This window comes from Dermacentor andersoni, chromosome 5 (genome assembly GCF_023375885.2).
Source record: "Dermacentor andersoni chromosome 5, qqDerAnde1_hic_scaffold, whole genome shotgun sequence".
Lineage (NCBI taxonomy): Eukaryota > Metazoa > Arthropoda > Arachnida > Ixodida > Ixodidae > Dermacentor > Dermacentor andersoni.
This window is the reverse complement of record NC_092818.1, coordinates 134,312,150-134,384,238: the sequence shown is the minus strand read 5'-3', so window position 1 is coordinate 134,384,238 and position 72,089 is coordinate 134,312,150. Positions and strand designations below refer to the sequence as shown.

Here is a 72,089-nt window from a genome sequence, read left to right as displayed (position 1 = left end):
GCAGCACACTAAATGGAGCGATGAAGTTAAGAAATTCGCAGGTGCTAGTTGGAATCGGATGGTGCAGGACAGGGGTAATTGGAGATCGCAGGGAGAGGCCTTCGTCCTGCAGCGGACATAATATAGGCTGGAGATAATGACTGTACTACAACGTGATAATAATGTCTATGTATGATGTAATATGTATATGATAATAATATAGTATGTATTGTAGTCAATATGATGATGATATGTAGTCCAATTAGGAAAGAAACATATCAAATGGCACGTCTTCTTCGTCAGGTGCAATCAAATGTCGAATGGTATGCTGATTCAAAGAAATCCCCCTTGTTAAAAAGCAGCTTCAAAAGCACCATGCTGAACGCTATACAGAGGGGCTCTTATTGTGACGTTTGTGGTGGACGGACGTGTTTTGCCAGGACGACGTGGCGGCGATTTTTTCTGCATGCTTTGAGCTTGCTTCTGTTTTCGTTTTACTATCTTTTTAGCCTTTAAATAGTAAATAGCTAGTTTCCCTTTCTTTTGCTTTTTTCGTGTGCGCGGATACGTTTCGTGTATATTTGGTTTTGCAGGATAGTCAGTGCGTGTTTCGCACCACGTGTTTTAGCACGTGCAACCATGTGGGACGTTAAATTTTTATAGACTTTAAACGGCAGTTTGGAAGTGGCAAGACAATTAGATATAGTTTATATGTTTATGTGTGTATTGGTACAAGGAATATTGCTTAGCTATAGGAAAGGGAAAGCCTGGTTGCGTGTTTGAACACGTGCGAACACATGTCATACCTTAAGTCTGTGCGGCATTTATTGCTTCTAAAGCATCTGTGATAATTACTTCGCGGCATTTTAATTATTTAGATTCTGCGCATATCAGTCTTTGCAAGGAGGCACGTGCTTCTAAAGCTTCGGTGTTCGCTTTAGAGAAAGCTAAGTGCAGCACTTGGCAAGAAAGACGGTAGAGCGTGCAGTTAGTGGGGGTCCCCCAAGGTAGAAGAGGGGACGGATGAGAATGGAAAGGAAATCCAGTCAACCAGCAAACACTGTGGTCTCGATGCTAGGCTAAAGAAAATGAAGTATTTCCAGGATGAGCTTGTGAAGCAAGTCCAAGAGCTCAAAAATCAGCGAAATATGGAGTGTGTTGCACGGAAAGCGGTGGAAAACAGACTTCAAGCAGGCGAGGAAAAGCTGAACGGGGCTGCCGTCGTGAACGAGAATGGTAGTGACAGTGGAACGCAGGCTCCCGACGTGACAGGGCAGGAAGTGTCAGCAAAGTACGTGGAATGCGTGCAACTTGGGGAGGGGGTAGCTGGAAAAAGCTGCACCTACCTTGAGGCGGCCTCAGAGGAAAAGCAGGAACGCAGACAGTGAAAAGGTGGATATCGCCGGCGACTCAAACCTGGCTAGATGCACAGAAGCAATTGTGGAGAAGGCGAAAGGCGATGAAAGAGTGGCAGTAGGGACATTTTCAGGGCAGGCATTGGGCGCTGTCATGGAGCTAGCAAAAGTAAAGTTGCGGAAAATGTCCAGGGACGCAACCTTGTCGTAGTAGCAGGTGCGCTAAATGATGTCCTAAGCAGAAAAGAGGCAGGACTAGCGTAGCGCTTGGCGAAGGGGGTAGACGACTTGCACGAGCTGCTTCCCCAGGTGCAGACTGTGGTGCGCACGGCGCCGGAGGTGCCTGTACGTGACAGTAACGTACAAAGAGCTATAGTGGCTGCTTATCAGGCTATATGGACAACTAGCTGGAGAGAAAAGTTTCGAAGTTGTAAAAGTAAGCAGGGAAGTGAGAAAGTGTGGTCACTTTCAATGAGACAGGATCCACTTCAATCACAGGCTTGGACGAGAAGTGGGCTGGGGACTTGCTGGCCGCGCGCCTGATTTTTGGGGGGCCCACGGCTGCTCGGGAGACAGCGTAGGTAGTAAGGAAAGAGGTCCGCTAAGGTAACCTCAGAATAGCATCGCCGTCAATAGCCGAAAAAGGAGGAAAACAAGAAAGAGAACTTGCCATGAAGTAGGCTACATAAACATGCAGGGCGGCAGAAGAAAGGGAAATTGGGCAGAGATAGAAGAGCAGTTCAATAAAGAACAAATAGGGGTATACGCGATTACAGAAACGCACCTTAGAGACACGGTAGAGCCGCAGTTATCGAGAATTATGTTTGGAAAGTGTGCAAAGACCTAAATCGGAAAGGAAGGGAGGGGGAGTCAGAATGCTCATTCATGAGGGAGCCAAATGAAAAAGAATACATTCAAAAGGTCAAGAGCACCTTTCGTTATCCTGTACAATGGCGCAAAGAAAACTTGGCTGAGCGTAACGTATTTGTGGACTGGAAATAATTGCCGACAGAAGAACCAAAAGTTAGTGAAATGCCTAGGACCAAAAAATACGGAAGCTTTGTTGAGAAATGTAGAAAAAATTTTAATGTTCGGCGAATACCAGGCAGTTGGCGACAAAGTAGAATAACTTCAATTTATAAAGGTAAGGGGAGAAAGATCGAATTCACTCATGTAGGCCGCTGACCATTAGATCGGTAATATACAAGTTAGCAATGCAGGCAATTAAATTAAAGCTGCAAGCCTGGGCAGAGAATTATGGAATTATAGGAGGGAGAGGGAGAGAGAGAGAAAAAACATTTATTTGTAATGAGATGGGGTGACTTCCTTGTAGGGTGCAGCCCTTAGCTCAGGGCCCCATTGTCTCGCGCCACTCCGCGTCCCCGCCGGATCAGGTGTCGCTGCCCTTGCGGGTCTAAGCTGGTTAGCGCAGTCTTCTAGGAGGAAGATGAAGGTGAAGGAATAAGGGAGTAACCCGGAGGGTGTGAGCACTCCTAGGTGCAATGGCATACTGTGGGCTTTACTCAACAGTAGGGATAGTATGAGGGATATTGTGTGGGATGGAAGAGGTGAAGATAAAAGAGGCAGGGAAATGAATTGGTTTGAAGCTGTCGCCACGCGACGGCATCTTCTCGATTACGGGAATTATGTGTTGGGGGAAGTGTCTCCTGCTATCTCTGTAATGTTGTAGTGTTTCAGTGAAGTTCAGTGGTTCTGTCGGTGCGTCGTCTGGGCTGGACCCCTTTCCCTATGGCGTCCGGTTGGCGAGCTCTCGGGCTACCGCATTAGCACGTTCATTACCATGGAGAGATGTGTGTCCAGGTGTCCAGACGATACGCACCCTGTGTAACTCTGTGGGGTGTAATGATGTAAGGATGCGGTGTGTGTAGGGTGTCACCCTGCCTTGTGCTAAAATCCTGCAGGCGGTCTGTGAATCAGTGACTACTGTGATGGGTCCATCCGGTGCCGGTATGGTTGAAGTGTGTACGATGGCTAGGGCGATAGCAGCCTCCTCCCGTGCCACTGTCCACAGTGTTGAGCGTGGCCGAAGTCCTCAGTATGTCTGTACGACTAGACATAGGGCACGTCTCTGTGGATAGCGGGCCACGTATGGGTGAACTTCAGAATGGCTTCAGAATAGGTAGGCGTTTAGATGATAACTTATTTGTTCTTACTGAATGTATTGAAATATCAAAAGTAGAAAGCAGACCATTATATGTGGCCTTTTTATGCATTACAGGAGCGTATGACAACACAAACCGCAACATTTTGTGGTATATTCTGGAAGGGGAAGTCTTAGGCGGTGGTCGTTCACAGCTTTTGAGAGAGATTTACCTAGAAAATAGCGTTTGCATTGAAAGGGAAAAGATGAGCGAGGAGAAAGTTGATATCAACAAAGGACCGAGGTAGGGGTGCCCTTTATCCCCACTGCTGTGTATGGTGTACATGGTGAGGATCGAAAGGACGCTAGAAGGAAGTAATATCGGGTTTAATCTCTCATACAAACAGGCGGGTACAGTAATAGAGCAGCAGCCTCCAGGTTTATTTTATGCGGACGACATTGTGTTGCTGGCTAACAAGCAAAGTTATATGCAACGTCTCGCTGATATCTGTGCACAGGAAGGCGACAAGTTACGTCTGAAATTTAATGTTAAGAGATCAGGTGTTATGGTATTCAACGAAAACAGCGAAGAGACAGTGACAATACACGGCCAGGAAGTACCTCGTACTTCCTGGCGAACCAAGAACATGTACCGTCAGTCCAACGCCATGCGGATACACTTACTCCCCACTACTTTATACGTTAGGGCGGGGGCTTGTAATTTATTCCTAGCTGCAAAAATATTTTATGTACTGCAGATTCTTCATTGTGCCAGGACTTACATTCACGGTTTTCCCAGAATATTTGCTACTTTTGTGTTGTCTTCTACGTACGAGCCTATGAGGCGAGATAATACCTTTAGCTCCGTATGTTCTGGCGGACTTGGTCTGTTGCATCTATTTTAGCGAAAGGTTGTTTGTCGTTTATTCCTTTTTCGAGATATTTCAACCCAATACTACGATCATTCTTAGAGTTTAATTTAGTCAATGCTTTACCCAACCCCGTAGTTTGCTCCCAATATTCTGAGTGACCTTCTTTGTGGGCATTTATGTGTATGTAGTAAATTTGTGTGCAATTCCTCTTGGTATGGTTTCCTGCTGAACATCTCTACACAATATCGAGAAAAGAGCTTTATAAAGATTTAACATCAACTATTTTCCCCCTCCCCTTTACCGTTATACATTCTCTAGTTTGCCAAGGCATGACGTACTTCAGCGAGTCCACAATGCCTCTTGATCCCCATGTACAAAAACATTTTTAAACGGCTACTTGTCAAAACTTGGTTGCACAAAAAAGCCACTTTTCTATCTCATCTGAATTTTCGCCTTTGCGATGTTTCCGAAACTACAGATCATTGCTTCATGAGTTAGAGAAGCAATATTGTGTTGAGAGGAGGAGGGAAAGAGAAAAGCAGAAGGCAGGGAGGTTAACCAGAATAACGTTGTGTTGAGATGTGCTTCAAAGGATTCTTAAGAAAGACATCATTCTGGGCTACAGCTGTGTTTGCATTTCTCTTTGGATTTCAGCTATTTGCAAAGCTCAGTCGAAAACTAGAAAGGGTAGCGTGAAGGGCGCAGTCGTTATAGGAGAACGCAGATGCGCATTCCGTCCTGCAGAATGCCAGTGAAGTGTTGAGCTTCGTAATAATAATAATAATAATAATAATAATAATAATAATAATAATAATAATAATATTAGGCTCCCGAGCGCATAAATTAAAACCAAGAAAGACATTACGGAAATACATGAAAATATAAATAAAAAACACAATGGCTAATAAGAATAATTATGATAAGAAGAGTGTGTGTGCAGCATTACGTAAGATATATAGCAAAGTAAAAGGAGGGGAAGAGCAGTTGAACAAGGTGTGAAAAGTTGAAACAACAACGCGAACCTCGGAAAACAACACTGGCAGTGAGATAAAAATCCAGCAGCAGCACGTTACGCTTATGTAAGTTATACGATCCGAGGGGCCAGACTTCTTGCAAGACATAACGTGCCGCAGTGTGAAGTAAACGTATGGCCTTGTAGTTTGACCTCCTCAATGACACACGTGAGCACCTAATGCACCACCTAAAGGTTCTTTCTTTCTTCCTTTCATTCTTTCTTTCATTCTTTATTTTTTTTTTCGCTATTTCCTTCTTTTTTCGTTGTTTCTGTTCTGTCGTTTCTTTCCTTGTTTCCTTCGTTCATTCTTTCATTTCTTAATTCATATTCAGCCATTGCATCTTTGCTTGTTTACTGGTACCATTCCTGATTATATATTTTGCATCACTGGATAGGAGCTGCTTTATTCAGGTATGGGCTATTGAAACAAGCCAGTTAAGGCTCTCGCCTTAAAATATTGACGTTATGAAATACGCATTGTAAAAGCTCGGTATTTTGTTGGCGGCTGAGCGTTGATGATGACAGGCAGGAACATGAAAATGTACAAGTTCTCTGGTGATCTAGGGCAGAATACGAAACATGATACAACTGAGAAGTTCGTGGCGGGTGAGCATACCTTGAAGGGGTTCAAAAAGAAACAAGAGAAAGCAAAAACAAAAAGATAAAGTACTTAGATCGGCATCTAAGTAAGGACAATAACAATGCAAGAGTGCAATAAAAGTAATCAATCAATCAAATCAATCAATCCCTTGTGTATTGTAGTGTCCAGGAACAACTACGGAGGCTTCGTACTGATGCGCGTAAAAAGTACTACGCGAGGAAGAATGTACAAAGACGACATATGTTCTAGACAAAACAATGCGAGATGGAAAAACAAACGGGGAGACATAAAACGAGGAGGCGGGCGTGAAGGGCAGTTTATGATACAGCATGATTATCTACATTTATGCAAAACATAGTAAAGGAACTGTGGAATATGTAATAAAGACGGAATACCTATTATGTGTTTTTTGTAGTCGAACCAAAGGACAGCCTTCAGTACAACATGGCCAAGCAGAAAATGTGGAATGTTGCCTGGTACACCATTGTGGCACGGAAAATTATGCATGATTAAGAAGCTTTGGGCAATGTATAATTACATGGATCACCTTATAGAGGAACAAAAGGTCTGATTTGATACGTCTTGATTTTAAAAGTTTGAGTTGAAGTATATTTGAGAGGCCTGTGCTACGATCCCCAGAAAGGCAAAAACGGTGCTTGAAAATAGATTTCAATTTATTTTGGTTGCGTTCACTGAGGACAGAATTATATTTGCAGGTTCCACCCCAAACTACAGAGGCATATAATAGTAGTGGAAGGCACACAGTAGAACACATTTTCAGAAAGGCAACAAGGGAGTGGGAGAAATGCGATTTACGAAAAACAATACTAAGAGTGCGAAGCGCACGTTCTTTCGCATATTTAGCGTGTGAAGAGAAGGGGAAGCTTACGGTTTTGTCCAAGTACGCACCAAAATTATTCGTTTCATCGATGATGGTCAGTAGAGCAGCCCGAAGGGCGTCTAGGCATTGTACATGGTGTGCTTCCAGGTTATAACTTAATATCATAATTTTGAACTATTTCAGTGTAGCTTATTGTTTCTGCATCGCTTTGAGAGTGAAAAAAAAGGTATTTTTGAAGGTCAATGCAATCGTGAACATGGTTGAGAGTTTTAAATAGCTATAAGTCATCAGCATATATAAGGAAGTAAGTGTGTCGAATTGCTGACGAAATGTCATCTATGAACCGTAGAAAGAGAAGAAGGCGAAAAACAGATCCCTGAGGAACTCCGCCAGTGACCTCATAACTAATAGAACTCTGGCCATTAATCCCAACGAAGCACGATCTATTGTTTATGTAATTTGATACCAGGGTGGTAATGGAAGAAGGTATGTGCATTTGCGTAAGCTTTGTAATAAGAAGCTCATGGCAAAATGCATCAAATGCTTTAACTAGGTCAAAGTATAGTGCGTCTAATTGGGCCCTACCATGTACCACACTGGAAGCATGGGTCATATATGAGTCCAATTTCGTGTTGTGGAGCGCACTGATCCATGCTGTTCATCTATTAAAATCTTCTTAGCCCTAACAGAAAGCGAGGAATTCAGTGCAGATTCAAGCACTTTTGACGGAGCGCAGAGGATAGATATAGGCCAGTAGTTAGTAACTGCACACATTGCACACAATTATGTACGAGCACTACTCGTGCTGTCTTCCAACTGCTAGGAAATGTATTAGACTTAGAGAACTGCTGAAGATGCTTGTGAGAAAAGGGACAAGTATGCTTCCGCACGTTTTAAGCAGTACGGGAGGTAGACCGTCAGCGCCACAAGAAAGGGAAGGTTTGAGGCGCTTCATGCAGCTGAAAACAAGGTCTTCATTGAGTGATAGCATATAAAGCGTACCAGACTAAGAATGAAGGGTACCTGAGGTAGAAGAATCTTTTACATCAAATACAGAACAGAAATGTGCTGCAAAAGGCATCAGCAGCGTTCGAGACAAAATCGCCATTTTTATCAACAAGACATACATCATCGGCGCTCTTTAAAAAACGAGAGCGCACGTAGCTCCAGAAATATTTTGAATTGTGCGTCATGCTAGCTTCAACACGTTCAATGTGGCTGTGATCGCTGTTATAATAAAATTTCCAAAGTCAAAGATAGAAGAGAAATTCAAGTTTCCAGTTGTCCAGGCCTGTTTGCCCCCTTTTCTGTGTGCACGATTTTCAGCTTTATTGAGGCTTTTAGTTCTTTATAAAACCTATGAGGATATATTTAATTTTTTAGGGGTCTTGTAGCTATGAATGAGCGTGTTTCATCATAAAATAATAATAATAATAATAATAATAATAATAATAATAATAATCTTTGTGGCCGTCGTCTATCGACAGTGTTCAGCATCGAGCTTCTTTATTGTTTTCTGGCCTGCGCATGTTCACCTCTCAGCCAGACGCTACGGAACGACGTGCGGACAATAGTTCGCGCTATCACTGAGTGCTTGGCCAAAAATGCACACCGCTGGTTTCCATCTGCTGCCTCAATGAAAGGTGACAATGTAGTCATCGGCTTTCCGCCAGAGGAGGACACCTTGGAGAAGCTGAACGTCCGATACGCACCTTATCTAGGTAAGGAAACAGAAATCCACGAATTGGGTCTCACCTAAGAGAAAGAAATCGTCACTGTACGGTCATAAAGCTTTTGTGATCACCTGCCCATGGCCATGCACGCCGAACTGCTCTAAGCGCTCTTGCACATGTATGCCACCGTCACGTTCCAGTTTTTCTGGAGCTTTACTATGCAAGTTAACAGACAGCCATTTCTGCAGAGCCCCAGGTTTCCAATTTTCTGTAACACACACACGCACGCACACACACAGTCCGCGAAATACACAACATCCCACAGTCACGTCGCTGGTTAGAAAGCAAGAAGGAAACGACATGGAACAGCCTTAAAATTTCTTTTATTGTATCAGTTAAATCTAGATTGCCAGTTTCGGAAGCATGCCTTTTATGTCTGTCCTCAATGCGCACTAATTATGCGAATCACTTCTTTCACGTTGCACCTGCAGATGAAGCGCGCGGTGAATTCCTACCAGAGTGGCTTCAAGTGATGAAGATCAGGAGGCAGCGACTCAACATCTCTCACGTGCACTTCGACCCAACCGATCTTGACATAGTAGTATCCAGAGACGGGCTGGTGGTAGTGCCAGCTGGAGCTGTTTTCGCGTTCTACCGAGATGGCGACCTTCCAGCAATCAACATGGGCAGCCTTGGTCAATGGATCGGCAGAAGCTTTCTCCAGAGGTACTTTCCCATTTTTCTTACTTCTCATCGTAGTCGGGGTTCTGTGTCCCATTGACTTGAGAACAGTCGTGTCCGGAGATACTACGGGTTCAGTTCGAAAGGGGAACCTATGTGGCTAGCAGGAACTTACAACTCGTGGGTCATTACGCAAGAGAGTGAATAGCCAGGATTACTGACAGCGAAGACGGGTTGTTGAATCTAACGCCGTTACAGACTATCGCACGTGTGTTCCACAGGTTCCAGCAGCCCAGTGTGAAGCCCAAGCCCCAGTGTCTTGCGCCAGCCGATTCAAAGGCAGAAAACGTGTTCGAGTCTCTACTCGCTTTCCAGTGCACCCGAAAAATATTCAGCGGCAGCGTGGATTCGAATACAAGGACAGCCTTACCCATGCATCAAAACCTGACTCCGGCCAGACAGTTGTTTGTCGCTGCCTGCTTTAAGGTAAAGACTGATTGCATTTGTGGCGAAGCTAAAAAGAAAGCGTTATATACTGTCGGTTTCCTTTTTTATTATGCATTGCGATAGCGATTATATGGACACTCCAGGTCAAATTCCGCCGTCGCCATGATGTTCCGTATAAAGTTCAAGCGGCAGAATATCCTATCGTGCCCCGCTGCTGTTGTGCGCGTAAGGGGTAGTTTGTGTGTGGGGGGGGGGGAGGGGGGGTCGCTTGAGCATGCATTATGGGGACGAAGGGAGGCAGGTGAGCGGCTTGCCCCGCCGCTGCTGCGCGTTGGCGCGGTAAGCTCGGCCGCGCGCTCCCTACATTCGAACAGATCTGCGGCTTACAAAAGCCGAGAGGGCGTGGGGCTTCGTGTAGCGCTCTGCGCTGCGTTCTCGCGCGCCTTGTGTTGGAGGGTGCGTAATGTCACGTTTCGAAGGTGCGTTGGAGCTAAAGACAGCGCGAAGCTCTCGTTCACCACCGATGTCTCTATTCATGACGCCAGCTTTCTGAGAATTACATCTGTTCATGTTTGCCTCTCTACGCGTGACGCCACGCTAGCTCATTTATTTAGTAAGCGAATGTTTCTTTCACTTCATACAGGCAATAAGGCTACCACCCTTACCACTCACCACTAACACTAGTTTTCAAATAATTTGCTATCGCAATCAATGCGTCGCTTTTGGCGACTTATTAGTTCGAACAAGTTACTGCCTCGAATAATAGCGCAGTCGTGTGCCTGTATTGATGCCTAACCAAGAAGGCCAAGATTATTTGCGAGGCAGATTGCAATGCCGAGGTGCCCACTGGCAGATTAAAAATACTCGGCAATTATCTGTTACATATGATTGGATATTGCCGCATGATATAATTTTGATATTGGAGCTGACGAGTCTAGCCTGCTTATAATCAACCATGAAGGGGCCCTGGATGACTTTTGAATGTAATAACAGAATGGCCTCAGTATTAAAGGGCGTCGCCTCACGAATCTCCTCCCGCAAAAAAATTTCGTATCCTTAGAGTATAAGCGGAGTAAGCAGTAGATATCGCACCGATGCGCGGCTTTCTCTCTCATTGCGTCTTCACTAGCGCGTTGAATGCTACACAGGGGGGGGGGGGGGGGGGGCGAAAGGCACACCCTTGTCCAAATTTTTTTTTCTCTGTATGACGGGGCCCCATGGTCGCTCTGCGGAAGAAATCTTCTTCGCGTCGAGCTATGAAAAACTTTCCAACGCCGACAGTATTCGACCGCCTACGCTGTCGACGATTGCAGAATGGGTGCATTCCGCCACCTGGCGTGCAACCCAACCACTTGCCAACTCCTCCGAGGTGATTACCTTGGAGGAACCATGCCTACATGCTTTGAAAATTATGGCAGGCTGGGGTGGGCTGAAAGCCCCAACGGCCTCGACGAGGGAATCGGAGCACCTCCTCACACCATGCCGGAAGCTACCAAGCACTCACGAACTTGCTTGTCATGGCACCAACTCCCAAGAGACCTTCGTTGACTAAGGACCGTGCGCAATGCACGGATGTTAACAAAGATTCAGCCCTCTCGACAAATAGGCCCATGGCGCCTCGAAAATCCGGCGCCACAACTATTGGTAAACTTCAGCCCCCTCGACAACTGGGTCCTTGGCGCCTCGAGAATCTGACGCCACAACAATTATAGGTAAACTCACGGATGGGTTCGGCGTGTCAACAATCACCCTTGCTGAGTTCATTCTCCAGCTCCGACAAATAGCACTACTGACAAGGCTTGAGAAGCAGGATACACACATTAGCGTTCAGGCCTCTCAGAACATCGTCGGGGCGGACACATACCTGGACTCCGTTATGAGGAAGCTTGGTGTCGACATCATGCCCCTCCAAGACAACTATCATCCCATGCAGTCTACGAAGCTAACGATTCCGGGAACACCCTGGTTGCGCTCTGCATGGCGTCCCACTTTCACTCCCAGAGAACTCTAGCCGCGGGGAACTCATGATTTTAGGACGCCACATTCTTTCGTTTCGCTGGCTTGTCTAGACGCATACCATCCTGATTCACTGTCGATAAACCGCAGATTCCGCGACACACCATCCTCATCTTCTACCATTTCCCGACTATACGCGCAAAACAGACAGAACCAGCAGTGCACACAATGCTAAAGCCTGAAGCATCGGACTTACGTGTCTCCTAATGCCACTGTGTACTCTTGTCGCGCTTCTTGCAGCCAACGCTTTCCGCCAGGAACGAACCCATCTAGCATGCCCCATGAGTGTGATGTACCGTGCAGAAACTGCAATGGAGCACAATTTGTAATTGATCCAAAGTGCCCAGAACGACAGGCGGTGAACAAAGCTGCCTGCCGCCGCAATTAGCCTAAATCACAATCGCGACCATAAAAAAAGCCTGGTAAACATTTTCCCCGGAGAGATCCGACGGTTTTTCCGACACACAGTTGGTTTACAGCACTCGCTTTATTGCACGCAAGTCGCAGTAGCAGTCGTAGTCGCGACCGTATTCGCAGCAGGACAGTCAAGTGTACTCGACAGCCGAAACAAAAAAAAAAGCACAACATGAACCGAAGGGGACATTTTCTGCCCACAATTATAACATAAAGCAGAAGAGCTAACAGAAGTACTGACAGCTTTCGGGAACATCGTCTGGCACCAACCCCTCCAACCTTCCTTTGGGCGGATTGCGGAAACACCGTCACGATCCCAAGAGACACTACCGCTGCCCAGTAGGGATCAGAGTGCCGTGACAGTCGCTTCAGCCGAAACAGCCAGTGAGCCAGTAGCTGTGCCCACTTCTGTCGTGCACAGTGTCATCAAGTCAGTGGAATTTCAAAGCCGAATCCCGTCCATAGTCCAACAAACAGGGGAGCAAGTCCTAGCCCGCACCACAAGCCAGCAAATTCATCACGTAATTACTAGGCCCTTTCCTTTCTCACTGCACACGTCAACCAACTCTCATTACGTTTACAATCTATCGAGAAGATCCCAAGTAACGGCCCACTGCCCCCCCCCCCCCCCCGCCCCCAGACCATCATTATTGTAACTAAAATCGACAACCGTCGTACGCAAGCCCTCTATCTCCTCCTCGTTATGTGGCAGTGGAACTGCCGTGGTTTGCACCCCAAGAAACAACATTTTGCAGCACATGAACTTCACCAACAGGACGCCGGAAATAATAGCTCAGCAAGAAACCCATGCTGTTTTCGCCTTGCATGCTTACGGACATTTCGGCACAACCAGCGTAACGCAAAAACAAAGTGGTACCCTATAGATTGGCTCACGCCTACCATGGCAGTCACCTACGTCAAGCATACACCGCCTAACATCCAAGTCGATACATACCTCATAAGTACACCGACTGCTGAGCACGTAGCTATCTTGGAGGTCATATGCTATAACTGCTCAAAAGCCATTCGATTCTAGGTCAGAAAGATTGGACTCTGCGATATTTTTCAGCTTTACGCTAACGTTCAGCACCCGACCATACTCTTATCGTACTGGGCGATTTCAACAGTTCTCATACAGCGTGGGACTATTCCAACACCTCGTCGAATAGTCGCAAGCTAGAAACTTTCATGAGTAATCACCATGTATCTCTGCTCAGTGAGATCATAACCCCAACCAGAACAGGCAGTTCCCATGAACAAGATACCTGTACGTCCCCTGATCTTGCCTGGACACTCACTCAAAAAAAGAATCACATGGGAAAATACCCATGATTCCTTCGTAAGTGATCACTGATTAATGTAAATCAATATTTCGGGGGGCGAAACCTGCAGAACAATATCCCTCGCAACCGGACCAGCTGCATCAGAAATTGGACGAAAGACACGCTTAGAAGCATCACTCAACAACACAGCTGATCTGGAGGATTGGACTAGGGAATTCCTTTTCGCTGTCCGTCAGTACACGCTCTCTGCAGCCAAGACAAGACCAATCCCATGTCGACTTGCACCAGCGCCGTAAGAAAAGCGGCGCAAACTTATAGAAAGATGGAAGCAGCACAAGCACAAGCCTCTTCATAACCATATCTTCCAAGTCAACCAAGAAAGTCAGGATTACAAGGACCAGCCTGTAGTGGAGCATTGGAGTCAGCTTTGAACGTAAATGAGTGGTAAGCTTCATACAGCTCGAGTGCGGTACCTATTTGATCTCTCATGGGTCAACGCAAGTCCCGTCAAGCATTATAAAGATACTAACTCCAACATGGTTGCAGCACTGCTGAGCTTCTAGAACTAAAGGACACTTTCTATCCAGACTTCCACCGGCCCCCGCTTGCTGCACCAGCTGCCCAACAATGTGAAGCCGATGGAATCAGCTCGCTCTTTACTATATCCGAATTCGTTTCGCGCTTCTACAACTTCGCCGCAGCACTTCACCTGACCTCGGCGGCGTTACATGTGCCGTTATTCGGAACCTCACAACAATAAACAGGAGCACCTCCTTTCAAGATGCGCGGACCGCATCTTCAAAGCAATCTGCGATGTCGACAAAGTGTACCGACTGCTGATAGCTTCATGCGCTGTGTTCTAGCCACTTAGCGCTGAAGCGAGACGTGCGGGCCCGTATCTTGAAAGCAATCTACGAAAGTGGCAGAGTGAGGCGTGTTCTGAGAGCTCCGTGAGAGCTGTCTTCACGCCGCTTTGTTGGCGTTGAAACGAGAAGCAGCACGAAGGTGAATTCACTCGCTGCTTTGGGCACTATCTCCGAAATTGGTCGCTTTACCGGAGGGATGGACGGTTTTCTCGTTGGGTAAGCATATAAATGCTTACGCTTTTAGAATGTGAATAACACGTTGCATGATACGACTTTCAGACCTAGGATATTCGCTCATCAGATCTCTGGCGACAGGACATCTTCGGTCTTAGAAGTGTATCTTGCATCGTGTCCTTTTAATCTTTTTCTTTTTTTCCGGCAGCTTGGTTAACCTTAGGTAGGACACACAGTATGACTAAGGCAGCGCCGTGCCTTTCTCTCATCTCAACATTTAGGAGAGAAAATGGCCAGTCCATTCGCAAATGAGAAAAAGGCTCTATTCGAGCAAAATAAAATAAAATTCTCGGATACTAGACACGCCAAAACAACTATGTGTTTAAGAGGCACACCGTAGTGGGGGACTCCAGATTAATTTTGTCCACATGCCACTCTTTAACGCGCACCCAATGTACAGTATACACTTCGTTCGAGTGGAATGTGACTTTGCGTGTGTTGCAGTCTTCACATGACAGGACGCGCAGCCTGCAACAGTGATTCTAGCCTGAAGGTTCAAAGGTGCCGGAAGAAGCTTGCCGCGAAGTGCGGTAAGCTGAAATGCTTTAGGGTTAAATTCACGTGTGCCTACTGCCGCCGCGCTTGGACCGCACTGACTGAGTCGACATCGGACCGTTTTCATAATTGCAAATGTCATTTTCCTGTCAGTTTCTAGAGGCAATGGCGCTGTAGTCCCTTTTTCACTCAGTGCGTGCGAGCACAGTGGGCTTTTCGTATGGCGCGGGAAACGAATATCCGGCTTCCATGATGAAACTATGAGCAACAGAGAAGAAGCCTGCCTTGCATGGTGCAGCTAGTAGCTCGTCTTCATTTGAACTATGACCATGGTGGCGTCATTAGTTGCGCAAATGAGCAACGCAGAGAAGGGCACTTGCAAGCTACGAAAGGATTTATTCGAGTAGAACATAATACTGTGTGTGTGCACTGTTCGTGTAGGACACCAGTGCCAAAAGGCAGGTCATGGACATTACACTGCAGTGAAACCTTTAAGTAAAACTTCATTTGGGCCTAGTTGGTACATAATTATGAACTTCAACTTACAGCGCAAACACCTAAGACGAACCACAAGTGTGTCGTCGTGTCTTCCTTTTGTGGTTCGTCTTAGCTGTTTGCGCTCTAAGTTTAAGTTCAGAAACCTTTAAGAGATAAGGTAACTAGGTCTGCTACGTGTGCTACGCTCAGAATCTATGCGCATTTGATGCAGGTGCGCAAAGAACACACATTTTTTATGCTCGTTGAAAGTTTCATATCCAATTCTTCAATTTGCCTAATTGCCTTAAAGGAAGGAACAAAATGGTCAAAATGGGCTTCGATCCACGCTGGGAAGGTGGTTGAACAGCGAAGCTGTAAATAACCACTAGAACGATTATTCATTGCAGCGTAGCTTGAAATGATTCACATGGTGATGCATTCGCGTGCGCTTTACCTAATTATTAGTCTAAGACGTTTCAACGGCCTGCGACTTCGCTTGTGCCGCCACTTTGTGCACCTACAAAGACTGGACCAGAGAGAAGAGAAATGCACCTAACCACACTTTCCCCGCGCCTCATACGAGGCGCGGGAAATGTGTGGTTAGAATAAGCTACAGTTGCCACTTCTCGGCTAATGCAGCTTATTCAACCGTAATCTTTACCGGGAAACGCTTGCGGCGAGCGCTATGCACTAAGGCGAGCTTTCTGGTTCTTTTTTATTCTTTGCGCCATCTGCTTGTGCTGCAAGGAACCCAGCGGGGCACGCGGCGCTGCTCCCGAGTGTTTGCCTAGCGAAACGGCAGACACACTGAGAGGTAGAGCTACACACCTTCGCTGTAAACCGGCAGTTCGCCCGAACAGTGAAACCACCAACAGTGATAGTAAAGCTTTAGCGTTGCGCTTGACGTTTCCGGATGGTGTTCAAATATACGCAGGAGCGTCATGTTGCATGGTGGGACGTAGCACGCCACACAACTGCTGCTGTAAAAAAGGAACAGTGCCCCGGCAGTTAACAGGCGCATCTCAGAAAATGTACCTGTGTATATGCTATCAAAGGAAGCGGAGTTGCTTCTCCCTGCGGCACTCGGGCCACTTAAAGTCACTGGAACTTGGAAAGGACCGCAAGCTTTTTTCTTTTCACCGCCGATTGTCCAGTCACCGTCACGTGATCAAATCCCGCCATAAATTGTACACGCCACGGCAGCGCGAAAGGTGGTGGTGAAAAACTTTTATTGATGAGAAGGCCAAAAGTAAAAACAAATTAAAAAATTAAAAAGCAGCGTTGTGGGCGGCCTTCAGGCTGCCGGTTGTGGCGTCCAGGCCATGCCTAGTCGCGACGTCCTCCGCCCAGTTCACCAGCCGGAGTTGGATATCCGGCTCGGTGCTGGACAAAGCAGCCTCCCACTGCTGCAGATTGCTTAGGCGCCAAGAGGCAGGGGGCAAGTGTGCCGGACAGGAGAATAGGACGTGAACGTAATCGGCGCGGGAGCCGTCACATAAGCGGCAAGCCGGCGAGTGCGTCCCGGGGTGGAAGAGGGCAAGACGTGCGGGAGTAAGGTAGGTATGGGCCTGAAGGTGGCGCCATAAGTGTTGGTGGGGCTGGGAAAGGGATTGGTGCGGAGGGGGGAAGGTGAGACGAGAGAGGCGATAGTGCTGCGTGATATCGCGGTACGTGAGGAGCGCGTCGCGCGTATCCATTCCCGGCGGGGACGGGCTTGCTCGGTCAGTCGAATCTCGAGCGATGGAATTGGCCGCCTCGTTACCAGGATGGGCCGCGTGAGCGGGCACCCAGATGATTTGGATGGGGCGAGAGGGAACGGTATCAGAACGCAAGATTCCGATGGCCGGGTGTGCCACCCGTCCAACCGCGTAGTTGTGGACCGCAGGTTTGGAGTCGCTGGAGATGTACTTCGCGGAGGTTTGCGTAATGGCAAGGGCAATAGCTGCCTCCTCGGCCTCGACAGAGGTAGAAGTGTAGACTGAGGCAGTAAGAGTGGGTCGGAGAGAATTGTCAGTGACGGCAAGGGCATGTCAATCGGCGCAATTCTAGCGCATTCGAGCGATGGGCGTTATTGTATTTTTTATTTATTACTGCGTTTATTTAAAAAGAAGAATGTGATCGGAGGTAAGCTTTCTTGTACGGTGACCGCCTGAAGTCCAGGAAAGCACTTTTTGAGATTACACCTCGTCCATGTCCTGTTTTGATGAAGTATTTCTTTGCAATACCAAACGTAAAGAACGATAGCAAGTGTCGGGACATATGGTTGCAAAAGATAGAGCTTGAGAAATTCACACACACTAGAGACAACTGACTTAGAGAGACCCACCGCGGTAGATCAGTGGCTACGGCGTTGTGCTGCTGAGCTCGAGGTCACGGGTTCGATCTCGGTCGCGGTGGCGACATTCCGATGGGGGCGGAATGCAAAAATGCTTCTGTACCACGCATTGGGTGCACATCAAAGAATCCCAGCTGGTCAAAATTAATCCAAGAAACCCCACTAGGGCGTACCTAATAACAATATCCTTGTTTCGGTACGTGAAGCCTCAGAATATAGTCTTTTTTTTTTTTTTGGCTCCATCGAGAGGAAAGCGTTTCTACAGGCAAACGTTTGAATGAAGCATCGCATTGTGTCGTGCAACGCTAAAGTGAAATGCTTGCGTGATTCACCGCAAGTCACAGCTATTACGCAATGTTTCTTTTTTAGTTTTTTACAACGCGAGTTGCACGGCAGTGTTTCGTTTTTGCGGTAAGTTAAAGCAAGGGGAACGTTGCCCACGTGGTTATAACCCAATTTTTTACTGCACTACAGCCACACGGATCAGTTCGATCCTCACTGACATCGGTCAGCATGAAGTGTTTTAAGCGCCAGTAAAACATCATCAGCTCTACGGTTTTAAAACATGCGTAGAAGCGCTTGATTGCTAGACAGGTTCGATTTCATGCGGGAATTTTTATAGCGTCAACTGCTACAACTATTATTCATTCTTTACTGCCGCAAACGTTGAAAACGCGAAAAGCTCTCTACGCTTTCCTCAGCGTGTTGAGAAGCTACGAGTAAGCAAGAAGCAACCCGGTCGCTCTTTCTTGACGAACGCGAGATGCACGTCGGCCGGCGACGTATAAGTGCTTTAAACATTCGCAGTGTTTCCTAATTAAGCATAGTGCTGAGCACTTTAGCAAGCACCTGGTGATATTCGCAGCGAACACATCACTTATCGGGCAACTCGGAAAGGATGGCGAGAACGATGGCGCAGTAGGTCAAGTGCCCCTCCCATACGTCCGTCTCGCTTCATGTGATTTGGCTGTCAGTTTGCGATCCCACATACTTGCACAACTTTCTAGCATGTATCATAGATGCAACATCTGATTTTCTCAGGGATGCAGAAATGCGTCGATTTAAGCTAATATAAACCGCGAAAAGCGAAGCTACGCAGTTGAGATGCCGCTGCCAGGCAGATAATCATCATCATCATCATAAGCCTAGTTACGCCCACTGCAGGGCAAAGGCCTCTCCCATACTTCTCCAACTACCCCGGTCATGTACTAATTGTGGCCATGTTGTCCCTGCAAGCGTCTTAATGTCATCCGCCCACCTAACTTTCTGCCGCCCCCTACTACGCTTTCCTTCCTTGGAATCCATTCCGTAACTCTTAATGACCATCGGTTATCTTCCCTCCTCATTACGTGTCCTGCCCATGCCCATTTCTTTTTCTTGATTTCAACTAAGACGTCATTTACCCGCGTTTGTTCCCTCACCCAATCTGCTCTTTTCTTATCCCTTAACGTTACACCTATCATTCTTCTTTCCATAGCTCGTTGCGTCGTCCTCAATTTCAGCAGAACCCTTTTCGTAAGCCTCCAGGTTTCTCCCCCGTAGGTGAGTACTGGTAAGACACATCTGTTATACACTTTCCTCTTGAGGGATAGTGGCAACCTGCTGTTCTTGATTTGAGAATGCCTGCCAAACGCACCCCAGCCCAGATCCGTGGTCACTACCTGCCCTAAGTAGATGTATTCCCTTACCACTTCCAGTGCCTCGCTACCTATCGTAAACTGCTGTTCTCTTCCGAGACTGTTAAACATTACTTTAGTTTTCTGTAGATTAATTTTCAGACCCACCCTTCTGCTTTGCCTCTCCAGGTCAGTGAGCATGCATTGCAATTGGTCTCCTGAGGTACTAAGCAAGGCAATATCATTAGCGAATCGCAAGTTGCTAAGGTATTCTCCATCAACTTTTATCCCCAATTCTTCCCACTCCAGGTCTCTGAATACCTCCTGTAAACATGCTGTGAATAGCATTGGAGATATCGTATCTCCCAGTCTGACGCCTTTCTTTATTGGGATTTGGTTGCTTTCTTTGTGGAGGATTACGGTGGCTGTGGAACCGCTATAGATATCTTCCAGTATCCTTACATATGGCTCATCTACACCCTGATTCCGTAGTGCCTTCATGACTGCTGAGGTTTCGACTGAATCAAATGCTTTTTCGTAATCAATGAAGGCTATATATAAGGGTTGGTTATATTCCGCACATTTCTCTATCACCTGATTGATAGTGTGAATATGGTCTATTCTTGAGCAGCCTTTACGGAATCCTGCCTGGTCCTTTGGTTGACAGAAGTCTAAGGTATTCCTGATTCTATTTGCGATTACCTTAGTGAATACTTTGTAGGCAATGGACAGTAAGCTGATCGGTCTCTAATTTTTCAAGTCTTTGGCGTCCCCTTTCTTATGGATTAGGATTATGTTAGCATTCTTCCAAGATTCCGGTACGTTCGAGGTCCTGAGGCATTGTGTATATAGGGCGGCCAATCTTTCTAGGACAGTGTTCCCACCATCCTTCAACAAATCTGCTGTTACCTGATCCTCCCCAGCTGCCTTCCCCCTTTGCATAGCTCCTAAGGCTTTCTTTACTTCTTCTGGCGTTACCTGTGGGATTTCGAATTCCTCTAGGCTATTCTCTATTCGACTATCGTCGTGGGTGCCACTGGTACTGTATAAATCTCTATAGAACTCCTCAGCCACTTGAACTATCTCATCCATATTAGTAACGATATTGCCGGCTTTGTCTCTTAACGCACACATCTGATTCTTGCCTATTCCTAGTTTCTTCTTCACTGCTTTTAGGCTTCCTCCGTTCCTGAGAGCCTGTTCAATTCTATCCATATTATAGTTCCTTATGTCCGCTGTCTGACGCTTGTTGATTAACTTAGAAAGTTCTGCCAGCTCTATTCTAGCTGTAGGGTTAGAGGCTTTCATACATCGGCGTTTCTTGATCAGATCTTTCGTCTCCTGCAATAGCTTACTGGTTTCCTGTCTAACGGCGTTACCACCGACTTCCATTGCACATTCCTTAATGATGCCCACAATATTGTCGTTCATTGCTTCAACACTATCGTCCTCTTCCTGTGTTAAAACCGAATACCTGTTCTGTAGCTTGATCCGGAATTCCTATAGCTTCCCTCTTACCGCTAACTCATTGATTGGCTTCTTATGTACCAGTTTCTTCCGTTCCCTCCCCAAGTCAAGGCTAATTCGAGTTCTTACCATCCTATGGTCACTGCAGCGCACCTTGCCGATCACGTCTACATCTTGTATGATGCCAGGGTTCGCGCAGAGTATGAAGTCGATTTCATTTCTAGTCTCACCATTCGGGATCCTCCACGTCCCCTTTCGGCTAACCCGCTTGCGGAAAAAGGTATTCATTATCCGCATATTATTCTTTTCTGCAAACTCTACTAATAACTCTCCTCTGCTATTCCTAGAGCCTATGCCATATTCCCCCACTGACTTGTCTCCGGCCTGCTTCTTGCCTACCCTGGCATTGAAATCGCCCATCAGTATACTGTATTTTGTTTTGACTTTACCCATCGCCGATTCCACACCTTCATGGAAGCTTTCGACTTCCTGGTCATCATGACTAGATGTAGGGGCGAAGACCTGTGCAACCTTCATTTTGTACCTCTTATTAAGTTTCACAACAACACATGCCACCCTCTCGTTAATGCTATAGAATTCCTGTATGTTACCAGCTATGTTCTTATTAATCAGGAATCCGACTCCTAGTTCTGGTCTCTCTGCTAAGCCCCGGTAGCACGGGACGTGCCCGCTTTTTAGCACTGTATATGCTTCTTTTGGCCTCCTAACTTCACTGAGCCCTGTTATATCCCATTTACTGCCCTCTAATTGCTCCAATAGCACTGCTAGACTCGCCTCACTAGATAACGTTCTAGCGTTAAACGTTGCCAGGTTCATATTCCAAAGGCGGCCTGTCCGGAGCCAGGGATTCTTAGCACTCTCTGCAGCGTCGCAGGTCTGACCGCCGCCGTGGTCAGTTGCTTCGCAGCTGCTGGGGACTGAGGGTCGGGATTTGATTGTTTTGTTCATATAGGAGGTTGTGGCCAAGTACTGCACCAGGGTGGCCAATCCTGCTCTGGTGAGAGAGTGCGTTACCGGTTCTGGTCACCGGGATCAGGCCGCACTCCAGGCCTGTTGTGCAATTTTCTCAACACACGCTTTTTTTAGTATTTTCCGGTGGAGAATTGTGCGGCACCGGGATTTGAATCACGGTCCTCTTGCACGAGAGGCGGATACTCTACCGTCCCCGCAGGAGCTAAATTAAAAATTAAATTATAGGGTTTTACGTGACAAAACCACTTTCTGATTATGAGGCACGCCGTAGTGGAGGACTCCGGAAATTTCGACCACCTGGGGTTCTTTAACGTGCACCTAAATCTAAGTACACGGGTGTTTTCGCATTTCGCCCCCATCGAAATGCGGCCGCCGTGGCCGGGATCCGATCCCGCGACCTCGTGCTCAGCAGTCTAACACCATAGTCACTGAGTAACCACGGCGGGTCCCGCAGGAGTTGTACACTTCATTTAACCTACAGTGGTGCCCTATTTGATCAGTCAAGGTGGACCAATCTGAGCTGCGTTGAACCAAATCTGGCAACAACAGCACAGTGTTGCCTGCGGGCGCTCCAATGGTTGTGCTACCGTCTAGGTTTAAGTGAATTTAGGACCGCTGCTCGCCGAGCGCCACCACACGGTCTATGACTGGAAATGTTCCACCGCGCTGCAGAGAAGTCAGCTTCATGAACGCACGGAGCGAACATTTTGTCATCGCAATACGCCAGCATTCTTAAAATCAATGATTTGAATCACATTTCGCCACATGACATGTGATGACATGGGGCACAAAACAACATCCATGGTGTTGTTTTGTGACATTGTGTTGATACTTTGTGTTGAAAGCATGCCTAAGTGTTACATTTGTCGAGCTGTAATGAATGATGACAAGAATGTTATTACATGCAGCGTTTGTGAATTTAGCTTTCATGGCAAGGTCCGTTCGGGCATGACTGAAGAAGCATTTCCCACCAAACGCGGTACTAACAGGTAGAACTGAAAGTGTGAGGCTTACAGGCCAGGCGGTACGAAGGGCAATGCACCGACTGCAGAACCCTTGGGAGATGCCGAAATCAAACTCATGATAGTAGACGTGAGCAAGAAGATTACTTCTCTCTTCCCTTTGAGTGACAAAGTCGGCGAAGTGGAAAGGGTAGCTCAACTGCTCTCCGATAAATCTGATAATATTCAGGAGCGTCTAAACAGCACGAAAACGAGATAAAATGCATTCATGGATGTGTTGATAAAATTGAGGAAGCCTGGGATGCTAAAAGCCTTGCCCAGTGATAGCTTGACGTTGACGACCTTGAATGGCGCAGTAGGCGCTTGAATGTTGTAATCGCCGAAATACCTGAGGAAGACGGGGAGGACCTTGTCTCTAAAGTCAATGATGTCTCTACGAAGTTGCGTGGTGGTAAACTTGTTCGCGCAGACATTTCCGCCCTTCACAGTATGGCATATAAGTCGGGCAAGATACGGGGAGCGATCATTCGCTTTGTGCGCCAGAACACAGGTCACATCTGGCTGGAGAGGAGGAAGGCTCTCCGACAGTCTAGTGAGGGCCTCTATATAACAGAGAACATGACTGGGCATGCAAGGATTATCCTTGGGATAGCAAGAGCATGGGATACAAGGGTTGGGTATGATTATACATGGCACTCGAACGGGAAAGCCCGGGTGCGCATAAAGAACGGGGAACCAGCTGCAGTCACCAGCGGCGAGGACGACTTCACTGCCCTGTGTGATTGACTTTCTTGCTTGTGTAACGTATTACACGACTTGCAATGGATTCCTTAGGATGTATTACAGTCGCTGAATTAGTCCGAAAATTTGATAACAAGCACAGTGGTTTTCTCCGGTGCTTTCACTTAAATGTGCAGTCCATTGGAAACAAGGTCACGGAACTTGAATGTCTTTTTAAGAGGATGAATTGCTGCTTTGATATTATTATGTTCACAGAAACCTGGCAATCAAATGACTTGAATGCTTTTCAACTTCCCGACACGAAAACGTTCTTCTTGCGTAGGCCAACCCGACGAGGTGGAGGCGTTATTCAATAGTTCTTCTAAAGCAGTTCTATTTGACGAGTTTTCTTGTGTAACTGCTGATTACGAAGTAGTGTGTATTCTTTTTGCAATGTCGTCACTGTTTCTTGTTATTTTCCTTCATATGGCAACATGCGTCCTTTTCTTGTTTTCTTAGATACCTTGCTCACATTTGTGAATGAAAATCAGTATAATGTTGTCATTGGCGGAGACAGCAATATAGATATGAATTCCGATAATGTAAAACATCTGAGTTCGAAAATCTGCTTTCATGCTATAACTGTAAAAACATAGTAAATATTCCTACAAGGGTTACCATGTGCTCCCAGAATATCATTGATTTGTTCATAACAAATTTTTATAAGTCCTTGGTTACAACAGGAGTGCTTCCGTACCCAATCAGCGATCATTGGCCAATATGCTGTTGTATTGAGACAGACAGTCCTAGAGTGGACATTTATGTTGCTTCTGGTTTCCAGTGTGTCTCGCAAACGGCTCTGGGTGCTTATTTGGATATAAGTAGCGTGTGTTGGGACAATATTTTTCATTCTACTGATGCCATTGTGGCTTATGATACTTTTTTTTTAGTTTTTCCTCAGCAGTATACAAAAAACACTTAGTCTGCAAACATCTAGAAAGAGTGAAAGGCTGTCGAAAGCCATGGATCACACGTGATTGACAAAAAAGATCGTTTATTCAAGAAGTTTATGCGTACACGTAAAGAAGTAGACTTAATTGCATTTAAACGGTTTCGAAATGCCTTAGATAAGGAACTTAAAAAATCAAAGGAAATGTATTACTATCACCTATTTTCTTCCTGTTCTAAACGAACAGATGTATTATGGAACAAGCTAAATTCACTTATAGGACGGAGCGACATAAAGCAACCGGTGATGGAAGTCCTACACGGTGGGAGAACAGTCAGTGGTGACTGTATGGTCAACGTGTTTAACAACTATTTCGGGCAGCGAGATTTTAACAGTGGGCCACGAGCATTCTACACAGCTCTTATCCTCATAATGTAAATACGTTCTTTTTAGAAGCAACAGTAGAACATGAAGTTTGCGCTGTTTTCTGGGGCTTCCAAAAAAGCTATAGTTGCGATGCTGATGGACTGCAAGTAAGGCCAGTCAAATACGTAATAAATAAAATTGATCCTGTGCTGATATATATATATATATATATATATATATATATATATATCTGTGGGTGTGTGTGTGTGTGTGTGTGTGTGTGTGTGTATAAAACATGTATTTCAACCCAGTTTTTCGCTGCTCAGAGATAGAGCTAGTTAGCTCTATTAAAGTACTCGTTGTGCATTTTTCAGAATCACTGCAGTGGGATGAGCATATCCATGCGATATTACAAAAGTTAGGTGCGATAACGAGAATTGGGAACAGAAACCACTACTTAATTCCGAAGTCAATAACATTGTTGATCTATAATGCCCTCTTCGCTTCGTATCTAAACTATTCTCATTTGGTCTGGGGACCACTACACAATCGAATTTCTCGCGGCTATTAGTTATGCAGAAAAGAGTTTTGAGAATAATTGAGAATGTGCCACTCCGGCATTCTACTGTTGAGCTCTTTATAAAATTTTAAATAATTAGAGCACAAAACACATATGAGTATAAATTGTTGTGTGATATCGCCTTAACTGTGACTGCCATAATTCTCTCTTCATGGGTTTAGTAGATCTCAATTCGAAAAAAGTATCATATAACACAAGAACAACAGAAATATGGAATGTTCCGTATTGTCGCACTGGCTATGGTCGGCAAATGCTTCAAGATACACTACCACGACTACTAGATGAGATTCATCAGAATCAAATCGATATTCGCGAAGTAAAATTATCTGACTTGTACACGTTCTTTCTAGCCTAACATTGACCTCTAGAGCTGTTTATAATTTGTATTTAATTATATTGTTTTAATGCCACTATGACTACGCGCACGTTGTTATCGAATGTGCTGGCATTTGACGCTGAGGCGAAGTGACGTACGTTAACGCATGATGCCCTACGTAGGACAGTAACTAATGATTTGTTTAATTTTAAGGTCTTGTCAAAGTGTATGAAAATTTTGCGCTTAATATGATGGTTTTGTGAAAGTGTACGGCTATGTGAACAAAATTAGTGCGCCTATGCTGTTGTCTTTGCCGGTATGGGGGCGAATGACTCCCTCAAGCCATCCTTGAATGGCTTTTCCCTTCGCCTCCCATCACACCTATATGTGATAAACCAATAAAGCATCAACCAATCAATCAATCAATCAATCAACATGCGGCACATTACATTAATGACGTGTTACCTGAATGGCATTCATGACGTGAGTGACATAAATATCGTCATGACTTGACATGCACGACATGTAATGACAATAACCTGAACGATTTGTCGTAACATATAACCCGCCGTGGTTGCTCAGTGGCTCAGTGAGCACGAGGTCGCGGGATCGAATCCCGGCCATGGCGGCCGCATTTCAATGGGGCCGAAATGCGAAAACGCCCGTGTACTTTGATTTAGGTGCACGTTAAAGAACCCCAGGTGGTCGAAATTTCCGGAGTCCTCCACTACGGCGTGCCACATAATCAGGAAGAGGTTTTGGCACGTAAAACCCCATAATTTAATTTTTGTCGTAACATATATGATGCAGTACCACGAACCTATGGCCCAAGTTATGCATGACATACCTGAATGGCATGAAATCTAATGACATCATATCACACATAACATGCATGACATGACCATGATGTCCTGACAGGCATGACATAAGTAACGTCATGACATAACATGAACACGAATGACTTGCAGGCATAACATTGTCATGTCATGAATGCCGTACGCATGCATGTCAGGACGTGATGACACGACATCAATAACGTGATACAAAATTCACCAGCGATAAATGCGATAAAAATGTGATGCACACCAACTGGCTCGAGTGACCAGTCGCGCGGCAATATTGCGTGTATTCGTGGGCTTCTTTCACGCTCGGAAAAACACTTTTATGTAGGACGTATTGAGCAACAGAAAGCTGTATCGGGAGTTTTTGATGTTGCCCTACGATTGTCTTATTGACGCTTTTCCTCTAATTATAATAATAGAGAACTTGATCATTTATTAGGACTAATCATGTAATTAGGCGGGATGCAAAAAATAATCTGAGTATCTTCATACGACGGCAAACAAGATTGCCTTGGTCCTGTCATGCTACGTGGCACTTCCATATGTTTAAAGCTTGATGCTTGATAGTTGGGACATCCTGTACACCACGTTAATGGCTACCCGCACTTGGTAGACATACACTTTTTTTTCCCGTCTTGGACACTCCTGAAGTTGACGCATGAAAATCCATTAGCCCAATTGACTTTCTACTCTTGTGCAGACCTGTCGCCGCAGCAGGCACGGCATGGAGGCCAACTGCGAGGCAGGCGCCCTGCGAAGGCTTCGTCCATTTGCCGACGCGTTTGACTGCGAGGTGGAGGAGCCAGCCTGCGAACTTCCGTAGCTAGCCGTTGTTTAAGCCGAATAAATGCTTCTCATCGACGAAATGTATTGCTGTGGGAGTTCTGCCGTATTTTTGGCCTGAATAGTGTTTTGTTCATATGCTTTTTTTGTTAACTTGCTTATTCTATGAATATGAACAGTATGCCTGTTTCTTTTTTTTCTTCACACTAGGCAGATTTGTTAAAAAACGGGTATCCGCGTAGCGAAAGTGGCGTTTTAGCGGAGTAAGGCAGTAATCTGCGAGGAAAGAGACTTGTACATTGCACATATACAGGGGGTTTCAGCGAAGACTTTAAAAAATTCTTAAAGGTTCCCTGTGGCACACAGCACAGATCTAGTTCCTGAGGTGGTCTACTCGAAGCGGTGGACACTACTAGCACAAAAAATGGAAATGCATATTTGACTAATTAACAAATATAAGCTAATTACGTTTCTTAATTAATTACCTTACGGCCCATATTGCAATTTAGCAGTTCTAGCTGTTGAGTTCGCAAGGTGGATCCACTTGGAACGAATTCTCATGATGATACAAGTTTCGAGATATTAATTCCAGAACTTTGAGGAAGAATGCATTGGCGTTCCAGTTTAATTTGTGCTTGAATGCATAAACGATGTTTTCTTAAGAAAGTAACTGGAACGCCAATGCATTTCTCTGCAAAGTTCGGGAATTAATATCTCGAAACTGGTGTCATCCTGAGAATGCGTTCCAAGTGGATCAGCCTTGCGAACTACACGGCTAGAATTTGTAAATTGCACTATGCACCATAAGGTAATTACTTAAAAACGCAATTACCGAACGTCTGCTAATTAGTCAACTATGCCAATAAATTTTTTGTGTGCAAGTAATGTGAACATTTTCCAATAGACAAGCTCAACAACCAGAATTGCGCTATCTGCCACAGGCAACCTTTAAAAAATTTTGAAAGTGTTCGCCGAAACACTCTGTATAAGAGCCGTTGTGGTTGAGTGCACTGTTCTCCGAAACAATGAAAGCTATGCTTACATGGACAGACATCCCGGATCGAGGCGACCCGGATTTTTTATGTATTCAGACAAAACACACATACAAAAACAAATCCAAATATTCAGCAGTTCTTTTTCTTTGGCGAGATCTGAAGCTTGTACGCCTTTTGGCGTACAAATTGATTTTTCTGAGAGTTTCAGGTTACGGCACAATCGTATGGGACACTTGTACTAAATTGCATACAATAAAATATAGAAAGGAGAAACAAGAGCGGCATGTTTCTTACATTGTTTTCAATTACTTCAGTTAAGGACCCTTTAAACAGAGTTCAGCTATCACCTTTCGTATCAGAATATCGTTCAAGGTTGACGTTTTTGTATCACCAGTAAAAGGATATTGTAGTGCTAACATGAACGATTCTTTTTCTCTCCAGGCTTTACTAGACAAAAGCCGGAGATTACAATAAGCCTCAATTGCAGACACAACAAGCGTTTTATGTATTCACTCTTCCAGCGCTCAGTAGTCGTCTGGAATGAGCTAAATAATGTCTTAGTTCCAGCCACCCTCATCATCATTGTTCCCATTATAAGCGTGAACTTATCCGTTGAATTGAACTGCACCCGCATGACTTGTATTCTGATGCTCCTACATGTCACATGCGCGATAGCTCGTGATAACCTGCGCCTAATGTATGTCCATGTATTCACGTACCCCACTAATAATATCACGAAACGGAGTTCACAGTAGGTATATATATATATATATATATATATATATATATATATATATATATATATATATATATATATATACAAGAAATTCATACTTAGGCACATAAAATTGTGTAGGTTTTATAAGGGACAGAGCCACAGTTGGGTACATCAATTGTGCTGTGGCCCAAGAATGGGCACTACGGTACAAATATGACGTAATCAAATACATAATCACCATCAGCCTGGCTACGCCACTGCAGGGAAAAGGCCTCTCTCATGCTTCTCCACCTACCCCGGTCATGTGCTAATTGTGGCCATGTTGCCCCTGCAAGCTTCTTAATCTCATGCGCCCACCTAACTTTCTGCCGCCCCCTGCTACGCTTCACTTCTCTTGGAATTCATTTCCTAACCCCTAATGACCATCGGTTATCTTCCCTCCTCATTACATGTCCTGCCCATGCCCATTTCTTTTTCTTAATTTCAACTAAGATGTCATTATCTCGCGTTTGTTCCCTCACACAATCTGCTGTGATCCCTTAACGTTACACCCATCATTCTTCTTTCCATAGCTCGTTGCGTCGTCCTCAATTTAAGTAGAACCCTTTTCGTAAGCCTGCAGGTTTCTGCCCCATAGGTGAGTAATGATAAGTAAGACACAACTGTTATACACTTTTCTTTTGAGGGATAATGGCAACCTGCTTTTCATGATCTGAGAATGGCTACCAAACGCAGCCCAGCCCATTCTTATTCTTCTGATTATTTCAGTCTCATGATCCGGATCGGCGGTCATTACCTGCCCTAAATAGATGTATTCCCTTACCACTTCCAGTGCCTCGCTACCTATTGCAAACTGCTGTTCTCTTCCGAGAGTGTTAAACATTACTTTAGTTTTCTGCAGATGAATTTTTAGACCCACCCTTCTGCTTTGCCTCTCCAAGTCAGTGAGCATGCATTGCAGTTGGTCCCCTGAGTTACTAAGCAAGGCGAATCGCAAGTTACTAAAGTATTCTCCGTTAGCTCTCATCCCCAATTCTTCCCAATCTAGGTCTCTGAATACCTCCTGTAAACACGCTGTGAATAGCATTGGAGAGATCATATCTCCCTGTCTGACGTCCTTCTTCATTGGGATTTTGTTGCTTTCTTTATGGAGGACTACGGTGGCTGTGGAGCCGCTATAGATATCTTTCAGTATTTTTACATACGGCTCGCCTATACCATGATTTCGTAATGCGTGCATGACCGCTGAGGTTTCAAGTGAATCAAGCGCTTTCTCGTAATCAATGCAAGCTATATATAAGGGTTGGTTATATTCCGCACATTTCTCTATGACCTGATGGATAATGGGAATATGGTCTATTGTTGAGTAGCCTTTACGAAATACTGCTTGGTTCTTTGGTTGACAGAAGTCTAAGGTGTTCTTGATTATGTTTTCGATTACCTTAGCAAATACTTTGTAGGCAATGGACAGTATAGGCTGATCGGGCTGTAATTTTTCAAGTCTTTGGCATCCCTTTCTTATGGATTAAGATTATGTTGGCGTTCTTCCAAGATACCGGTACGCTCGAGGTCATGAGGCATTGCGTATACAGGGTGACCAGATTTTCTAGAACAATCTGCCCACAATCCTTCAACAAATCTACTGTTACCTGATCCTCCCCAATGGCCTTCCCCCTTTGCATAGCTCCCAAGGCTTTCTTCACTTCTGGCGTTACTTGTAGGATGTCAAAATCCTCTAGACTATTCTCTCTTATATTAGCGTCGTGGGTGCCACTGGTAAAGCATAAATCTCTGTAGAATTCCTCAGCCACTTGACCTATCTCATTCATATTAGTAATGATACTGCCGGCCTTGTCTCTTAACACATACATCTGATTCTTGCCTATTCCTAGTTTCTTCTTCACTGCTTTTAGGCTTCCTCCGTTCCTGAGAGCATGTTCAATTCTATCCATATTATACTTCCTTGTGTCAGCTGTCTTACGCTTGTTTATTAACTAGGAAAGTTCTGCCAGTTCTATTCAAGCTGTAGGGTTAGAGTCTTTCATAAATTGGCGCATCTTAATCAGATGTTTCGTCTACTGCGATAGTTTATTGGTATCTTGTCTAACGAAGTTACCACCGACTTATATTGCCCCATCTTTAATGATGCCCATAAGATTGTCGTTCATTGCTTCAACACTATAAGGTCCTCTTCCTGAGTTAAAGCCGAATACCTGTTCTGTAGCTTTATCCGGAATTCCTCTATTTTCCCTCTTACCGCTAACTCATTGATCGGCTTCTTATGTACTAGTTTCTTCCGTTCCCTACTCTAGTCTACGCTAATTTCGCGTTCTTACAATCCTATGGCCACTGCAGCTCACCTTGCCGAGAACGTCCACATCTTGTATACAAAAGTTAGTTATTCAGGTTTTACAAAGCTTAAATGTTAACCCACGTTACAACTTGTGAGAGTTCTGCCGTCTTTTTTTTTTTGCTATAATGCTCGCTCTCAATATGTAGTGGGCCCGTTTGTTTTGAAGAGCATGTTTATGGTCCACTAGGTTAAGGAAATGACCCCGCATCTGGTGGGGCGCGAGACTGACCTGTACCACTGAAACCGGCAGCACCAGTAGATACCTAGGGCTCCTGCGCTGGCCTCAATCTCGTTCGCTTGCGCTTCTATATGAAGACGGACGCGTTCCGGCGTGGTCAAAGAGGTTGCACCTCCCACTGTCTTGCTGCTGGAGTTTCTTCATGCCATCTATGTACCCTGCGTGTCGAGCACAAGGGGACCGTGGCCGAGCAAGCTTGAAATTTTAAAAACAAATTGCACACTAGTAGGCCCTTTAACTAGCACTAGCTTGAGTTTAATAATTTACACCAACTACGTGACGTTGTGATCTCTCTAAAATGCTATCATTACTGTTCAGTTCGACAATCGCACTGCCGAGCTATGGTCTCGGAGCGCCGAACGAGACGCTAAATTTCGCTCCGATTGAGTTTTGCGTGGCGCGACAGATGATCCCATGAATGATCGAGCAATGGTTTCTTTTCTGTACAAAATGATACTAAAGCAAAATATATTGAGTATAGTTGCAAAAATATACACGATAATGCTATAACATGTTTTAATTACATGCCGTTCTAGCAAGTCACCCTTGCACCGATTCTAAAGACGGTTCACGACGAAACGTTATTTACATTTCTACCGCTTCAGCACGGCGCTTTCCGGGAAGAGTGTTTCATAACAAACTTTTAACCTGAAGTAATCATTTCTTTCGCTAATGCGCATTCATAGTGCATGCCTCAGAATTTATTTTGATTATGTATAAATAGCCTAACACGTTTTTTTTTTCCGCAAAATCTATATAAATTCTATGAATGAATCAAAAGTGAGAACTAATCATTTATCACTTTTAGTTGGATTGGCGCCTTTCTAGTGTTCATTTCTAGTGAACAGCTGCAGCAAATGAAGAAAAGTCGTAAAGTTGCTGAGTAATCACAAACTATTCGAATGTTCCGCAAAAATGTGGAAGGTTTAATTTTGCTCCAGCATGTGTCTCTATATACAACTGTCGCCTTTTGGAGCGGCAGATGTGTGCAGCTTTGTGATTATGTGGCATACGCTCACGAGTGGATATGCTCTATACTAGAACTTTCGGACGTGTCCACGCATTTTAGTGAGCGAAGAATAGAAAAGCTGAGAAGTATGCATGGGGCCTAATTATTAGAGTATGTGCCCGAGGACCCTGGTTCAAATGCCAGCATCGGAGGTGCTTTTTTTTATTATTTATTGAATGGCAGCTTTTTCCAACTCCGGAATGTCCTAACACAGTTCCACATCGTTGGAACGTGTGGAAACGTTGGAACAAATTGTTTGCATTTAGATCTGCCCACCGGGACTACATCAATAGAAATTAAACAAAGAAATGTTTTTCAGTTACAGCCTAATTATTGCCCGAATTAATTAATTAGCAATTTGTTTGTTAACCTACCCACAGCTGAAACTTCACTTCAGCATATCAGTGACGTAACTGTGGGCTGTGCATTAAGTTTCCGACGCTTTAATTAGCTTTTCGAGGCATCAAACTCAGCAAGGCATATATGATATTTTGGACGTTATAGGGTTCCAACACCGCTGAGCCCACTTGTCATGAACACGACCAGCAACCGACCCACGCCAAACACTAAAAGGCACGGAAAAAATCTTTTTAAAAATTTGTGCGCAACTTTGTAGACGCGCGCCAAACACAACACTTGTCCGTGTTAGTCTGTGCTTCTTGGCCAAAACAAGAAAAAAAAAAGAAATGGTGACAAACATCCAAGAACTTTAGTCGGGCCCGCGTATAGTTCGAACACCACCCGATCGCTGGCAGTGCTTCCGCCTTCGCGCGAAATTGCCCGTTTTTATAACAGACTGTTTCTATGTGAAGCGCCTATATATAGCGGCCCCAGCGGGCCAAGTTTTCGCAAGTGCGGGCTTCCAGTAGATTATTCCTCCTTTCTAGGGGAGAGAGGAGGGGGGGGGGACGAGTCCGCGGATTAATGGTTAGAGCTTCTATGTTGTGAAGCCATGTTTACAAAGCTGATCATCGGACAAGGATGTTTAATTTATTTCTGGTAACAACCAATGACACGTAGTGTCTCAACTTGGCCATAAACGGCAAGGAATTGACAAACCGCTAATTGCGGAGAAAAGGCAAAGAAACCCATAGTATAACACATGGCTAAACACAAGTCTAGGAACAAAGAGGAAGTTAGGGTCTCAAGAAGACGCTACAAAATGAGCAGTTGAGATCTACCAGAAACATCTAAACAACAATACTATGTCGAGCGTGCATCATACGTCAAAAATACTAGCATGGAGGAATTACTCCCAAGGATAACAATAAATCCACTTAATAAGTGGGTGGTTTTGTTGCGGGCTTCATGAAGTTAATTTGTGTTCTTCCTACTTCAATATTTATTTCTCCGTATATTTATTTCTCAAAAGTGGGCAGGCGTAGTGTCCCTTACTGCTTTCGGCTGACAGCCTACGTCTATCTTTCCCTTTCCTGTTTCCAAAGCAAACAATAGTAATTATACCGCGATTATTACAACTGTATTAACAAGCGTCTTCACTATAAATTTGGATTTGATTCCCACACTTCTCTATTTATGTATCCTGAATTATTTCTTCTCATAGCTTTTCTTTAAAACTAGCATGCGACACGACATTTGTTACAGCCCATGTTTCTCATGAGTTGTTAAATTTCGCAAGTGTGAATTATTTGGGCTATATTTATGTGATAACGTGTTTATTTGCCACTCAGCCATAGTAGGTGCGAGCCATACAGGTAAAATTAAAGAGCAGCAAATACGACAGATACTCTTATTGGCCAAACCCCCGTAGAGGGGACCAATCACTCTTTGGGGAAATAAACAAACATACTCAAGCGATGATTTCTTTACGCCATGCCCTGCTATGCAAATTTAATTGTTCGAATTCGAACTTGGGTCACTAAGTATGTTTCACAAGGCGTGCGTTGCTCTACAGTGAACGTATTTGATGCCAACTTGTGCAGCTAGGTTTTTGCACCTGGGAATGTGCTTCTCAAGAATGGCGAAAAAGATCCCTTGAATTTGTCCAATGCTGAATGGCATCCAACTCACGTCGCCAGGGTTACCGAAGAACAGCGACGCGATGCTTTAGCGGTCTGCGCCAGAAATACACTGGCTATGTGTCCCCCCCTTCAATGAACCTCTCGCCAACATGACTCAGTGGTTATGTACTACTGAGTGCGCGGCCAGTGAGGGAACAATTGTCAGCGTTCGCAGGTACCTTTGCGCCAAGCTTCTCGTCGCGGGGGTCACGCGAAAGCTTCTCGGAATGGCCACCCGACGGGGCGCAGTCTGTCTAAATAGAAGCCGGAGAGATTATCCCGGTTGCCGCATGACGCGTTTCTTAGCGTTTGCCAACCACCGGTGTTCAATGCATTTGGAAAACCACGCGTACGCTTCGCGGCAGCGCCGCTAGATGGCGCTGAGTTCTAGAATATAGTAAAGTCCCTCAATCATTTAAAAGTACCGCCAGGCTTTGATCCAGCCGACAACGCCAGCGATAGGCTGATCGGTGACATGTGACCTTGCTCCGCCCCTTTGCCGCCATGAAAGTTCCTGCGCGCCGGGCGAAGTGCGCGCGTTTCGCCTGTTGTGCTATGCACATCGCTGCGATAATTTCGTTCCGGGAGGGCCGATATGCCTTGTTGCTGTGCGGTTGGGTGCGGAAACCGGACGAAGGATGGCAAGAAGTTATTTTGCATCGCGCGCGGCAACCAGAACGTAACCAGATGAAAAGTATGGTTACACAGAATTGCACGGACGGACTTTGAACCGTCGGTAACAGCACGAATATGCGAGGCAAGTAACATACAACGATACAAAGGTGCGATAGAAAGTATACACGTGCGTGTGTCGAGCGGTGATAGTATTTCACTCATGTGCATGAATGTTGAGGGCCGAAGTTTGTGGAGATTATTTATTTTAGTTCGCTGTGAGCCCGCTGAATAAATCGGTATGACCTAGGATGCGAAGGACCGAAATGCCTTGTTGCTGTGCGGATGGGTGCCGAGATCAGACGGAGGACGACAAGAAGTTATTTTGCATCCTGCGCAGCAAACAAAACCTAACCACAAGGTAATTCTGGTTGCATAGAAATGGACGGACAGACTGAACCGTCGGTAACTGCACGACTATGCGAGGAAAGTAACGTAGAGCGATACGAAGGTGCGAGAGAAAGTCTACACCTGTGTGTGCAGAGCTGCAGTATTATTTCATTCGCGCGCATGAATGTTGACGGCCGAAGTTTGTGGAGATTACTGATTTTAGTGCATTACGAGCCCGTTGACTTAGCAAGTGCAGTATGACCTAGCATGCAAGTAAATAGTGGGGCAGAAACGCATTAACTCGCTGACAAATATCCGCATTGCGTTACGTGCGATAAAAAATAAAATTCAGCAGCGAATTCTACTTTTACACTTTCCTGTGTTTGTGCGCGCGTTGTTAACTGCGCTTTACAACATGTCCAAAATGTAATTTCCAATATCCTAATCGTATTTTGTGCACTGCATATGTGAATAAATATACTGCTAAGTGCCTGCATTATTCTGTTTTTAAAAACGAATACTGCATAGCCACAGCTACTGGCCGTCAAATAATAAAGCGTAATACAGTATATAAAAGTACATTATATACAGCTGCGAGCTCGTTCCAAGTTTCCCTTACACTCAAAGATGTTTCAGTAATCGGCAATGCCATTTTACTGATGAAAAACACACAACTGCAAATGAACACAAGAAAAACGCCACAAGCGATACAGGGATCGCCAGCAAAACACAGTGCAGTAATAGCTGGGCCAATCCGCGTCGTTTCGTATAAGGGCCCTCTAATTCTTAGGGGGCTTTAGTGGTGCACGGAGGCGAAAAGGGATAAACACAACAATGCGCGTCATGATTCGAGTTTACGCGGCGACGTCGCACGGTTCACGAGAACAGTCAACCGCATTGACACACGCGCATACACTACGCTTGATATTGATGTGCCGCGAGATCAGATCGCGCTGGCAGCCCGAACATGATCGAGGAGACACGCTGACACGATCCATACCGCCTCTTCATCATGTCACGACAGTTGCACTGGCTCGTAGCATTGAACCACAAGACACAGCAGTCGTCGTGTAATCGCTACACGACAGACACACTCAACGGCAAGAAGACTGTTGGCGCACTCGCTTCCACACACTCACAGGATGTTGTTTAGTTGCCGTGAGGACTGCGCGCTTTGAGAATCGCACGTTTGAGCGATGCTAAGTCGAAAGTTTTTCGGTCCAAGCGACTGTCAGCCTTCATTCTTACACGACTTCTTCGTTCAATGCAACCGCTATGTGTACGCAGCACACTTACATGCAAAAGATTTGACAGGGCATACGGGATTAAGCGCAAGCAATCACCAAGGCTCGCGCGGTGATTGAGCGCAAACGAACGAAACGTAAACACGCGGTATCGAGGCGATCCAGCCCTCATTGCGCTCTCTTGAGCTATTTTCTTGGAGCGCTCATTCGAAATTAAAGGACTAAATTTAGCAGTTCGGGTCCTTCTTTCGTTTTTCGCCACAGTCAGGCACCAGTAGGTTTTATTTCCGCGCGTATGCAGATATTTTTTCACCTCACGAATGCCGCGGCGCCGCGGTTTAGCGTGGGCGCCGTCTGCTACAGGAACTTCCTAGGTGGCGCGCGCGGCAGATGTCGCTACCTTGAAAATTATAGAGGGACCTTTGAATATAGCGAAAGAAGAGTTAAAACCAACCGGGAACCAAGCACTCAAGCAATACCAGAACCAAGCCGTGTTCCGCTGTGGAGGGTCACGTGTTGAGACGGCTTTCTGACACAGCGAAGACGAAGAGAATGGTTTCAGTTAGAGCTGACTTGAGAGGTCTCATGACGTGACGTAATACTACCTTCTATTTTATCCCCTTTCCCTATGATAGGGTCATGTATGAATGTATATTTTAAAAGTGCGTGAACAACTCCTTTTGACCAATAGTTCACCAATTTATTTCTCTCGGCCTTTTTACCTTTTACTTGCTATTCAACCCTTATCACATCCCTTAGTCATTAGGACCACGTGAATTTTGCTACTGTGAATTAATTTCTGTTATCGTTTCGCTCTATCGATACGTGAACGCTGCCAACCCTCCATAGTGGGCTTCAGCCACGCAATAAAAAAGCAAAACAATTAGTGCTACTTTGCATTCGCCGACGACGACGAAAAGGACGCAGACCCCGCTCGCTGGAACGTCGTAAGTCTGCAGTTTCCCTTAATCATCAGTATTCTAAAATAATAATGCGACATTTGTCCCAAGGCTATTTGTTTTCTTCATCAGCAGTTGCAGCAGCGGCGGCGAAGTCCCGATGCCCATTCCGACAACGTCGTGAAATTCACGAACAAGGGCAAAATTTGCCGACGAGGTTCCACCGTAACGAACCACCGGTAGACTCGGCCCAGGCCATCTAACACAGGACACCCCGGCTACCCTCGTCACGGTGAGAGTGTTTTCAATTCATGCCTATACACCCGCGTTTATATGTAGCCCACCGCAATTATCGCACACTTCAGCACACTGATGGTCGCAGCAGTGCGGTGGGTCTTTGGGTGTTCACGCGGTTGTGATTGGCGCAGCTCCTTACCCTAACGGTGCGCATTACCTTATAATTCGCCTTACTGCGATAGCGTAGTTAGGTACACTCAAGGCGCATTTTTATTTCGTCGCCGTCGCCATAATTCTCGGTATAAAGTCCAAGGGCGATAACACCGTCGAAGTGCGTCTATGCTGCATGTAAAAGTGAAAGCACGCGAGGACGGCCCATGATGGCGGCTCAGTCAGGCTCGTGAGAAGGCGGAAGGCGAAGCACAAATGCGCTGTCTTCCGTCGAGCGAAACGATGACGTTGACCTCCTACAGCAAGTGCGCATTTCCCGACCAGGCCAAAGCGCAACAGATGAACGCGGCTCAATGTCGCGCGCCATGTAGGAAACTGTGGATGCAACGCGAAAGAGAAAGAGGGTGGCTTGGACTCCGCCAACAAATGCGCAATTTACACGGTCGCGCGCCCCTTTCCTGGAAGAGATCTACTGCGTGGAAAGGAATCTCTATCTTGAAACGCATCCCTTGCGGTGATGCGTAGACTGTACGGATGTCACTTCGCTCACTGCTCACACCGGGGTTTTGACAGCGAGTGTGTGCGATCATCGACTGTGATGTGCTCATGATTGTTTGTGCGTGCTGACACCATGCTATTTAATTCTGTTAGTAAGCGAATCTTTCCAATTTTATGAGGCCCATCAAACTACTATCATGACTTCGTATAGCTGTCTACTAATTTTCTATCGCAATCGGTGCTTAGCTTTTCGGGCTAAACTGCGACTTTTCCAAGTTCATTTTTTATTTCTCATACTTATGTTCTGCTCCCATTGCAGTTCCATCGCTCGAGCATCATGGGCCTCATACTGCTGATCCGTGAGCAAAATCTTTCTTCTTCCTGACTTGACAGACGTTTCGTAAAGCCCTGACGGTGCCCTCCGCAAACACTGTTTAATATACGAATAAGGCTAATATTACAGAAATGTGGGGCTGATTTCACAAAGATTTTAGTTCGTAAGGGTTCATTGCCATTGACCTGACTCCTTCGTTACTAAAATATTCAACACTATTATTGGCTCACATTTTATCTTACAAGGTATTCTAGCTTACGAGGAATTGAACGGGAAGTCGAACCCGAAGTTGAGGAATTCTTAGAGGGCATTTGATTTTTGCAACAGAAACAATATTGCACTTAATTAGGATATCGCCAGATACGGGGCTTCAACAAGTATTTCAAAGAAAATATCACGCATATACAACGCGCATGTTGGAATCTATGTTAAATGAAGCTTTGTTGATGCAGTAAATTCCGTCCTATACAACTACCCGCGATTCTCATAATTTACTTTATTTTCAATTTCGCAGTCATTCCCCTGAAACCTCAATAGGGAATGCTATATTTATTATTAATCATTTCAGCAAACGTGAAATTGCTCTGTTTTAGCCTTTCAATGAGCTAGGAAAATGTAATAAGTTGTTTACACGGAAGAAGCTGATGCGCTCGCTGTGAACACATACCGTGCTAACTCGCCAGTATCTAAAGTTTTCACAACGGTATATACTAATATATTTTTACCACAGCGGAACACTATATATGCTGTCATATTGTGACGAAAACTAAAGCGAAATGCAATTTTAGAACATTATACGTGCCAAAACTGCGATCTGATTGTCACGCACGCCGTAAGGGGGGACTCCAGAATAATATTGGTCAAGGATGATGAGAGCAGTTAGTAGCGAGATTAAAAGATTGAAAGAGGTCATTGCTGAATTCAAGTAGTTATGTGACCCAAGAAATGCCCGCTCTGAAGCCGAGTCGGACGTTCGGAAAGTACTGATTTTGTTCTAGATGCTCATTATTGCGCTTTAAGACGTCGTCTGAAAGTTATCGAAGGATCTCTTGGGTCAAGCTTAATATTACTGTAGCCCTGCTAACGCCGTGTCCATCGGAATTATGCAGGTGCTAGCACAGCTACACTCGCACAATTTTGATATAATAGAGGCCCACCGGCGTGATGACCACAGTGTTCTTGCAATCTCTATCGTCAACCTTTATTTGTCGGTAGCTAGGTTTGAGACACATCGGAATAAAATACATAGTGTTACACAGCCGGTCCGATGCGTCATCTATCCATGGGCGGGGCTATGAACCCTTATTTTTTATCGCGTTCAGGCGACGACAATCGACGCAGAAAAGCAGGATTCCGACCTTTGGCTTCACTAAGGCTACAAGAAGCGCCGCGAGCTCCTTTAGGGCTGGGTGATTTCGCTGCTTATTAGCTTCTCATTCCCGCATCGAAAGTTCGAAACTTGGTGCGAGATCTGAGGGGGTGACCGAGCGCTTGCCCCGGTTATTATACGACGTTAGCAACCGGTGTTTGTCAAATCTTCGTTGACGCCGGCAAGCAGTCATCGTTTCATCGGAGAAGACCTTTGAGCTGTTCGGCAGATTTGGACTGCCGTCTAAGGCTGGTTCACGAACTATGGCCGTCATGGCGGGTGTGGCAGAATCCAAGTGGACAAATGCACTACTAGTTTCCACTATTTTATGAATGTATGCGATCGTCGTCCCCTTTGTTGAGGTGTTTTTACTTCTTCCTGAAGTTTGTCAGCATCACTTTCGTTAATAGAATGCCATCAAGTCGAGTGATTCCTCTTAGTACGCAAGTTTCACGGTCGAACAAAGGATTTTGGTCTGCCTCAACGACACCTTCCACTTCGGCGGGTGTTTGGGTGCCAACGTAGATCATGATACTGCAGTGACTCGGAAGGTTCACTACAACTTCGAGAACACTTAAAGCATATGGAGACTGTGAGCTCTCCAGTTGTATCGGTTGGTCTTTGGGTAGCATTATCGACTCGAACTTCGGGTCAAATATTGTGCCGTGTTGGTTCACAAAGTCCATATGGATATATCATCTCGCGAGCACGGTAGGAAAATAACGAACTTCGTAGGATAAGTGCAGTCATGAACGATAATTCTTGCCGTGCATTTTCCAGTCGGCGTTATAAAGTGTTTTCTAACGAGATTTGAGGGACGTCTCCTGTAGCCTTCACTTTCCTCCCTCAACTTCGCAGTGAATAAACCACTTATAATGTCATGATGGTACATTCGGCTCCCCAGTCTACAAGTGCTGTGACTTCGTGGACATCGAGAAGGAAATGGAGGTCGATTATTTTTCGCCTTGCATTGCACTTAGGTCGCTGCGTTCGGTCGCGGCTATGTACTATGGTCTCACCCTTGTTACGCCCCATATTAACGTCTTCTCGAGGCGGAGTATTCTTCGATTTCAAGTTTATGCTAGATGGAGGTGTGAGAGCACGCTATATTGATATTCCACTATGTTATAACTAGCACGAGAGTTGTCACGGAGCACAAAGAAGCAACAAGGACAAGCGAGTGGAAATGCGCGTCTGGACAAGCGACACATGTCGTTTTTCCGTCGTTGTGTTGGATCTTGAAGCGTCGTCATCAGGGGCGTAGGATTTTCGGAATTTCTACCAACAGCAACTGCACCTTCATGGGTTGTTGCTTTCAGTTTTCGGGACATGGGTTAACTGACCGGCTACAGGTTGGGCCAGTGTGTGGTCGGCGCTGAGGCGAAAGGTAGCGGTCAGGTGACGGCGAACGGCAAGATCGTCGCGGTCTGCCCTCAGTTGCTTCCTTGCAGTCGAACGTGTCCCGTGGTCATTCCACTTATCGCTGACATTACGCATTCAAGCTGAATCCTCATAGTCCTTTCTGACGGTATGGGCATTGGACGTGGGTCAGTGCTCCACATTGGTTGCGCAGCGGGCGACGGTCCGGGCCGTGCCAAATGTCCGCCATCATCGGGGCGTTGCACGAGCCGACGAGCGCGTGAGCTGGCGGCGGCGGCGGCTTTTGACAACGGAATTGCACCGTCATCATGCTCTGACGAGGGCGCTGAGGCGAAACACGGCGGCAGGAGGCAGCAGCGTAGTTCATGGCTTCCAGACGAGGCTGCACTGGTTCTGGAACTCTCAGAGACTGCTGAATTTTTTCATGGACGATGTAGGCAGTCAAGGACACTTCAGGATGCGGCAATGGGAACAACTTCAGTAGTTCCTCGGCGCGACAGTTCTGAGTGTCTCCCGCAGGTCGTAGGAACAGAGTCCGTAGGCTCGTGCGCAATCTGGCCTCACACGGCCCATAGGTTGTCTCCTGCACATTTCCAGCGTCTTTTTGATCCACGACGCCTTTATCCGATATTTCGCCACTGCATTTGGCCTCACTCCGGCGAAAGGCTCTTGTATTATACCGCCTATAACGAAACGAACCTTATTTGGACATGTCGGTATTAGCGTTGCGGATTAGCCGAGTCATTTTCTCGGCTATAATCACAACGTTCTCGTTTGGTAACTGCAACCGGTGTTACAACAAAATGTGAACTCCCTTTTTCAGTACGACGATTGTGAAGGGTTTGCAGGAAGCCTCTGCAAAATGTCCCATGTCCTATACTCTTAGGGTGCATACTCAATTTACTAACCACGACATCGTGGCGTCTTTCAAGTAGAAGAACACATGGCGCAAATTAGGAGCTCCTATGTGTTCCATTTGCCGAACGTCGAAATCCATTCAAAAGTCCTAAGCCAGATTTCGCGATGAAGTGACGATTTCCCTTGCCTGCTATGGGACGATGGCTGCGGGAGATGCTGCATCCGTCATCGTGGCTTGCTGACTTGACCTTGATTTTCCTGGTCGTCTCCCGTCGAATTCCGTGGTGCGGGGCTAGTTTTGCAGCCTTCGGGTAATTCGATGGTCCGGAGAGACACGGCCTTTGTCTTCGTGGTTGAGGCTACGGTCACGGCTCTGAGAAGGTATCCTGAACATTAATGATGAAGCACCTCAACCAGATATCACGTGGTTGTGACAGTGCAAAACGCTGAAGTTTCCATTCGTCGGGCTGGGAATTTAACATAATATTCGGCGAACTAGGGCCCAGCGAAAACAAATGACGCTTAAGCACAACGATAGCGGAGAGCAAAGCAGACAATCGCCGAGAATCTGATTTGCAGGTGAAGTGCGTCGGCTTTTCTCGCTGGTGCTTGTGCACCTAACAGAACATATACAACGATTCACATCACGCGTACAATCTGATTACACAAAGTTTGGCAATACCCTACACCGCGTATAGAATCAACGCTAACGTTCGAGTAAGTTCCAAATCACGCAGGCGCGTCTTGCGTTCTGCGATAAGGTTAAGTTACCGGGTGAAATCAACACCACTTACATAGCACAAGGCCTGTTCACTCGGATCCATGTTGTCATACTAGCTTGCTTGCCCAACTGCCATAGAATCCAATCGGGATGCTCCCAAGTATGCCGCAGTAATTCTGACGTCACCACTTTCGTCATGCCAGCCTTGGCAAAGGAAATTTTCGGCCAGGTAAGATAACGTCATGGATAAGAATGAGCAGGCCTTGCGCTTCTAGGTCACGTTGGTGAAATGCAGTCCTCAGAAAAAGGATATATAACTACATGTGTCAATAGCGTAAACGTCATCAATAGTTGCGCTCGCATTCTCTCTGTGAGCATCAAGAGGGTTATGGTTTCTTTTCACACCTCCTGGCAGCAATATTAGCAGATCAGACACTATGGCAAACACAGAATGCAGCGAGCTGATAAATTTATCTGTGCTATAGCCAGCATACGTAGCCCAGGCAGGACAACGCCACTCTCCCTTAGTCAGAGCTGCGGTACCACGCAATCTATTTCATCTAACTCAACTTGGTAAAAGCATTGTACAAAGCGCATTGCTGCAATGATGTCGCGCAGCCACATTTGTTCGGTGACCTGATGCTTAAACAGCCACGCCGAGTTCCCGCTATCGATCGTGTTGCTACCTTGCCACACGCAATTCATGGTTATAGCCAGAACTGGCCTGGAATTGCCAAGGTCGAGGATAGGCGAAAGGTTGCTGTCGCTGCACAATATCCCAGCCTGCCTGCATCTAAGTGAGCGGGAAGCGTGTGACGAAAAAGTGGTGTCTCGGTCCGGTCAAGCGAGTGTGAAACCACTCCCATCGGGAATGATTCGTAATGCTTACAGACCTAAGAAATAGCGCTCTAGAACAATGCGGCACCCATACCTCCGGCTTCAGCGCGAATTCTCGTGAAGGCTACGCTCTCACTCGTGTTGATCGCTAGTAACTACCGTATTGAGCTATCGCTTTCACTAAAATCACCTGGAAGGTTAGTTTACAGCGCATAGCGCGTCCATTTTCTGAGGTCGTTGGGCGATTCTGCCACCCGTGGGCCTAATGAGACACTTCCGCATAGAAATAGCAGTATGGTCGCTAGTGGATCGTCTTGACTTGAATATGTTTGGCACGAGGCAACAGACGTAACAGACGGCGCCCTGTTTTATAATGTTTTCCTTGAATTTCCTTGAAGCCCTTTGGTTCCGCGAGAGCAGAGCAAAAGTAAACATGTCCACAATAAAGATTAGTAAGAGGCGATAGGAAGATTGGTGGAAGAAAAGTAAGGAAATGACAGAAAACACGGATCTACAAAAGCAAAGTTCGCAAAAGGTGATCAGAAAATTTTGTTCCGGGAGTTCATAATGGTTTTTCTTTATTTCTTTTTACCCTAGGTAGGACATTAGGCAGTATAATAGCAAAAGCTTGGTGGCGCAACCCACCACCACGTTCCAAAGGGGACGCTAATAACATTACGCCATATATTTTCTTTACGTTTGAGTTTCCGTGAAGTCAACTAAAATACTTGAATGGACACGCACCGTAATGTCCCGCAAAGGTGCTTACCTTTACCGTACGTAAGGCGACAAGCGCTTTTCTAAAACTGTATATATAGCGAGGCGCCTACGCTAACCTGAGTACAGAAACGTAGTGTGAAGCGATGTCGAACAGCCTGTTTCATGTCAAAGATGTGTGCTTTTTTAACCGTTTCCCGAAGCATCGCACCGATCCCCTCAGGCGTCCTCCATTCGGGATGCGGTATTATCCGACTTTCTTTACGTAGCTGAGCACAAAAATGACACTGCTTGCTACAAGGTTGTGTTAAGGCATTTGAGGCGATTTTAAGTAGGTGTTAAGGTATCTTCACCAATGTTATCATGACTTGGTAGAAAGGGAGGGACCAATGCGTTTTTAATACTGCTGACCAGATAGAAAATTTCAGACAGACAGAAAGATTTCCGAGATTAGTTTCAGTTTTTGATGAACAACCCTGGCTGAAATGAGACTAAAATTAAAGGTATATGATTTAGTCCAAGATTTATTACATCAATTGTCTTATGTACCGAAAGATGTTTTAGAGGATTTATTTATTTATTTACGTGCTCTCAGGGACGGGATACGTTACAGAGAGGTGTGTGGACAAGAATGAATATGAGCTGGAACACTTCTTAACAAGAGTTCCTCAATTACGGACTTGCAAATGCGTAGGTATCGCAGCGGAGTGATATGGAACAATTCCTATCGACGATGGCCTTTGGGACAAATTATTTTTAGCAACGTGTGCTGTGACAATTATTTGCATATGAATAATTCCTATTAACGCTAATAAGTTTCGGAGTGTTTAAGTAAACTTGGCAGAGCCACATAGCGGGAATACCAGTGCCCGTTGCAGCGCCGACAGTTCTTGCGAGTGGATAACAGCGCATCAAGACACTTTCTGAGGATTTCGCGGTTTGTTTATTGACATATCTGGCAGCGAAAATTTAGATGCCCTGTCGTATTTTTTTTTTTCATGCAGATAGTGCAGATTTTTCGTTTGCGCTCTAAAAAAAAGTTTAGGCCCTTTGAGGCTTATCTTGCCGCAGAACAATATTTGTCATCTGTCTTGCCCGCACTTCCTTTCTTTAACGCAGTGACCCCGGTACTTCCTATTGTCCCATACGGCTTGTGCGTTATCAGCTTGACACAGCATTCTCGACAGGGAAGAAGCGGGCGTCGAGTTTTCAACAGAGGAAACGCAAGCAAGGGAGATGACTGTTATAGTTGTGTGACAAATACACACCCCAAAGTGTGTAAACTTTTTTTAGAGTGTACAAGGAACAATAATCGTGCATAAATCTGTAATGAGTCAAATACATCGTTAGTATGGTAGCATACATTGTTGGACCAACGCGTCTTTTACAGATGGCCACCTTACCACTGCGCTACCACGACAGAACCCACAAAATACCAACGTTACAGCAACATGCCACCACTATAATTAATCGCTCTAGCTACGAATTTTTGGTGCGCTTGAAAGCCGTTCTGATAGCCTAATAAATATCATATAGTGTGTTCTACACGTAAGCGCCATAATTTATAGTAGTTTAAAATCATATCATTTTCCTTGCAGTCACCGTATATTATTACATTATCGTGACTCACCTGATGCTACTGCCGCCCTTCGACATCCTGCCATCGATCAGCATACTGGACGTCCTTGGCTTCGGGACAGCTGGAGTTCGTTCCGGCACCGTGGCGTCGTGGCTCCAGTCTCTCCATCAAGGAGGTGCCATCACCAGGCGAGGATGGTTCGCCAGCCTCCAGAGATGGGGCATGAACGGCGGCGTCCCGACGCAGTGCCAAAGAGCACTCAAAATCGTCGGGTGTTGCCTGCTGCTTCTGGCACGTGATCCCGTATAGAGAAGCACGGCGTAACCTGGCAACCCAAGAAAGACACAGCTCAGCGTCTGCAGCTGCAGACAGGTGGAGCTGTCTTTGCCGGGTTAGCCACACACTGATGAATAAAATTTCTCCAATACTCGGCATGGGCATGCACTTCGGCATGACTGTTGAAGATCCGCAGGAGAGTATGACAAACGTTGAGGAAGAAAGCGCCATGGAGTGAGGAGAGCTCCTGGGGGAAAGTGAGTGAGAAGTGATTGATGATGTTGCACGCTGTCTCACGCAAATGTCATTCCCGGTTGAACCCACGCGCCAGCGTGTGGGATTGTTTGACTCGGGTTGCTGTTATCGTAAGGACAGCAATCAAATCTTACTGTAGGCAGTCTTGGCCAATAATAAATAAGGCAGTTGGTGTGCAAGTCACAAACAGGCACCATGAAGCTGTGGCCAAGGCCCATATCCAGCGATGCACGAGGTCGTTCGTGTTGTGCGTACGCGTGGTTGTGCACAACCTCCCTGTCGCATGCGAACGTGTATAGGTAGGCCAGCTGGCTAGATGACTGAATACGCGCTTTGTGAGAGCAAAAATAATCTAAAAGGTCTCACAGGCCCGCATTGGGCAACACATTGCCGCGGCAGTGCGTGCGGACTGTTGTTCCTGACAACCACGGTTTTGCTTCGACCCAGAAACTTTATTTAGACTTCGGTCATCAAGCGCACAATGAGGAGGTTGACCCGCCCAACAGCTGAGCAAGATGCATGTAAAATACATCGGATTGAGTACACAGCTAAATACAGTGAACTCTCACTTGAGTGAACGTCAAGGGACCGAAGGAAATAGTTCACTTAACTGAAAGTTCGCTAAACTGAATATTCACTAGACCAACATAAGACATGGCATACAGAGTCAAAAGTTTGAAGTGCAATTCACGGATCAAAAGACATGGCATCCATAGTATTAGAAATGTGTGAAATGGAATTCGTACATATCAATGAAAAACACCACGTGGGTCGTTTGTGTGCACACGCGGAACCGACGAGACTGGAAGGAGAGACGGCGACCATGCCACGACTAGCCGGTCGGAAAGAAACACACACCACGTGGTTTGTGGGGTGACAGATCGCCGCTTTGCTCTGGCGACGTTGTAAGCGCCAGCAATGTTACTTTGTTCATGGCCTCCAAGATTACATGCTTGTTCGTTTTGTGCGGGCAATCTCGGAAGCCATGCCTCATTGCCGTTCGTTTTCCGCGCCGCCGCTTTGCCCCAGGGGCGCTGTAGCGCCAGCGACGTTACATTGCCGCTGGAGCGGCGGTTTAGATGAGGGCGGGCATCGGTTGCGCCTGCAATGCAGTGCAGTGCAAGCCTTGGCCCTCTGAGCGAGTTCGTTAAACTGAAATATTGACTGTTCCGAAATTCGTTTAAGTGAAACATCTTTGCATAGAATCTATAAGAAAACTGCCGGGGATTTTTAAAAAGTTCCTTATTCTGAAATATTCAATATACCGACGTTCGTACAACTGAGAGTTTACTGTATAACGTGTCTGAGATTACGGAAGCTTGTTTTGTAACGCAAAATCTGTAGTGATGGGGCATCTATATTTATTGGTGAACCACGTAGAACGATTGCCGACTGTCTGTGTTGCTTAAACTCGGTGGAAACTAGCGCTATTTACTGTCTCAAGTTGTCCATGAACGGCAAGAAACTGGCAAATCCTTAAGTGTGGAGACCAGCCGAAGAAACGCAAGGGAAGTTAGGATCTAGAGATAACGCTGCAATATAAGCAGTTGAGGCCAAACCAAAACATTCAAGCAATAATACTATGTTAAGTGTGCATGATATGTCAAACATACAGCAGAAGCCGAAAATAATAGTTCGGAGAAACTACTATGAAGGATAACAATAAATTCAGTTAATAAGTTGGTGGTTTCGTTACAGGAATGAAAAATTTCACTTTATTCTTTCCATCTTCGATTTCTATGTAGTAATAATCAACGATTTTCTATGGAGTTTCACATGAGTAAAACTAGAGGGAAATCTGGTGCTGCGATCGTTCAACCATCGTGGGAATGATGGAAAGTACAGGCTACAGATTGGCATTCTGTTGGCTGGCGAATTAGTCTACAAGTGTTTTTTTGGAAGTTTCGGTTTCTCTCCAAGCGCAATTGCTACAACCTGCATTGGAACATGGCGACGCAAGTGTTTTGTCCTGTTGCTCGAAGTGGCGATAGTGCGCTCGGCGAGCGGCTAGGCCGATGTCGCGGTGTGGTGTCACAGCCCTGACGAGAAGGTGACTGCATCGTAAACGCTGAAAGAAAGTGTTTTGACCTTGGTTTGTTAATTGTGTTAGGGCGGCGCTGTAGCGTTACATGCTTTATGAAACTTCAGAAGAGCAAAAGAAAGGCACTACTCAGACAAGACAGACTCTTGAACATCTAATAGTCTGATAATCAAAGTTTTTGGAGGGCTTCATTACGCATTGCTCGTTTATGTGCTCGTTTAAATGTGTGTTTTAGGACTTTGAAAGACAAAGTTGTGGTAGAAAACGTTGCTGCTTTCTGGCTTTGCGCTATCGCAAAATGGGTAAGTGCGCAGCCACGCCATAAATTCTGCTTTAGAAGCAGTACGTCAATATAAAATATAATGAAGCATACTCGTAGGAGGCCACAAGCGTCCAAGCTAGCCCTGCATCAGATGTGTTTAAAAATTCTTGAAGACTTTCAGCAGTCATGACAGCCAAAGCGGCCTTTCGAAAGAGCGACAGAGTTTGCAAGTGCCTGACGTCTGCGATGATGATGAATCAACATTTATTGGGCCCAAAATAAATCGGTGGTGCACGCAGGCACCGCACGGGATGGTTCTCTAGCTACGGGACCCATATGTTCTCAGCAGCTCCTGGCCCCTTTCCGTTAGTGCGAGCTGAATCGGTAGGGCGGGGCTGGATAACGAGGTCTCCCATCGCTCAAGGGATTGGGATTGGGGCTGTTGGTGGGAAGGGGAAGAGGGGGGGTCTTGAGTTCTTTGCACTCTGCCAAGACGTGCGGCAGGGTGCCCTTTTCTCGTTTACAAAAAGGACAGAGCATATCGTGTTTCGCAAGGTACATGCGGTTCATCAGTACGGGATCGTCTGTTGTTGCCTGGTGAGTTTGGGGTGCGGTTCTGGCACTCTGCATCTTTCATCTGGGTACATCCGGGTAATGTCCCGAAAGCTGCTAACCGGCTGCGGTAGCTCTTCCAGCTCGTGGTCGGCCCGGATTGACATTTCTCGGGAATGGTTGTTGGTGATGGTGTTGCCTGCTACCTGCGAGTGAGCAGGTACCTACACAAGCTCTATGTCTCTTCCTGGAGGCTTTCGCTTGTATAGAATGGTTCGGGCAGCGGAGGAGATTACCTCCCTGCTGAAGCTTCCGTAGTCTGTCTGAGTCGGTGATCACGGTGTACGCGCTCGGCTGTGCAATTGCGAGGGCCACGGCCACTTCTTCGGCAACTGCGGGGCCTGTTGTCTACAGGGACGCGCTGACGATCACCCTGTCTTTTGACGTAGACAGAAAACTATCGCTTTCGAATCGAGCAGGCGTCGTAGCAGACGACACTTGTAGCATTCCTCTCAAAGGCGCAACACTTTCTAACAATACAAAATTTTTATTTCCATTAATACTTGAGTATTTTTATCTAAGTTCATGCACGGTTGTTATTATTGTAAAAATAAATAATTCTTCTTTAGCGGTAAATCTGGCACAGATTTGCGGAAGAATGCCTACCCTTGTGTGCACCGGTGGTAAACAGTGCTTCAATCTCAATGTCACACAAAGTTTATGTAATGTGTTGTGCATTAAATAAGATAATTCTGAAATCAAATTATAATTTAGGCGATAATATTTGAGTATAGGTTTATTTACTGTGCCGCAAGTAAACTCCGATAGTCTAAAGATCGAAGTCAATCCGAAGCCTGTATTTCCCATCATTATCATGTAGGTTCAGTCAACGCGCAAAAGAGCCCACGTAGATACTAGTGCCACATTTCTATCTAGGCTATTTCGTTAGAAACTATGCGTTATTCATAGTGAGATAGTTTGAGCGCACAATTGACAAGGACACTGTGAAGGGGGACACAGGAGCGCTTATAATAAATAATAAATAATAATATATAGTATAATAATAAGAAGAAGAAGAAAAAGGAAAAGAAGAAAAAGGAAAAGAACGAAAAGAAGAGAAAGAAAAAAGAAAAATAAGAGAAAGAAGAAGAAGCAGATGTGGCTTCACTCGAAATTCGGCTTCGATTCAGGAACAACGGAAGAAACCACTCTGTTCTTATCTTTTTTTTTATTACTTTGACATACCTTCCTATTTCAGTATCTCGAATAATTTCTTCTCGTCGTTTTATAAGACTAACATTACGCTTTACATTTATCACAGCCCTTGCTTATTATGTGTTTTTTTTTTTTTAATTTTGAGGCTGTGAATTATTTAGGCTATAATTATATAATTACGCAAATATTCGCCATTAAGCTATAGTGGGTACGAGCCACATAAGTTCACTGTAAGGCTTGTTACGTCTTTGTGTTTATTAACTAATTAATTAGTTAATTCATCACGCCTACGAACGCGGGAGAAGTTGCACGAGCGCATTCGCACGGTAGTGCCGAGGGGCGCCAACGAGCCAGCTGTGCAAGAAGAAATAGCGGCAGTTACAACAGATACAAATTTGTGCAATGCATCCTTGTACAGATACTATTATTGGCCAATGGCCTATGGTATGAGCCACTCTTTGAAGAAGCAAACATATTTAGGCGACGAGTTCTTTAACCCACGCTCCGCTATATGCAAAATTATTTTGTTTGAATTCTAAGAAACATGTTTGAAACCAACTTGCTTCCCCCGTAATGTATATGAACCAGTATTCTGAGACAAGATAAGACTAAGGAGGTGATCGAAAGGCTCTCGGTCTATCCCCCTTAGTGTATTGGAGCCATGACAGGGGTTTATCATTATTACCGTCACTATTGGTGACGCTGTCGGCTGGAGCATAACTGTGCACTACGTTTAACTGTTATTAAGGTACGAGTGATAGCATTGCTGTATTGCTGCTGTATTGCTGGCGCAAATGCAGCAGCCAGCTGCATTTGCGCCCATGGCCAAGCGTCCATGGAATTCATCTGCATATTTTTTTAACTAGCTGAAGAAATACAGCACACCTTTTCATTGAACACACGTGGTGCAGACCTGGTGCGAAAGCAGATTGAAGCGTCCTTTACTCTTGCAGTGAAAACAGCATTGGGCTCGTTCAACGCATGGGCGGAACTTGAGAAGAATTCACAAAGCTTACCGTTCGCGAGTGCTCTTTGCTATTTATTGGCTATGAGGTTTCCCTAATATGTCCAGCAGCATGATTGCCTCAAGTTCTTTTTTTTTTTTACGAACAACTCCAGGGTAGGACACTTTAATGAGTACTTGCCCTGGCTCCTCTGTGGGTCCAAAAATCTCATGAAATACAGCGCGGACCGGCGCGACAGACGCTGACGCAGATTTATTTCTAGTTATGGTGCAGTGTTCCAGTGCCACAAAGAACGGACGCTGAGAGGAAAGCTGATTTCTGACGCTCGAAAACTGCCCTGCGCCCGTAGGTCACACGCTATTCGGACTAGGGTATTGTAAACGGAAATGACAAAGCAGCCACACCGACAATGATTGAGGTTCCGAAAAACGAAATTTCTTTATTTCATCGGAAAATCAGCAATGTCCAAAAACAAAGCAACACTGTTACATGTAGATTTTCGAGCTGAAGTGCTCGCTTCAACAAATAAATAGTGCCAGCATACGAATATATGACGCAGGAACATTTAAAGCATGATTAGTGAAGCAGGTCACAATATTTCCTAAATGGTTTTATATATCTACATCTGCCTAATTATTATCAGCCTTGGGATCTGTTAAACGGAATTATTGTTTTCATTATGGCTAATCACATAACTGTGTAATTCATTCGGGGGCAACTCCTTTCGCAATAATTTCTTCCTAATATAATTTATCAATATTTTTTTTTACGGTGAATATACACCACTAGTAATATTGGTTCGTCGGGAGTTAAATTTGCGCCATCCACAGTAGAGTTTTTTGAAACATTGGTTTTCAGCTACTGCCTCTGACTGACCGTGACATCAGAGGTATTCTGGGTTTCATATTAGCTAAGGCGATGAGGCTATGTAATATTTCTGACACATCTTCAAAAAGTTACTCGTAAACTAGACAAAAGCATGCAACTACACAGCGTATCAATTTCGTTATAAAATCCCAGAAGATGTCAAGATTGTCAAAGATAGCGAAAATTGGAACACGTTAGAATCCACTAAAACAAAATTATCATCACCGATTTCTATGAATATTTTGCTGAATACCAACCCAGGACTGGTAAATCTAGTACTGCAAAAACACGTTCCAATGTTCTATATTAAGCGAGAAAATTGAGGCTATTTCAAGACCCGTGCATGGTCATCCCAGGAATGTCTCTCGTTCTAATAATAAACTAAATATCATACTGATCTTTTATTCTGAACTGATTGTTTTTGTTGTAGTGAAGAGGGGTGTCTCAGGTTATCTTTCTTGCGTCTTTTTAGCCATGAAATGAGTTGAGCTTGAGTTTTCAGGGCTCCTATAATGCGTACTGCTATTACGGTGCATTCAGGTAAGAAGCACGCGAAAGCGTGCAAAGGCAAGATATTTTCAAGAACATAGCCGGGGGAGCTCATTTCTGGCATCGACCTCAAACTACATCTGCTATCTGAAATGCTCCCTTTGTACATGAACGATACGCCAGCCTAGTGGGAAAGCGCGATGACACCATTGCGACAGATGAGCCAGCTCGGTAGACTCAAATGAGGGCAGTGGCAAAATAGGTCCCGAATATTTTTCATTTTTACTTAAATTCGTATATTAGGCATACAAATTCTTGCACACCGCGTAAATGCGACTATTTTTTTAGCGAACATATTTTTCCACAAACAAAACATCTTAACTCAGACAAGCTGCACAAATCTCGTTATCGGGTCAAAGAAAGTTGCCAGCTTTAAAAGCGTGTGGTATACAGAACGCAGTTTCCTACACTTTAACTTTCTTACTCGACATCTATACCACCTCTCACACAGAATGAAAGCTATATGCATTTATTTAGTCTAACCATTGTGCGGAAAAAACACACCGAAATACCTTTTCTAACAGATAAGGCGAAAATTGGGGATTGTAAACCAATTTAATGATACTTTAGGAAAAATTTTACAATAGGTATTTTACGTGTTTGTATGGGACTCGACTCACCATAGGGCTTCTTTTGATTGGACTGCAATATTAGGGCGCATAGCCTTTGGTGATCCCAGCAGCATAAATAAAAGTGCGTCGTTTAGTTAAAGATACACAAGGAAACCATGATGTTTGTCATTCGAGCGTTGTTTAGAGATTTTTGAGAGCAAGACAGTTTGTGAACATTTTAGCTTGGAAACTTAAAGAAAACGTTTTATTACAGCACATAAGAAGCGTGAAGTAGAAGCCTTCAGAAAATGGCAAAAAAAATGAATAGGAAGGTGCCAGGCGGCTGCAAAGAATTGAGACAGGCCACATGTGCAAGAATGACTCCTTCGTGCCCTCCCTTTCAGCCTACGTTGTGAATAATAAATTAGTCTGTCTATATCATACTCTTGATAGCCTCTAAATCACCCCTTAACACAGTAATGCTCGGGCTGCCTGTACATTATTGCTATTAAGTCCTGCCACAGTCAAGTTCGTTGCTTCATAAACAAAATCAGGATCAGTACGCCTAAAACTAGGACAATTACCTAAGCAGTTCAGCCTAAAGCAGATCAAAATTCTGAGTCTACATCGAATGCTTTAGTTATTAATAGAGCATACCAATCCAATAGAGCATACCAACTCGAGTAGAAATATATTTATTTAAAGAGAAAAGACAGGCGGAAACCTTACTTTTCAGGCCCTTCTTTCCTAATTCGCCATTCAGTTTCAAGCAAAAGCAAGAAAAGGGGGAACGAACTTGTTTGTAAATTGAGCAGCACTTACCGAACAACAAACGGAATAATTTGAAGTTTAACCCTTAATCGAAGGCGCCCTGGAAACGTTCCAATAAGCCACTGACCTCTTCGCGTATTGTCGAGCCGAATGTTAATTAGATTCAGTTTGTCTTAATCCCGCGCGAGAGGTGGTGTAAATGTGGACTATAGAAGGGCTAACGTGTAGAAAACTGTGTTCTCCCCACCACGCGCTTTTAAAGGTGTCGACGGTTTACGACTCGATAATGGCAGTCTTGCACGTTGTCGCAGTTATGATTTTTGTGTGTGGAACCAAATGTGCGAAAAGTAGTCGCGTTTCCGCGCTGTGAATGGATTTGTATGCCTAATATAAAAAATTAAGTACCAATGAAAAATATTCGGGACCCATCGCGCTTTCCCACTACGCAGCGGCACCGTTTATGTACACGGGAAACATTTCAGATAGCAGTTGCAATGAGAGATCAATGGGAGAAATATGTTCGCCGGACTAGTTTTTAAAAAACTTACTGTATGAACTCTCGCGTGCTTGCTACCCCAAAGCACCGTAGAAGGAATACAGATACCGGAGGCCCTGAAAACTAAAGCTCAACTCATTTCATCGCTAAAAAGGGGCTAAAAGAAAATGAGACTCTCACTTATTCTTCTGTAGTACTACAAAAATGATGAGTCCCGAAATAATGAGTTCAAAATTCAAGATGAGTGTGGTATTCTTTTTAATATTAGAACGAGACATATCTTTGGGATGATCATACATGGCTGTTAAAATAGGTTCAAATTTCGGCAACATGATTGCAACATGATTTTCAGTGCTATATTTACCATTCCTGTATGGGTATGCTATGAATTTTCCATAAATATCGGCGATGAATATTTATTTAGGACAGCTCTTAAATGTTCCTCTACGCGCTATATATATATATTTTTTTCACTTTCGGTATTCTCGAGATTTAATAACGAAATTAATACTTGGTGCACTTACATAATTAATTTTCAGTTTGTGTGAAATCTTTTGAAGATTTGTCATAAATATTTTTCAGCTTCGTGGCTTTATCTAAAATGGCCTAAGAAAAACCCTGATTTCAAAGTCAAACAGAGGCAGTTGCTCAAAAACCAGTGTCGCGAAAACTGTTATGGGCTGATTGCAGTAGCCGTTTCGGTTCGCGATTCTGTGCGCAGCCTTCTCCGCCGCCGCTGTCCGGTGTCCGTAGCAGCTATCGCCGAGAATGAGAGAAAAAAAATATACCCAGTCCCCGACCGGGTCGAACCATAGCCCGGCGCCTGGGAGTCACCTACTCTACCATGGAGCCACGCCAGCGCTCACTTGCATTATTTCCTGGGAGCAGAATCTTCACCAAATAAAAAAAAAACGCTACAGAAATTTAAGGTGACTGAAAACACAAGCGTCCGAATAAATCCTCCAATCCGACGCTGTTCCTTGTGCAGCGTACGCACTTCGAACGCAGGCAGCAGATTATCGAAAAAAAAAAAAATCGACCGGTTGCTTCGCAGTGGCCCAGCGTGCCTGTAAGAAATTCTACAGTGACAAAAGTTATGTAGGCCAAGTACCATGAACATACCATATGGTGGGTCACAGGGACATTTATAACGTGGGAAACAAATTGTATAAAGTGTGATACCTAAATCGTTTTTTAACTTTTTTTTGCAGAATGCCCCTGGAGAACATGGTATCCATGCAATCTATAAAAAAGTGATCAATCGTTGCAGCCTATGTACAGAATCGGCAGTTTGTCGACCACGGCACGAAACAACCCATATTTCCTAACCATATTTTGACAGAAAAGGTTGCAGAAAGAAACTTTAAAATATATCGATTGCTGGTGGCATGTTCATTCCGCGTAAACGCTTAAGAAGAGATAGCCTTCTTCTGTGCTGTCAAGTGAAGTGTAGATAGTGCGCTTTACATAACACAACAGTCTTGCTCAGTTTCTGGTGCAGAAGTAAACTTTAAAAAGATTTCCGGGTTTTGGTTCGGTCTGTGGTGTACGATGCCAACCCACTTCGCAGGCATTCAGTGGAGGCAAGACTAAGTACTTAGGCGTACCCATCTCTCAATATCCGAATCGGAATCCACTCTGGTCAGCGGAATTTGCAGCAGTACGACGGAAGGTTAACAACTGGCAGGTGCGGCAGTTATGGTTACTTAGCCAATCTTGGCTAAGTAACCATAACCGTAACCAATCTCGACTTATGTAGGTCCTGCAGATGTTACAGGGCTAGCATCTTAGGTTGCAAATTTTCCGTCGTGTGTTTGCTACATATATTGAGCTCGTGTGTTGAGGCCATGCAGAGTAATAATATATTAGGCGGCCGTTAGGCGGCTCAGGCGGCTGCTGCTAGCGGCGCTGCCATGCGGGCGCCGTATATTGCAAGCGATCAGCGACGGCGGCCAAAGAGCGCGCCCGCACGAGCCTCGTCACTTCATTCTATGGCCTCATCTCCAAAGCGATCTGCGATGTTTGCACACTGCGCGTAGTGCTGGTAGCTTCGTACGCGCTGCGCTTTCGACGTTTTGTTCGCGCTTTTTGACAGCGAGTTTCCGCGCTTATCGAGCGAGAAGTGTTCGTTTATCAGTGCGCGCGTCACATCGGGCTTGCAAATTTATTTAAATCACGTTGGCGGGCTAGACGATTTGAATACACTTAGTGAACGTGTAAGCGCGACTGAAGGAGAACGTGGAAAGAAACATACACACAGAGACAGCGCGATCTCCGCGTGCTTTTTCTTTCTGCGCGCTCGTTCAGTTACCTTTACACATCATGTCATTATTAATTGACTTAATAAGCGAATGTTTCCAAACTACTATCCTTCATTCGTACAGCTGTCTACTAATTTGCTATCGCAATAGGTATTCGCCTTTCCTGTGATGCTGCAAGTTTTTTTTTTTTTTTCAAGAACCTATTGTGGGTGACATATTATTACCTTCCCGTGGGCAAATAGTACTAGTGGTGTAGACTTACCGTAAATACTTTGGTGGGGTACAATGCGGAAATTTAAGAGGGAAGGCCTTCTTAATTGTGAAATCTGCAAATCAATAAAATGCCATTTTTCTAAGAATTCTTTCCGAGACATCTGTGCTCAGTTTCACAAAGCGATGTTTGATTCCTTCCTACAGAGACATTTGCGCACCTTATATAATATGTTTACGGCAAACCAAAATAGCAGGGACCCAATAGTATTTCCTTATCTGAACACACTCGGGTGTAAGTGTGTTTTTGTTACAGGCACCTGAAATTCAATAAACTGCAAAAAATATATATACAAACCCCTTCACCTGAAATTGGGCTCTGACCCCGCAACTGTGCAGAAGTCTGTTCCTTTCTTTCTATATTTATTTGTTTATTGATATAAATGTTTATGTGTTTGTTCGTTTATTCGCAATACCTCGAAACTTGCAAGGAAAGGACAATACTTCAGGGGAGGACACAGAGAAAAATGGCGGGTTAGGTTAGGTGGCACGACTTGAAAGAGGGGGGGGGGGTCTGCTTCAATGGTAGCTTTAAAACGAGAAATGTCGGTAATAATGGCAATGACATTAGAAAGAGTGATCAATTTTAGGGCTGTGCACGCAAAAAAGAAGAATATTGATATGTAGTGGAATGAACATGTGGGGGATTCACAGCATCATGTTGCATCAGGCGGGTGAAAGGATGCGCTGAATGAGGATTTGGTTCCTGATTTGGTAGTGAACGAAAAAAGCCTGAAAAATAAGCAAAGGCGAGCAGTTCTGCTACGGGAGGCGAGCGAAGGAAGACGCAACTGGGGTATTTTGAAGATTAAAAGAATGCTTTATAAGAGTGGTCAGAAAGAATGAACCTAGCAACTCGATGCTGGATTGATTCGAGGGTATCGATCATGTTATTATGAAGGTAGTTATAAATACCACAGGCATACTCTGGTTTAGATTGAATTAGGTTTAATAGAGCGTGGTGTGGATCAGAGAACAGACGGGGATAAACGATACTCTTGTTGACATTAAGAGAAAAAACAGATACAGCTGGACACGCCATGTAATGCGCAAGGGAAATGACCGGCAGACTGTTGAAGTTACCGATTGGGTGCAAAGACAAGGGCAGGGCTACCGAGGATGGCAAAAAAATAGGTGGGGCGATGAATTTAAGAAATTGGCAGGCACAAGTTGGAATCACCAAGCGCAAGACAGCGGTAATTGGAGATCGCTGGGAGAGGACTTCATCCTTCAATGGACATAAAAAATTATTATTATTATTATTATTATTATTATTACTATTATTATATATGTCTATCATGGTCGTATATGCCGTACAAGGATGCTGTACTACTGAACATATTATTCAACATTATTTCTCAGAATTAGCAAAATGGCAACCCGCCATCAAATGTCTTGAAACGCCATTTACAGCGCAAGGCGTCCATCTTACATGTTTTCAGATTAATAAATATTAAATGTTCAAAAGAATATCGCTGCTCAAATCTGAAGACGATATAGTTTTACCGGCGTCGCTTGTTACGTGCTGTGTATGGGTGCCTGCGTGATCTCACTACAGGGCCTACACGGCGTCTTAATGTTTCCGAGGGTGCCAGCGAAATTGGCGCACCCGCGCAGGTCACGTCCGCGTTAGTCTGTGCTTTTTGGGCAGAAAATTTAAGAAACCGCAGGAAACATCTTGGAACTTTAGTCGGACCCGCGCATAGTTCGAGCACCACCCGATCGCTGAGAAGTGCTTCGCCCTTGGGGCCAAACTGCCCATTCTTATAACTAGACGGTTGCTATGTGAAGCGCCTATCTATAACGCGCCCAGCGCACTATGTTTTTGCAAGTACACGCTTCCACTAGATTATTCCTCCTTTTCAGGGGAAGAGGGGGGGGGGGGGGGGCGGGACGAGTCAGTGGACTAATGGTTAGAGCTTCTATGTTGTGAAGCCAATTTCGTAAACCAGACCGTCCGACAACAATGTTTCATTTATTTCTAGTGACAACTTGACTTGGCTGTGACTTGGCTCTTGTGACAAGTGACTTGGCCATAAACGGCGAGAAATTGACAAGCCGAAAAGTGTGGAGAAAAGTCAAAGAAACCTATAGTTTAACACATCGCTAATCAAAGGACTAGAAACAGAAAGGAAGTTAGGGTCGCAAGAAAACGCTACAAAACGAGCAGTTGAGATCAACCAGACACATCCAAGCAACAATACTATGTTGAGCGTTCATCATACGTCAAGTAAACATCAGAAGCAAAAAAAAAATTTGCTTGGAGGAATTACTCCCAAGGATAACAATAAATCCACTTAGTAAGTGGGTGGCTTTGTTGCGGGCTTCATGAAGATTATTTCTGTTCTTCCTATCTTCAATTTCTATTTCTCCATATATTTATTTATGAAAAGTGGGCAGGCGTACTGTCCCTTACTGCTTTCGGCTGACAGCCTACGTCTATCTTTCCCTTTCCTGTTTCCAAAGCAAACAATAATAATTATACCGCGATTAGTACAACTGTATTAACAAGCGTCTTCACTATAAATTTGGATTTGATTTCCACACTTTTCGATTTGTGTATCCTGAATCATTTCTTCTGATAGCTTTTCTTTAAAATTAGCATGCTACATTACATTTGTTACAGCCCATGTTTCTCATGAGTTGTTGAATTTCACAACTGTGAATTATGTTGGCTATTTTTATGTAATTACGTGTTTATTTGCCACTCAGCCATAGTAGGTACGAGCCATACAGGTATAATTAAAGAGCAGCAAATACGACAGATACTCTTATTGGCCAAACACCCGTAGCGGGGATCAGTCACTCTTTCAGGAAATAAACAAACACACTCAAGCGATGATTTCTTTACGCCATGCCCTGCTATGCAAATTTATATTTTCGAATTCGAACTTGGGTCACTAAGTATGTTGCACAAGGCGTGCGTTGCTCTACAGTGAACGCATTTGATGCCAACTTGTGCAGCTAGGTTTTTGCACCTGGGAATGTGCTTCTCAAGAATGGCGAAAAAGATCCCTTGAATTTGTCGCTGTTCTTCGGTAACCCACGTCGCCAGGGTTACCGAAGAACAGCGACGCGATGCTTTAGTGGTTTGCGCCAGAGATGCACTGGCTATGTGTCCCCCCCTTCAACGAACCTCTCGCCAACATGACTCAGCGGTTATGTACTGCTGAGTGCGCGGCCAGTGAGGGAACAATTGTCAGCGTTCGCAGGTACCTTTGCGCCAAGCTTCTCGTCGCGGGGTCACGTGAAAGCTTCTCGGCATGGCCACCCGACGGGGCGCAGTCTGTCTAAAAAGAAGCCTGAGAGATGATCCCGGTTGCCGCATGACGCGTTTCTTAGCGTTAGCCAACCACCGGTGCTCCATGCATTTGGAAGGCCATGCGAAAGAGGCATTAAAAGATGGAGGAATTAAAACCAACCGGGAACCAAGCTCTCATGCAATACCAGAACCAAGCCGTGATCCGCTGTGCAGGGTCACGTGTTGAGACGGCTTTCTGACACAGCAAAGACGAAGAGAATGGTTTAAGTTAGAGTTCGCTTGAGAGGTCTCATGACGTGACGTAATACTACCTTCTATTTTATCCCCTTTCCCTATGATAGGGTCATGTATGAATGTATATTTTAAAAGTGCGCGAACAACTCCTTTTGACCAATAGTTCACCAATTTATTTCTCTCGGCTTCTTACCTTTTACTTGCAATTCAACCCTTATCACTTCCCTTAGTCATTAGGACCATGTGAATTTTGCTACTGTGAATTAATTTCTGTTATCATTTCGCTCTATCGATACGTGAACGTTGCCAACCCTCCATAGTGGGCTTCAGCCAGGCAATAAAATAGCAAAACAGTTAGTGCTACTTTGCATTCGGCGACGACGGCGAAGAGGACGTAGACCCCGCTCGCTGGAACGTCGTAAGTCTGCAGTTTCACTTAATCATCAGCATTCCAAGATAATAATGGAACATTTGGCCCATGGCTATTTGTTTTATTCATCAGCAGCTGCAGCAGCGGCGGCGAAGGCCCGACGCCCATTCCGACAACGTCGTGAAATTCAAGAACAAGGGCAAAATTTGCCGACGTGGTTCCACCGTAAGAAACCACCGGCAGACACGGCCCGGACCATCTAACGCAGGACAACCCGGCTACCCTCGCCACGGTGAGAGCGTTTTCACTTCATGCCTATACACCCGCCTTTATATGCAGCCCACCGCAATTATCGCACACTTCAGCACACTGATGGTCGCAGCAGTGCGGTGGGTCTTTGGGTGTTCTCGCAGTTGTGATTGGCGCCGCTCCTCACGCAAACGGTGCGCATTACCTTATAATTCGCTTTTATTGCGATAGCAAAGATAGGGACACTCCAGGTGCATTTTTTTTCGTCGCCGTCACCATAATGTTCGGTATAAATTTCAAGACGATAACACCGTCGAAGTGCGTCTATGCTGTATGTAAACGTGAAAGCGCGCGAGGAAGGCCCATGATGGCGGCTCAGTCAGGCTCTCGAGAAGGCGGAAGGCGAAGCGCAAACGCGCCGTCTTCCGTCGAACGAAACGATGACGTTGACCTCCTACAGCAAGTGCGCATTTCGCGACCAGGCCAAAGCGCAACTGATGAACGCGGCTCAATGTCGCGCGCCATGTAGGAAAGTGGGGAGGCAACGCGAGAGAGAAAGGGGGTGGCTTCGACTCCGCCAACAAGTGCGCAATTTACACGGTCGCGCGCCCCTTATCTTTAAAGAGACGTATTGCGTGGAAGGGAATCTCTATCTTGAACCGGATCCCTTGCGTTGATGCGTAGACTGTACGGATGTCACTTCGCTCACTGCTCACAACGGCGTTTTGACAGCGAGTGTGTGCGATCATCGACTGTGATGTGATCATGATTGATTGTGCGTGCTGACACCATGCTATTTATTTTTATTAGTAAGCGAATGTCTCCAAGTTTATAGGGCCCATAAAACGACTATCATTACTTCGTATAGCTGTCTACTAATTTGCTATCGCAATCGGTGCTTAGCTTTTCGGGCTAAACTGCGACTTCTTCAAGTTCGTTTTTTTTTTACATACTTATGTTCTGCTCCCATTGCAGTTCCATCGCTCGAGCATCATGGGCCTCATACTGCTGATCCGTGAGCAAAATCTTTCTTCTTCCTGACTTGACAGACGCTCCGTAAAGCCTTGACGGTGCCCTCCGCAAACACTCCTTAATATACGAATAAGGCTAATATTACAGAAATATGGGGCTGATTTCACAAAGCTTTTCGTGCGTAAGGGTTCATTGCCATTGACGCGACTCCTTCGTTACTAAAATATTCAGCACTAGTATCGGCTAACATTTTATCTTACAAGCTATTCTAGCTTACGAGGAATTGAACGGGAAGTCGAACACGAAGTTGAGGAATTATTAGAGCGCATTTGATTTTTGCAACAGAAACAGAATTGCACTTTATTAGTAGGATATCGCCTGATACGGGGCTTCAACAAGTATTTCAAAAAAAAAAATATATCACGCATATACAACGCGCATGTTGGAATCTATGTTAAATGAAGCTTTGTTGATGCAGTAAATTCAGTCCCATACAACTATACGCGATTCTCATAATTTACCTAATTTTCATTTTTGCAGCTATGCCCCAGAAACCTCAATAGGGAATGCTATATTTATTAATAATCATTTGAGCCAACGTGAAATTTCTCGTTTTTAGCCTTTCAATGAGCTAGGAGAATCTAATAAGTTGTTTACACGGAAGAAGCTGATGAGCTCGCTGTGATCGCATACCGTGCTAACTCGCCAGTATCTAATGTTTTCACAACGGTATATACTAATATATTTTTACCACAGCGGAGCACCATATATGCTGTCATACTGTGAAGAAAACTAAAGAGAAATTTAATTTTAGAACATTATACGTGCGAAAACTGCGACCTGATTATCAGGCACGCCGTAAGGGGGGACTCCAGATTAATATTGGTCAAGGATGATGAGAGCAGTTAGCAGCGAGATCAAAAGTCTGAAAGAGGTCATTGGTGAATTCAAGTAGTTATGTGACCCAAGAAATGCCCGCTCTGAAGCCCAGTCGGACGTTCAGGAAGTACTGATTTTGTTCTAGATCCTCATTATTGCGCTTTAAGACGTCGTCTGAAAGTTATCGAGGGATCTTTTGGGTCGAGTTTAATATTACTGTAGCCCTGCTAACACCGTCTCCATCAGAACGATGCAGGTGCGCGCACAGCTACACTCACACAATTTTGATATAATGGAGGGCCAACGGCGTGATGAACACGGTGTTCTTGCAATCTCTCTCGTCAAGGTTTAGATGTCGGTAGGCAGGTTTGAGACACATCGAAATAAAATACATAGCGTTACACAGCCGGTCCGATGCGTCGTCTATCCATGGGCGGGGCTATGGACACTTATTTTTTATCGTGTTCAGGCGACGACAGTCGACACAGAAAAGCAGGATTCCGACCTCTGACTTCACTAAGGCTACAAAAAAAGCCGCGGGCTCCATTAGGGCTGGGTGATTTCGCTGCTTGATGGCTTCTCATTCCTGCATCGAAAGTTCGAAACTTGGTGCGGGATCTGAAGGGGTGACCGAGCGCTTGCTCCAGTTATTATACGACGCTAGCAACTGGTGTTTGTCAAAACTTCGTTGACGCCGGCAAGCAGTAATGGTTTCATCGGAGCAGACTTTTGAGCTGTTGGGAAGATTTGGACTGACGTCTAAGGCTGGTTCACGAACTATGGCCGTCATGGCTGGTGTGGCAGAATCCAAGTGGACAAATGCAATACTAGTTTCCACTATTTTCTGAATGTATGCGATCATCGTGCCCTTTGCTAAGGTGTTTTTACTTCTTCCTGAAGTTTGTCAGCATCACTTTCGTTAATAGAATGCCATCAAGTGGAGTGATTCCTCTTAGAACGCAAGTTTCACGGTCGAACAAGGGATTTTTGTCTGCCTCAACGACACCTTCCACTTCGGCGGGTGTTTGGGTGCCAACGTAGATCATGATACTGCAGAGACTCGGAAGGTTCAGTACAACTTCGAGAACACTTAAAGCACATGGAGACTGCGAGCTCTCCAGTTGCATCGGTTGCTCTTCGGGTAGCGTTATCGACTCGAACTTCGGGTCAAATATTGTGCCGTGTTGGTTCACAAAGTCCATTTCGATATATCATCTCGCGAGCACGGTACGAAAATAACGAACGTTGAAGGATTCGTGAAGTCATGAACGATAATTCTTGCCGTGCAGATTCCAGTCGGCGTTATAAAGTGTTTTATAGCGAGATTTGAGGGACGTGTCGTGTAGCCTTCACTTTCCTTAACTTCGCAGTGAATAAACCACTTAGAATGTAATCATATAATATTAGGCTCCTGAGTCTACAAGTGCTGTGACTTCGTGACCATTGAGAAGGAAATGGAGGTTGATTATTTTTCGCCTTGTATTGCACTTAGGTCGCTGCGTTCGGTCGCGGCTATGTCGTATGGTCTCGCCCTTGTTACGACCCATATTAACGTCTTCTGGAGGCGGAGTATTGTTGGATTTCAAGTTTTTGCTGGATGAAGGTGTGAGACCACGCTATATTGATATTCCATTATGTTATAAGCAGCACGAGATTTGTCACGGAGCACAAAGAAGCAACAAGGACAAGCGAGTGGAGATGCGCGTGTGGATAAGCGAGACATGTCGTTCCTCCGTCGTTGAGTTCGATCTTGAAGCGTCGTTGTCAGGGGCGTAGGATTTTCGGAATTTCTACGAACAGCAATTGCACCTTCATGGGTTGCTGCTTTCAGTTTTCGGGACATGGGTTAACTGACCGGCTACGGGTTGGGCCCGTGTATGGTCGGCGCTGAGGCGAAAGGTAGCGGTCAGGCGACGGCGAACGGCAAGATTTTCGCGGTCTGCCCTCAGTTGCTTCCTTGCAGTCGAAGGTGTCCCGTGGTCATTCCACTTATCGCGGACAATACGTATCCAAGCTGAACCCTCATAGTCCTTTCTGACGGTATGGGCATTGGGCGTGGGTCAGTGCTCCACATTGGTTGCGCAGCGGGCGATGGGCCGGGGCGCGCCAAATGTCCGCCATCTTTGGAGCGTTCCACTAGCCGACGAGCGCGTGAGCTGGCGGCGGCGGCGGCGGCTGTTGACAACGGAATTGCAGCGTCATGATGCTTTGACGAGGGCGTGGAGGCGAAACATGGCGGCAGGAGGCAGCAGCACAGTTCATGGCTTCCGGACGAGGCTGCACTGGTTCTGGAACTCTCAGAGACTGCTGGATTTTTCCATGGACGATGTAGGCAGTCGAGGACACTTCAGGCTGTGGCAATGGGAACAACGTCAGCAGTTCCTCGCGCGCGACGGTTCTGAGCGTCTCCCGCACGTCGTAGGAGTAGAGTCCGTACGCTCGTGCGCAACCTGGCCTCACATGACCCATCGATTGTCTGCTGCACATTTCCAGCGTCTTTTTGATCCACGACGCCTTTGTCAGATATGTCGCCACTGGCTTTGGCGGATCACGCCTTACTCCGGCGAAGGGCTCTTGTTTTATACCGCCTATAACGAAACGAACCTTATTTGGACATGTCGATATTGGCGTGGCGGATTAGCCGAGTCATTTTCTCGGCGATTATCCCGACGTTCTCGTTAGGTAACTGCAACCGGTATTACAACAGAGTGTGAACTACCTCTTTGAGTACGACGATATTGAAGGGTTTGCAGGAGGCCTCTGCAAAAATGTCCCATGTCCTATGCTGTTAAGGTGCATACTCAATTTAATAACCACGACATCTTGGAGTCTTCCAACTAGAAGAACACACGGCGCAACTTAGAAGCTCCTATGTGTTCCATTTCCTGACCGTCGAAATCCATTCAAAAGTCCTAAGCCAGATTTCGCGATGATGTGACTATTTCCCTTGCCTGCTATGGGACGATGGCTGCGGCAGATGCTGCATCCGTCATCGTGGCTTGCTGACTTGACCTTGATTTTCCTGGTGGTCTCCCGTCGAATTCCGTGCTGGGCAAGTTTTGTAGCCTTCGGGTAATTCGATGGTGCGGAGAGACACTGCCTTTGACTTCGTGGTTGAGGCTATGGTCACCTGAACATTAATGATGAAGCACCTCAACCAGATATCACGTTGTTGTGACAGTGAAAAATAGTGAAGTTTCAATTCGTCGGGCTGGGAATTTAACAAATTATTGGGCGAACTAGGGCCCAGCAAAAACAAATGACACTTAAGCACAACGATAGCGGAGAGCAAAGCAGACAATCGCCGAGAATCTGATATGCAGGTGAACTGCGTCGGCTTTTCTCGCTGGTGCTTGTGCACCTAACAGAAGATATACAACGATTCACATCACGCGTACAATCTGATAACACAAAGTTCGGCGAGAACATACACCGCGTATAGAATCAACGCTAACATTCGAGTAAGTTCCAAATCACGCAGGCGCGTCTTGCGTTCAGCGATAAGGTTAAGTTAACGGGTGAAATCAACAACACTTACATAGCACAAGGCCTGTTCACTCGGATCCATGATGTCATACTAGCTTCCTTGCCCAACTGCCATAGAATCCAATCGGGGTGCTCTCAAGTATGCCGCAGTAATTCTGACGTCACCACTTTCGTCATGCCAGCCTTGGCAAAGCAAATTTTCGGCCAGGTAAGATAACGTCATGGATAAGAATGAACAGGCCTTGCGCTTCTAGGTCACGTTGGTGAAATGCAGTCCTCAGAAAAAGGATAAATAACTACATGTGTCAATAGCGTAAACATCATCAATAGTTGCGCTCGCATTCTCTCTGTGAGCATCAAGAGGGTTATGGTTTCTTTTGACACCTCCTGGCAGCAATATTAGCAGATCAGACACTATGGCAAACACAGAAGGCAGCGCGCTGATAAATTTATCTGTGCTATAGCCAGCATACGTAGCCCAGGCACGACAACGCCACTATCCCTTAGTCAGAGCTGCGGTACCACGCAATCTTTTTCACCTAACTCAGCTTGCTAAAAGCATTGTACAAAGCGCATTGCTGCAAAGATGTCGCGCAGCCACATTTGTTAGGTGACCTGATGCTTAAACAGCCACGCCGAGTTCCCGCTAACGATCGTGTTGCCAACTTGCCTGACGAAATTCACGGTTATGGCGAGAACTGGCCTGGCGTTGCCAAGATCGAGGGTAGCCGAAAGGTGTCTGTCGCTGCACAATATCCCAGCCGGTCTGCATCTAAGTGAGCGAGAAGCGTCTGACGGGAAAGTGATGTCCCGTTCCGGTCAAGCGAGTGTGAAACCACTCCCATCGGGAATTATTCGTAATGCTTACAGACGCTAAGAAATAGCGCTGTAGAACAAGGCGGCACCCATGCCTCCCGCTTCAGCGCGAATTCTCATGAAGGCTACGCTCTCACTCGCGTTGACCGCTAGTAACTGCTGTATTGAGCTATCGCTTTCGCTAGAATCACGTGAAAGGTTAATTTTCAGCGCATAGTGGGTCCATTTTCTGAGGTCGTTGGGCGATTCTGCCACCCGTGGGCCTAATGAGACACTTCCGCACAGAAATAGCAGTATGGTCGCTAATGGATCGTCTTGGCTTGGATATGTGTGGCAGGAGGCAACGGACGTAACAGACGAAGCCCTGTTTTATAATGTTTTCCTTGAATTTCCTTGATGCGCTTTGGTTCAGCGAGGCCGGAGCAATAGTAAACATGTCCGCAATAGAGATTAGTAAGAGGCGATTGGAAGATTGGTGGAAGAAAAGTAAGGAAACGACAGAAAACGGAGACGTACAAAAGCAAAATTCGCAAACGGTGATCAGAAAATTTGGTTCCGGGAGTTCATATTGGCTTTTCTTTCTTTATTTCTTTTTAACATTGGTATGACATTAGGCAGTATAATAGCAAAAACTTGGTGGCGCAACCCACCACCACGTTCCAAAGGGGACGCTCACAAAATTCAGCCATCCATTTTCTTTGCCGTTGAGTTTCCGTGAAGTAAACTGAAATACTTGAATGGACACGCACCGTAAGTCCCGCAAAGGTGCTTACCTTTACCGAACGTAAGGCGACAAGCGCTTTTCTAAAACTGTATATATAGCGAGGCGCATACGCTAACCTGGGTAAAGAAACGTAGTGTGAAGCGATGTCGAACCGCTTGTTTCATGTCAAAGATATGCGCTTTTTTTAACCGTTTCCCGAAGCATGGCATCGATCCCCTCACGTGTCCTGCATTCCAGATGCCGTATTTTCCAACTTTTTTTTGTGTAGATGAGCATAAAAATTACAATGCTTGCTAAAAGGATTTGTTAGGTCATTTGAGGCAATTTTAAGTAGGTGGTAATGTGTCTTCACCCATGTTATCATGACTTGGTAGAAAGGTAGGGTCCAATGCGTTTTTATTACTGCTGACCACATAGAAAATTTCAGACAGACCTAAAGATTTGTGAGTTTAGCTTCAGTTTTTGATGAACAACTCTGGCTGAAATGAGACTAAAATTAAAGGTATATGATTTATTCCCAGATTTATTACATCAATTGTCTTATTTTCCGAAAGATGTTTTAGAGGATTTATTTAATTATTTACGTGCTCTCAGGGACGGGAGACGTTACAGAGAGGTGTGTGGACAAGAATGAATATGAACAGGAACACTTCTTTACAAGAGTTCCTCCATTACGGACTTACAAATACGTGGGTATTGCACCGGAGTGATATGGGACAATTCCTATCGACGTTGGCCTTTGGGACAAATTATTTGTAGCAACGTGTGGTGCGACAATTATTTGCATATGAATAATTCCTATTAACGCTAATAAGTTTCGTAGTGCTTAAGTAAACTTGGCAGAGCCACATAGCGGGAATGCCAGTGCCCGTTGCAGCGCCGACAGTTCTTTCGAGTGGATAACAGCGCATCAAGACACTTTCTGAGGATTTCGCGGTTTGTTCATTGACGTATCTGGCAGCGAAAATTTAGATGTCCTATCGGATTTTTTATTTCGTGCAGATAGTGCACATTTTTTCGCTTGCGCCCTAAAAAAAGTTTAGGCCCTTTGGGGCTTATCTTGCCACAGAACAATATTTGTCATCTGTCTTGCCCACATTTCCTTTCTTTAACGCAGTGAGCCCGGTATTTCCGATTGTCCCATACGGCTTGCGCGTTATCAGCTTGACACAGCATTCTCGACAGGGAAGGAGCGGGCGCCGAGTTTTCAACAGAGGAAACGCAAGCAAGGGAGATGACTGTTATTGTTGTGTGACAAATGTACACCCCAAAGTGTGTAAACTTTTTTTAGAGTGTACAAGGCACGATAGTTGTGTATGAATCTGTAATGAGTCGAATACATCGTTAGTATGGTAGCATACATTGTTGGACCAACGCGTCTTTTACAGATGGCCACCTTACGACTGCGCCACCACGACAGAACCCACAAAATACCAACGTTACTGCAACATGCCATCACTACAATTAATCGCTCTATCTACGAATGTTTGGGTACGCTTGAAAGCCGTTCTGATAGCCTAATAAATATCATATAGTGTGTTCCACACGTAAGGGCCATAATTTATAGTAGTTTAAAATCATATCGTCTTCCTTGCAGTCGCCGTAGAATTGTACATTATCGTGGCTGAGCTTATCATGATGCTGCACTTCGACATGCTGCTGTCGATCAGCATACTGGACATCCTCGGCTTCGGGACAGCTGGAGTCCGTTCCGGAACCGTGGCGTCGTGGCTCCAGTCTCTCCATCAAGGAGGTGCCATCACCAGGCGAGGATGGTTCGCCAGCCTCCAGAGATGGGGCATGAACGGCGGCGTCCCGACGCAGTGCCAAAGAGCACTCAAAATCGTCGGGTGTTGCCTGCTGCTTCTGGCACGTGATCCCGTATAGAGAAGCACGGCGTAACCTGGCAACCCAAGAAAGACACAGCTCAGCGTCTGCAGCTGCAGACAGGTGGAGCTGTCTTTGCCGGGTTAGCCACACACTGATGAATAAAATTTCTCCAACACTCGACATGGGCATGCACTTCGGCATGACTGTTGAAGATCCGCAGGAGAGTATGACGAACGTTGAGGAAGAAAGCGCCATCGAGTGAGGAGAGTTCCTGAGGGAAAGTGAGTGAGAAGGGATTGATGGTGTTGCTCGCTGTCTCACGCAAATGTCATTCCCGGTTAAACCCACGCGCCAGCGTGTGGGATTGTTGAACTCGGGTTGCTGTTATCGTAAGGACAGCTATCGAATCTTTCTGTAGGCAGTCTTGGCCAATAATAAATAAGCCAGTTCATGTGCAAGTCACAAACGGGCCCCATGAAGCTGTGGCCAAGGCGCATATCCAGCCATGTACGAGGTCGTTCGTGTTGCGCGTATGCGTGGTTGTGCACAGCCTCCCTGTCGCATGCGAACGTGTATAGGTAGGCCAACTGGCTAGATGACTGAATACGCGCTTTGTGAGAGCAAAAATAATCTAAAAGGTCTCACAGGCCCGCATTGGGCAACACATTGCCGCGGCTGTGCGTGCGGACTGTTGTTCCTAACAACCACGGTTTTGCTTCGGCACAGAAGCTTTACACTTCGGTCATGAAGCGCACAATGAGGAGGTTGACCCGCCCAACAGCTCAGCAAGATGCATGTAAAATACATCGGATTGAGTACACAGCTAAATATAACATGTCTGGTGAGATTATGGAAGCTTGTTTTGTAATGCGAAATCTGTAGAGACGGGGCGTCTCTACAGAGTGTAAATGTATTTGTGAACCACGTAGAACGATTGCCGACTGTCTGTGTTGCTTAAACTCGGTGGAAACTAGCTATATTTACTTTCTCAAGTTGTCCATGAACAGTAAGAAACTGGAAAACCCTTAAATGTGGAGAACAGCCGAAGAAACGCTAGGGAAGTTAGGATCAAGAGATGACGCTGCAATATAAGCAGTTGAAGCCAAACCAAAACATTCAAGCAATTATACTATGTTAAGTGTGCATGATATGTCAAACATACAGCAGAAGCCGAAAATAATAGTTTCGAAGAACTACTATGAAGGATAACAATAAATTCAGTTAATAAGTTGGTGGTTTCGTTACGGGAATGAAAAATTTCGTTTTATTCCTTGCATCTTCAATTTCTATGTAATAATAATTACGGTGTTCTATGGAGCTTCACCTGAGTAAAACTAGAGGGAAATCTGGTGCTGCGATTGTTCAACCATCATGGGAATGATGGAAAATACAGGCTACGGATTGGCAATCTGTTGACTGGCGAATTAGGCTAAAAGTATTTTTTTGGCAGTTTCGGTTTCTCTCCAAGCGCAATTGC

At 45.3% G+C, this 72,089-nt stretch overlaps 2 long non-coding RNA genes across 2 annotated transcripts; both read left to right on the top strand.

Moving 5' to 3' along the window:
* Positions 1-37,747: 37,747 nt before the first annotated feature.
* LOC126531214 (uncharacterized) lies at positions 37,748-47,148 on the top strand. Its single transcript, XR_008612436.1, has 4 exons — positions 37,748-37,806; positions 37,891-38,050; positions 38,984-39,023; positions 46,479-47,148. It is a non-coding gene; the product is annotated as an uncharacterized lncRNA (long non-coding RNA).
* Positions 47,149-61,757: 14,609 nt separating this feature from the next.
* Positions 61,758-71,091, top strand: LOC129384796 (uncharacterized). Its single transcript, XR_011894655.1, has 4 exons — positions 61,758-61,948; positions 62,881-62,920; positions 70,171-70,273; positions 70,380-71,091. It is a non-coding gene; the product is annotated as an uncharacterized lncRNA (long non-coding RNA).
* The last annotated feature ends 998 nt before the right edge of the window (positions 71,092-72,089 follow it).